Genomic DNA, 71,366 nt, shown 5'->3' on the forward strand with positions numbered 1-71,366 from the left:
ATATTTATACAGTCGCTGTCCGCCGCTATCCGCGACAACTGGTTTAAATAAGACAAATTATCTCTCCTCCACATGTTCAAACCTCACATCATCTCCCTCCTTTTCCTCAGATGCTTTTGTAAATGATTTATCGTGAAAATCGTCTGTTACCTCTATGGACATGTAATTTTATATCGAAATCGGCGTCCGCCATATTGGTCAGGGAAAGGGAAAAACCCTCAAAAATTTATAACTGGTACCCAGGCTTCTTCATCAAGGCTTTTCCGCTCGAACTCGCTCGTTTCGACGCCCTCTCTCCATACGCCCTCGTGTAACGGCAAAAGGTTTAGCGGGACAAAGCCCTTTGTGAAAAATATGACAACCTAATTGAACAGTTTCAGGAGTATAAGGCGCGGAACAATATTGATCACCAGTTCAATTTCGTGATTGCTGGCGCGAAATGTTGTCGGAAATTCCTTAAAACTGTGATTGACGGAAATATTTGAAAATATTGGAAACGTTTTTGGTACTTCAAGTATTATGCCAACGGCGGTAAGACCATTTCACCTCATGTATTTGCGATCAATTATACGACCAGTTGCAGGATTGTATATACACTCTTCTAGAAACTGCATTATTTTGCCTTCAGAAGTATATCAATACAATACGTCATGACTGGTTTGTAATTAAGCCTCCTAGATTTAACCTGCAACTCGCCTTCCATAGTACCACCAGGACCGGGTTGTTCAAAGCACGATTAAGCTAATCCACAATTAGTGCGAATTTTGATTTCAGTTTTTCAACTTTTCAGTGAGATTTTCTGTTTATATTTTCCGTCCTTAAGTTTTGCCGTCGAATTATCTCAAACTCCACAAAACGTAAGCATTAACAACACTTTAATGTAAGAGAAAAGGAACCCTCGATTAACTTTTAACCCTGGTTAAATTGGTTTTCGAACAACCCGGCCAAGGTAATTAAAGTAGTGGATCAAAGGAACTTTCTCCTTCTAATACGACCGAAAAGAAAAATGATGAACAATGTATAGCAATGTCTCTTTTTGCTTTTGTTTTTTGTTGTTGTTTTATTTTTATTTTTTCAAAGAAAAGCGCATTGCATGGAAATTAATTTGCTCGACGTTGTTTTGGAATAATTACTTACAGAGTTTCATAATCACTTTCCCCCAGTGGGTCCACATACCACAACATTAGCTGCGAGGGAAAGCTTAAAAAACTCAGTTTGTATTCCTTGATTACACTGCTTGATGGACTTCGCGTTTGGCAAACTATTTTCTTGCTTCGCTATCGAGTCATCATAACCTTGCTTGCCCTGTTCATCATGCTGGTCTCCACCATCTCCATCGAGATTCTCGTTGCTGTCTTCCACAGCAATTAGTATGGTGGGCATTTCCATTTCTCCGCTTTTAAGCTGGCTTTTAAAGACGTTCGTTTCAGCTAAACCACTCATTTCACCTCGCAAATCGTTGAGGGGGAGAAGCAAAGCCAGACAGCAAGAAAATGACCATTGTGGATTCTTTCGCCATTCTTTGAAGAAACGGTACACGCCAACAAGGTACTGAACTGAAAGCACACAAGAAAGTTTTCTTAGAACATGACGCGGCAAAGTCAACTACGATTGCTGTTGAAACAAAAATAGATGACCGAGTTCACGTGACTTTTATAATTTTGACGTCTGCTCGAGTCAACAGTCCTCAAGTTCTGCTGTGATTGACTGTGATTGATATCCTGAGAAAATTCGTCGCGCAGTTATTTTTATCCTCAGAAAAAACACCATTCGTACCCAATTGTTTAAAGTCTTGAGAAAGAAACGCTCAGTGGAGCTTAGCCTTCGCTTGCTCAGAGAGAATATCAAATAATTTTTGCCGAACGTAAAATAAAAAAGTGCACATGGGGGCTTTACTTTTATGTTTGGCGCTATTCGTAGTATCAAGATAAATTGTTTATTCGTAGGAAAGAAGCAAAACATCTACACTAAGAATAAAGGAATAGTAACAGTGTTTAATAATAATAGTGTTTATCTTGCTAATAATGGTCATTATCGTGAAATTCTCAGGAGTAACTTACCGGCAAGTAGGCCAATCACCAAAGAATTTGCCCCAAGCACAAGCATCTTGAATACAAATGCTTCAACGTATGGTTCACTCGATGATGATACGTTCTCTGCGGGAATTCTACTCACAGCGCCAATAGCCAGGTTAAAAACAGTAACGGCAAGGGATATCGTCATCATTTTGTTCTCGAACCCGTCTTGTATGGGTTTCATCCAGGAGAATACCATTCCATACATGCCTGCGATGACCAATGTTAAACCAATGTAGGACCTGCTTTCTTCTCCCACAAGAATCAGACCAGATGTAAGGATTACTTTACGAGACATCTCAACCAGTTCCCAATACCAAGAACGAGGTTTATAATTTTCAAAGAGAAAACGCAATCCTGCGATGATTTCCATGTTAGGATCTGGATCCTCGGATATCTCCGCATCTTCCTTTGCCGATATTACTCTTCGATGTCTCCAAAGGGCGATAAACGAGGCGACAGGAATAGCGACAACATATACTGCAGATAAATATGCCACAATCAGCAAATGGTTGTACTCTGGGCCTTGGCATTGAATGCTGTAATCTGCTTTCAGGTATTTGTTGCACAGCACTTCATCTTCATCTTCATCTTGGCAAAGTTCCCGACAGGCAAGGGGCAGAACATTAGCTGTCATTGAACACGTGCTAAGGTAAGTCGTGTACAGGAAGAAAAACACATTCCTGTACAAGAACGCTTTTGTTTGTGAAAGTTGAATTGTCTTTTCTTCGTCGTTTATTCTTCCATTTCTTAAGACAATCAGTCTACGTATTCCATACGCAATAACAGAAAGACCAATGACAGCAGCATTTATTGCCATCATGACAAACAAGTTTCCGAAGGCATCAACTTGAAATGCAGGATAAAGGCAATGAATGGGTGCAATCTGAAGAACATTCATCTGAAGCACTTCTGAATATTTGCCGATAACCTGCATAGAATCTGGCCATTTTATGTAAGAGAACGTTTCCAGCAATCCATAAGTGACTTGATAAAAACCAATTACGATCTTTATTTTGGACAGAAAGATGTCAATTACTGAGTGATCATCGTCAATTTTGGTATTCCGTTTCCTTGTCCAGGCCAAAATTGCAATGATTATCAAAAGGATGGCTACAACGATCAACATTTGTCCCACAATCCATTTCTTTGGCGGACACTGTTTGCAAGTTTGCAGTTGTTCGTAGTAACCTGAACTGCATACTGCACAGAGTGGGCCGTTGTATCCAGTCTTACATGGGGAATCTAAGCCACCAATACAAGACTTTTCTTTTGGACATTGGTAAGAAGTTGGTATCGCATAAGGGAATCGCACATCATCAGCACTTAGGGCTGGTAAAGATGATTTGAGATTTTGTATAAAAGCTCTGTAGTGATCTTTGTGAGTCCTGCTCCTCCACTTCCACCAATAACCGGGCTTCAAAGAAGCATAGTCATCCATGCATTGCAGTCCACCAATACATTTGTAGCATTGCTCGAACAAATGCGTTCGATAAAACCCTTCCAAACATTTACAAGCGCGGTATCCAGCAAAGAAATCAGTCTCTGTTCCTATTGAAGATTGAAAAAAGAAGAATTTTTTACGACAACCAACACCACAAACGTAAGCTCTGTTAAAGCTTACTAACAGACCTCAGATTTTTAATGATATCGAAGGCCCGTTTTTGTTAATCTAAGAGGAAGAACAGTGGTCTATTTGTCCAATTTAACCCTGGCAAAAATTTTTTATTGTGTGCCTGAGGGGAAGAGATTGGTAGGGGCCTCACCTCAGCTCAACTATGTTAACAAGTTGAAATAAACTGTTGTTTCAATCAAAATCTCTCTGAAATCTAAAGACGTTTCACTTTCAGGTGCTTCAAAGACCGCACAAAAAGGGGTCCTAGCCTGGAGCTTGTCTAACCATGACGTCCATACAGGAATGCTTTTTGGGAGGTTTTCCTCTGAACGAAGATTTATATGGAATTACCAACTTTCAGTTAGTATAGTAAGCCTGTTCTATTTGTTTGCTTCTGAAGAACGTTTCCTTTCTGACGTCACGCCTCTACTAGCCCCAGCTGCAGGTCCCCACTTCATGTTTTTTTGACCCAACCGGAAATGAAATGTGACTCTTTTGAACAGCTTTAACGTGGTGAAGAGAAAAAGTTTTGTGGTCTTATGTATATTCGATCGAGCAAGTAAAAAAAAGTATGTTTCATATGCACTTTAAGAAATACTCATTATGGGTGTTTGATGTTTCGTTTTTGTTTGATTTATTTCGTTTTTTATACCTTTTTATTGTTATATGTGCGCGTTTTGCTAAGGAAACCAGTGAGAAGCGCGGTGGTTAGTGGGTAGTGCGCTGGACTCCGCATCTAGCGGTCCGGGTTTGAGCCCTGGCTGCGGGGAATTGCGTTTTGTTCTTAGGCAAGACACTTTACTCTCATAGTACCGGCGAATTTACTGCTGGGGGGACCCCTGCAATGGACTAGCATCCCATCCAGGGGGAGTAGCAATACTCCTAGCTGCTTAATGCTACAGATACCAGGATAAGCGCGGCCTGATGAGCCACTTGGCTCGACAGCAGGCTTTACCCTTTTTCCGTTTACTTAGCGGAAAGCGGAGTGAGTGTTACCTTGTGGGCAAGACCTGCAATCTTGAGACTGCGTTCCTGGTGCTTTATCGATATGAACAAAAGAACCGTTTGGACATTTCTTGCAGCTTAAGGCCACGTGGCCAACCTCGTCTGAGTAGAAACCTCCTGCAATAAAATGGAGAAAAGACATCCTAGTGAAACAATGTGCGACAGAAATGCATCTTATCCAGGGCTGGGTGTTAGTCACTTCATTCTTATGAATCAGAGATAAGCTCCTGCGCTGTTGGGCACTTTGAACTACGTGGAGATTTCGTTAAATAAAACAGTGAGACATGGCAAAGAGACTTCTTCGTTTGAAGACATTTCTTCTATTTGCCGTCTGACTAACCCACTATTCTGTTTAACGATCTATTTAGTCTTAATATGATTCTAATTGGCACCATAATATTATGTTGTACTGCCAGGCACAGTTCCAAGTCAAAAACGTTGTTTAGACTTATCCCAAGCGAGTATCATTAAAGTGCTACGTTGATAAAATTAGTTTCTTTCCTTTTGTGGTCGTTTAAACGTATTAATGAGTACTCTTTATGAGAAGAAAAATGCCGTTTACTTTTTTAACATCTCTTTTCTCTCCGGACATATTCAAGTTTTTAGAATAATTAACAAAATGACGACGTCATAGACTCAACCAAATTTTCATCAAATATGAAGAAAATGATATCTCAGCCAATTTGTATCACAAGTCTCTAGTTATTTGCAGTAGCATTCTCCTAGTTGTGTTTTACAATTTAAAAATAACAATTTGATTACCATAACAACATACTAGCTTCCAGATCCCCTGGATACTAAAAGCTTTTCTGGCAGATACTAGCATTTTTTTTTTTATATTTACCAATAATGCTTTACATGTGTGATTTGACAAGTATATGAATGAAATTGGCAGTCTTATTGGCTGGGTTATACTTTTCCGAACGAAAAAAAAATAAAAAAAGTTGCAGGGGACTGGAAAAGAGTAGGAAGCCATGGTAACGAACTGTTATTTTAACTGAAAGTTGTCTTCTGTAGAACTATCAGTCTGCCAAGTTTCATTGGTCTCTGCAAAAAAATGGCTGAGATAATACTTGTACTTGACATAAAACTAGGTTGAGTAGATGTAGTCAACAGTCCAGTAATTTGCATATTTTGTGATTATTTTAAGCTTGAATATCTCCGGAACTAAAATAGATATTTGAAAACGGAAAACCTCATTTTGAATCTTTCGTTAAAAACTTAATAAAACGACAAAATAAATTTGTTCACAGTAGCACTTTAAGAGAAATCACATATCTGCACGATACCTGGGGGACACGGCATGCAGACTTGTTGTCCTTTAGAAGAAGAATTTGTAAAGGTTCCAACAGGACAAGGTAGAAAGTAAGCCAATGAGTCGTTACCAGTAATCTGTCTAAATCCCGAAGTCAGAAGAATGGAAACAAATGGTTCATTGACAACACTTTTAGGGTCTTCGACGTCGATAGCTTCCTCTTCAGAATTTTGAGGATTCCTTAGGGAAAGGAATTAAATTTCTTTAGTACAGGAGAAAAATTAACTACGCAGGAAATATAGGCGAAAATTTAAAAAAAAAAACACAAATTTCTCGTGAACCTGGTTAAAAGAAATATCCAAACAATATCTTTAGTGATTTTGTGAAGCATATACATGTGAAGATAATTGTAATAATTCCACGTTTCGGCATCATCTTGGCGCCATTCTTAAGACTAAAATAAAATAAAAAGTGGAAGTATTGTAAGAATTTTTGCTTGATGCAAATTTGGAAACTCTTAAAGGACATTGCATATTTTATTTTATTTTAGTCTTGAGAATGGCGTCAAAATGATGTCGAAACGTCGACTTATTACGATTTATATCTTAAATGTTTACTCTCTTTTTTTATCTATTTTCCAGTTTATACAATTACATGTTAGGTTGTAATGGTCCTCATTTGTTTAGCCTGCATAAATAATTGCGTTTACTTCCATTTTACTATCAATGTGCATAAAAAATGTGAATTGTGTTATTGTCTTGGTGTCGTTGTTGTTGTTGTTGTTGTTGTTGTTGTTAGAAAAGCTAGTCCAATTGCGTGTGTCTTAATGAATGTACTCACAGAAAAATTGTGCAGAGTTGTTGTCCGTTAGACGAATATTTCAGTGTTGTAATCGTTCTACTGGTTATTAAACTAAAAAAGTTAAATAAAATAATGATTAATTGAAGAAAGCATCACTGAGATAGAGAAAGACAGACATACGGCCAGACACATAAAAAAGTGAATGCGTCACATTTGTGAATCCAGACCACCGAGACCACTGAAGATCTCCAGGCTCAATGTTTTCAGTTTAGTCCGAAGTAAATAACTGAAAGAGAGAAATGAAGATAGGGGGACTGTTAAAAACTAAATTTTGGGCAATAATGAAGTAAAAAAAATCACACACACACACAATTCCTAAATTTTATCATTATTTATTCTTCTTTATTTATGTAGCAATAATTTGTCAAATGAAACAAAATTAAAGTTATTTAACGCTTGTTAGAGCAAAGTAATAATTTCAAAATCCAAGTTAGCAGAAATGTGTTTTAGCTAGACCAGTTATTTGTAGTTTCAATATTTCTTCATCTGAGGAGCTAGAGCTAAGGTCGCACAGGACCCTTGCTCATTAATAAATTCTTTAGCCAAATTCTTGATTGGGTGCTATCTTGTAATACTTTAATTCGCTAAATTTTTAACATCGATTTCTCTAAAAGTTATCAAGGATACTAGGGGAAAATGGAATTACATCATGACTGTCATTTTACTGAAAGATGACCGCACCACTTACTGTGATGTTAATAATGGTAGTAAAATTATGAAATCTAAACTTAAAAACGTGTTATTTTCATTTTGAGAATATTTCCATTGAATTTTATATCATAAAATTAAAAAAAAATGCTACGGCGCGAATCTTAAAAAGAAAGAAAAGACAAAATGGAACAAAATCAACCATTGGACGTGACCCATTGAATGTGATCCATCAGGATAAGATGATTGACAGCAGTAAAACACGCAACTGTTATTGAGCCGAGTTCGCATGTTATTGAAAAGCGCAGTAAACAAACATTAAGATGAAGATATGAAATCGTAATTTCATTTTATTGCGGGACATTTCCTGTTACTTGACAGTCCGCGGTTTATGGTTCTCTGACCTATCAGGAGACAGTACGTGTTTATGGCGTGTATAAAAGATTAGTGATCTTTTACATTCGCCCCTTCAAACTATCGCCATCATCCTGTGTTCAACTATCTTGTCGCTAGATCGTAAATATTCCCACCGCCTCCCCAGTCACCGACCCGCGGACTGTCATTTTTTTCGTCTTAAGTCTTTTATAACGTGTTGGTTTTTTTTCCCCCCCCTTTCCTAAGAGTATTGGCTTTAATCATTGTTTTAAAATAAAACGTCATTTTCGTGGCCATTTATCCCAAACAGTTGGTCTTTCAATCTGTGTTCTACTTTTCTCTTCAGCAAACGAGTGCGACCCTTGCAGAGCTCACGATTTCGTTACCTCCAAAATAAATGCATCGCAATAAAATCCGTTTTTGTCATTTCCTGATTTAACAGATTAGTTCAAACTAGAGGAAACATCACTTATTATAAAAAGATTTATAAACAAATGACAATCTGTTAAATTGCCTCCATCGACGATTACTAAGTTAAACGTAAAAATTGAATACTACAAACATAGATAACATCGTAAAAAATTAATACAAATATCCAGTCCATACAAACTGAAAGTATTCTTTTAAATATCACATAAGCACAAATGTAAATGCATCGCCCATTACACACTAACTAATAATTACGAGGATGTGTTACAGTATACCTTTTTCGTCTTCCTGGTTAAGCCCATGAGGAAAGCTTTTACTTCGCATTATACGTACAATAAAGCATTACAATCAAATCTTAAAGATGCATAATTAAGTCACAGGTAGGGATGAACAATTACATTTTTGGAGGGTGGGGGTGGTATGAAAACTTTCCTCTGCAAGGGTTTTAATTTTTTTTTTAATTTTTTTTTTTTTTTACATATCATGTTTGTAAGCAATTTAATTTGTACTTTTAGACCCTGCAAACATTTTTGATATATTTTTCATACGCTCTCCCCCTCCAGAAAAACTAATGGACCGTCTCTCACTACTCACACTCTTGCTTTTCTTGTAAAAATCAAATCCAGTCTGAACGCCTCTGGTTCGATTGCCTTTATGGGATTATCGTTTACCATTCTAAAAGGGATATTAAAAAAATATCCGAGTATCAATGGCTTAGAAAGCATTAGCTATAAGTTACACTTACGACCTCAATAGATTTCAAACGAGGTTAAAAAGTGAAGGAACACTTTTTTCTGCAATTTCTTTCCAGCTCAATACTCACATTGTCAAGTCACATGTAGTACAATTTGTATACATGTACTCAGCGTGGCGCAAATAATAAAATGCCTGACTTGGAATATTCTCCAAAAGGTTTGCACTTAGAAATCTGAAATGTAAAGAAAAAATTATTATGGCAATAGAACATGAAAAATTGCAATTGATGTAACAGATAAACCAAACCGGATGTTCTTTTGAGGGCAACTTTGGAAAGTTCCGTGGCAACATTGGTATCTTTATTGACATTTTTTTCGACCAAGTTGCAACCTCCGCGAGCACTCTTTATCCTCCGCGCTGGCTTTGTTCTGATTATATATACCACCGGTACAACGGAAAACCACAGAACATCGGAAATAAAAAGGGTATATCAATAGTTTTAAGTAAAAGGAACGTATTACACTCGGGTAAATGCGTGAAAAAAAAATCATCATGTTTGGCAGTTAATAAATATTTTTTCTTAATATAGGTGGATTTAAAAATGGGAGGTTCTGATTGGTCAAGAAGCTCGGCTTATGACGCTATATTTACCGCGCTAGGCGGTGAATATAGCATCCCGAGGCCTTGCTACTAAGCTATACAACATTTGCCATCCAGGCAAGTATGCGATAACTATGTTTCATTTATCGCATAAGAATAGCCACAGTTTTCTTTTTTAGTACTTACATATTTAGAACGTTGACGGTCTGGGCAAAGGTTTCACTTGCAAAGGATGTAATTAGGTTGTTGTGCAAATATCTGAAGTAATCAATAATAATACTATAAATAAGTCAATCAATCCATCTGTGAGAATTTTGCAATTTCAAAACATTTAAGTAGGAAGGTAGGTGAATAGGCAAGCAGGCAAGCAGGCAGGCAGGCAGGCAGGCAGGTAGGTAGGTAGGTAGGTAGGTAGGTAGGTAGGTAGGTAGGTAGGTAGGTAGGTACGTAGGTAGGTAGGTAGGTAGGTAGGTAGGTAGGTAGGTAGGTAGGTGGACAGGTAGGTAGGTAGGTAGGTAGGTAGGTAGGTAGGTAGGTAGGTAGGTAGGTAGGTAGATAGGTGGACAGGTAGGTAGGTAGGTAGGTAGGTAGGTAGGTAGGTAGGTAGGTAGGTAGGTAGGTATGTAGGTAGGTAGGTAGGTAGGTAGGTAGGTAGGTAGGTAGATAGGTGGACAGGTAGGTAGGTAGGTAGGTAGGTAGGTAGGTAGGTAGGTAGGTAGGTAGGTAGGTAGGTAGGTAGGTAGGTAGGTAGGTAGGTAGGTAGGTAGGTAGGTGGACAGGTAGGTAGGTAGGTAGGTAGGTAGGTAGGTAGGTAGGTAGGTAGGTAGGTAGGTAGGTAGGTAGGTAGGTAGGTGGACAGGTAGGTAGGTAGGTAGGTAGGTAGGTAGGTAGGTAGGTAGGTAGGTAGGTAGGTAGGTAGGTAGGTAGGTAGGTAGGTAGGTAGGTAGGTACGTCCATACGTATGTACGTACGTACGTACATACCAGAAACTGAACAGTCAGTTTACACATATATTTGCCAAATCCGTAGATATATCTGCGGGACGGGCTCTTCTATTTCTGAGGTCAGTTAATAAACTACAACTCAAGAATCAATTAATATTTTTTCTGCTTTCCAACAACATTATTTTCAACACTTAAACTGACTTACATCATGAGGTCAAAGAAAACTAAAACTTAGACTCTAGCAGTTTTTACTCAAACCAGATGAAAAGAACCCACAGTGCTTGAGGAACGAAACGACTCCATGATAGCAAGGGTGAACTGGATACGCTTGTCGAATATTGCTTATAAAATAATAAACAAAGGTAAAAAATGATTATTTTGATTAGAAAATGACTCGGCAGATAATATTCTTTGGGACTAATGAAAGTAACTTTTTGGCAAGTAGAAAAAAAGTTTATTTCGCCAAAATACGCAAAAATGGTTTATGAAAGCTCGTCCGTTAAATCTCCTTAGAAATAGAATTGCCCGACCCGCAGAAACCATTACAGACTTTACAACTAGGATATCTGTGTAAACTGCCTGCTTAGTTTCTAGCCTGAAACCGGCGCACTGCAGGAATTCAAGGAAACGGCTAGCATGTTTAACCCATCAACTAAAATGGCTGAAAATGTACCTAGTTAATTGAGTGTTTAATCATTGTAATAAAATAACAATGAAACATAAATGTAAACTAAAATGGTGATAATAATATTTCATCCATGTCTTGAGGAATAGTTCTTTTACTGGACTCGAGAAACAGAACTTTGCACTTTGCACATTTTGTAACATGTTATGAGTTAAACAATAGGTTTGAAAACACCAACAAAAAAAGGGTTTACAAAGACACCAATAAGGTTTGGTTTCAATCGTGTAAAAGGACATTTCTGTACACCCCCCCCCCCCCCCCACACACACACACACACACACACACACAGACACAGACACACACACACACACCCGCATAACTAACTGCATGCAAAATTTATGGTTGGGGGAGGCCAACATTTTTCATTTCCCACTTTGCATGATTCTTAATAATTGCGGTATCCTCTCATAGATTTACATTTTATTTATCGTACCCTGTGTGCTTACTTAAAAATCATTTTTTGCATTGAAAACTCACATATAGGCCGTCGTATACAAGTCCACAAAAATATCCTTAGGTATATATCTAATTTTGTTGTGAGAAAGATCTCTGCGGATGACGGAAATCGAGTTAGTACGTAGAGCTAGAATATATGAGAAAAAGATTAACTGGGATAGGTTGTCATTTTCGATAACAAGGTTTGGTGAGTCAGATCTTCCAATTGAAAGCCGCTTGTTAGCAGTACTTTTGATTTGAGTTGTTGATTTTGTCGTCGTCTTCGTCATTTTTTAAATTTTAACTTCGTTACTCTTAGGGGTGAAAGGCTTACAAAACCCAAGTTATGGGGAAAATGGCGTCTGGTACATTTACCCCAAATTCTTAGCGTACGAAACCCTAAAACGCAGAGAATATTTAAAAAAAATTCAAACCAAGGGTATGAAACACAATGTTTTTAGTACAGTAGCAAATTTCCACAAAAAATATATATGGCTTCTCGTATAACTATTAGCTCTGTTGTGTATAAAAGTGTTGTTGTAAAATGCGCAACTAGTTAGTCTCCTACTTACGATGAAATAATGTGACTGCACACTTGGTATTCTCTTTTAATCCTTTTCTACGGTTAATATCTTAGGTATATTGCAACTATAGTCATAGAACACAACGCTTTTAATAATAGTTTTAGTTGTTATTAAAAGGTCTATATTTGCTTTTAATTAAGAAAAATTATTTAAAACAACCATCTTAAACGTACAGTACATATAACTTTGAAGCACCGGCAAATAAACCCACGGGAAGGTTTTCGATATTATTTGAACTTAAAAACCTGCGAAATTAAAAAGCAAACATCAAGTGTGAAAGGATTTTAAAAAATGTGTTTAACACGTTTAGGGGGTCATGTCCCGTTAGGACAGCATACGTCTTAATATGTCTTTATAGAACTAAGATGATTTTTATAATAAAAGAAAATTAAATGCATTTTAAGAAGTTTTCGTGTGTACATGCAGTCCAGGCGTAAAACCTACAGAAAGGATAAGGAGAGAGTAGAAAATACACTGACACTGAGGTTGGCAATACGGTTTGAATCCAGACGCCTGCAATATATAAAAAGATAAAATAAAACAATTAGTTGCGGAAAACAAAAGAGTAAACTTTTAAGAATAAATATTGATAAGTAGTTTCTTGGATATAGATTTTGTTATGAAATTTAGCGATATAAAATCACGACGTTTCGACCTCTCCGAGGTCATTTTCAAGTGCGAATAAAAATATAAAATTAGCATAAATATATTAAAATAGTAAAATAGGCAAAATTGTCACGAACGCTGAAATGCGATAAAATATGTAAAAATAAGTGACAAAATATTAATGAAGTTAAAAAGGGGTTAAAAAACTTAAAAATACAGAAACAATAAGAGTAATTAAAAAGAAGAAACGACCTAAACAAATAGTTTTGCGCGGATGGAATCGCATTGTTTGTTCAGAGTTGGTTTCAGTTCTTTGATAAAAAAACATTTCATAAATAAGGCAGTCAAACTTGCTCTGACACTTCTTCAAAATTCTAAAAAACTGCGCAATGTCATCTGGGGCCATATCGTGTTGTTCCTTGAGGTGTTTGCCAATGGCCGATCCCTTGTGTTCTTCAATACGTTGGTGAAGTTTATCACTACAGTGACTTACAAACAAAACTTACAGCTCGCTTAAACGTGTTTGATAGAAAAAATCATCAGCAGAGAGGGTATGAATTTTGTTTGAATCCAGATACCTGCCGCCAAAGTAAAGAAAATTGGAACAAAAACTAAACAGTTGATTTTAACGAAGACAAAAAAATCAATGGTAATCGTAATCATAAGCAGACCAATCTTTTTTCCAGGACATTAATTCCTCCTCAAATTTAATTCTAGTTATGATGAACTGGTGACAAGACTTCGCGTCGACCAATTCTATCAATTATTATACAGTCGTACATAGAACAAGATACCCCTTGGCGGTCGTCCGATTTCGACCCTACCGAATTTTTACTAGATCAAACGGTCCAGTTTCGAGCTGTGGCCGAGTTTTCTGCGCTGTGCTCTTCGGCAAGACACTTTACTCTCATAGTGCCTCTCTCCACCCAGTCGCATAAATGGTTAACGGCGAATTTAATACAATGGGTAGCCATGCGATGGATGTAAATCATTAGAATCATAATTTGAATTATGATACTACTAATCGCTTCATACTACAATCAAAGATATCTTCGAGATATCGACATTTTTTACATGAAGTTAGTATGAGTAGAAGGTTTATCCTGGGCATTGTTGTTCGAAAACATCATGTAATAATTCAAACGTCTTTCAGTTCAAGCATTTTTTTTATTTTCGCGGAGGAAATGCTGTATTTGTCAGTCGCGACGGCTGCGCGCTTTGCGACTCATGTACTTTGGCTTGGTTAAAAATGGTAAACTTTGACGCCTGCCTTTAATCGAAATAGTTGTTTCCTTTCGAGTTAGAAAGATTTCTACTCGGCTTAATGTAGGGTTCCCGATAAAGGTTACGCACGACAGAGTTATCTTTTGTCTCGTCACGCAATCTTAACCCCACATTGAGAAGAAAATTTTCGTTTGGATATTACCAAAAGCCGCTTCTCCTCGCGTTATTCTTTACCTTACGGCTACACATGCCATTTCTAACGACTACATTTCCAGTAAAACAGTTTCCGTTTTTTTTCTAATGGCGATGCATTAACTTCTGAACAGAAGCAAAAACTTTTAGTGTTTACTGCTTCCACCGGAAGTAATTTCACAACAGGTACAAAAACACTTGTAAATATCACTTCACACCTGCATTGAATGTTGCAATTCTAAATTGTGCAACTCATCATAAATAATCGATTGTTACGAAATGAGTTCCCTTTGGTTAACTATTAGCAACGTTTTAGTGTGTGAAAGATTTGTACCAGTACAAATTTGCGTTGTTTATCGTTTTAGATTAAATTAATATTAGCGCATAAAGACTTGTACCAGTACAAATTGCGTTCTTAATCGTTTTAAACTTCGCTGGCTTCGAGCGCTGAACCCCTCACATTCTTTGGTTTTGTCACGTAAGATTTAGACTACTCACGTTTTTAAGTGTTATATAACGTTTGTAAATTTGACAAAGCACGTTTTTACAAAAACGGAAGTGCTGAAGCACAACTAGAGTGACACTTTACAAGTCACTCGCTTTGATCACCCACAGCGGAAAGTATTCCCTTGAGAAATTTAAACAGTCCCATGAGAGTATTAACAAGTATGTGGTCCCAGATTACCCAACCTAACCGCTATTCTCCTTCCTTTTGCTTGTAAACAAGCAAAAAAGTCGAAATGTGAATGTGAATTATAAGCTCGCGGCTGATGGGCCACTAGGCTAACTTTATCATCACATAGCTAACCAACCAGTCCCACTGACGTTCCTGATAGACCGACAAAGTTAAGCCTTGCACTTTCAGATAGGTTAAGTCGATGAGTTAATTAACTTACAAATCTTACAAAAAAACTTACAAATCTTTTAAACTAGTAAGATTCGAAAATAAACCAGCTGGAAGGATTTCGATCCCGTTGAAACTCAAATACCTACACAATGGAAAGAAAACATTTAAAATTGACTGGAAAAAATCATAAAAAAACATTTTATGCCATTATGTATGTTCTACGTTGATGGTTTGACTGACTGACTGACTGACTGACTGACTGACTGACTGACTAACAGTAACAGTAACAGTAAATCTTTATTGTGCCTTACACTCCAAAGGGAGGTATTGGTCTAGTTACAATAAAGGTGTTATAGCAGCTATGCTAACAAATTACTTAATAACAAACAATAAAATTACAATGCAAACCTTTACGGTAATTATTGGACTATTAATTATACAACTATTTATTGATATAACTTTCAATTTAAAATTTCTTTTCTTTTTTGAAACATTAGGAAGATATATTTAGCTATGATTCTAGAGGTAGCATAATTATCTAGTTTAAGAAGGTACTTTATTTTTTCATGATCAGTTAAATCTACAAAGCGAGGATCAGTTTGTGACACGATTGAATGAAGCTCTTTTCTAATATCATTATACCCTTTGCAATACATTAATACTGACTGACTGACTGACTGACTGACTGACTGAATGAACGAACGAACGAACGAACGAACGAACGAACGAACGAACGAACGAACGAATGAATGAATGAATGAATGAATGAATGAATGAATGAATGAATGAATGAATGAATGAATGAATGAATGAATAGTAATAGTAATAGTATATCTTTATTGCGCCTTACTCTCCAAAGGGAGGTATTGGTCTGTTTACAACAAAGGTTTTAACATTTACTAATACATTTAAGAAATAACAAACATTTGATTCTTATACAATTCATAATGTCAATATATGTAAAAATTAAATAAAGTATAATGTTCATTGTGCGTGTAAGTTAAGAAGCTCTTTCCTTTTTTGAAACATTGAATGTATATATATATATTTACCTACTACTTTTGATGTATGTTCATTGTCAGCTCTAAGTAGGTACTTAATCCTCTCGTTCTCAACTTAATATATGTACCTTACATCAACCTTTGAAATGTAAGAACATAATTCATGTCTTATGGTTGTTAATCCCTGGCAACACATCAAAAAATGCTTTTCGTCTTCTACGCAATTTTGTTTACATACCAAGCATGTTCTTTGCTCTACTGGGATTGATGCTCCTTTATTTTCATATTTTCCAGTCTGTATTCGTAATGTGTGACATCCTAATCTAAGCTTTGACAAGCTTATTCTGTGCGCTGGGTTTTTAACTGTTGTTAGGTAATTCTCAAATTCATAGCTCGTTTTAACTTCCTTGTGTGTAAATTTTTCTCTTGAAGTTCACTGAGTTGGCGATGAACTATTCTGGGTGCCCAGCCAGTTTTGTGAATACTTATTTCTGAGGGTTTTCCTCATGGTTAATCGACCGTTCTTGATGTGTTGCCGGGTTATCGGTTCTGTTTCTTGATGCATTTCTTCGTTAGTTGCAACATCGAAAAATGTTGTAGATGTTGTTGCATATTAAAATGCCTCACTTAACAAAACGTTATTGCAACAATACTTCAGTCTTTGCCAGTAGCTGAAGATTGAGGTTTTAATGTCAATGATTAAAGGATAACGCCCAAGTTCTGCCCTGCAAGCAATGTTTTCTGTATACCATGGGACGTTTAACGTTTGTTTACAGAACTTGATGTCCCCATATTTCGAACGCATAATAAAAGTAACACGGGCTTAACAAGGGCATTGAAAAGTTTGTTCTTAATCGCAATAGCTGCTGAATCAGTGTTAGAAAAGGATCGTTTAATTATCGAGAGGACCTTAGTGGCTTTTTTGCTGAGAATTTCCCTTGCATAAGTGTAACGACCGGATGAGGTCATTTCTATACCTAAATATGTTTGTTTGTCGACAATTTGCAAAGATTCATTGTCGTATTTAAAATTTATATTATTTTTGTTTTGTCCGTTACCGCTGAATATGATTATGTTCGACTTTTTTGTATTAACTTTGAGCTTCCATCGCTGAGGGTGTCTATGAATTACATTAAGCGATTGTTGCAACCCTTCGGGAGAAGGACTGATTATTAACAAATCATCTGCATACATTAAGCAGTTTATAGTTCGACTCCCTAACATCACGCCTGGAGATTTGCTCTGTTTAAAATATTGCGGTAGATCATTCATAAATAAAGAAAATAAAACTGGACTTAGACCATCACCTTGCCTTATCCCTTTGTTACATGAAAATAGTTTAGTAAGTGCGTTTTGGTTAATTTTAACACAACTCCTAATAGACGAATACATGGATTTAATAACATTCAAGAATTTCCCTTGTATTCCGTATTTTTGTAATTTATGTATCATTCCAGATTGCCATACACTATCGAAAGCTTTTTCGTAGTCAATAAAACCAACGTAAAGCTTCTTGTTTTGTTTGGTGTATTTATGGAGTAGTTGCTGGAAAATAAATTAACTATCAGTAGTTCTGGAGTTTGGTCTAAATCCAAACTGTTCAGGATTTAGAACATCATTTTGTTCGATGAATTTATTCAATCTGTTTTGCAAAATTGATGTGAACAGTGAATGAATGAATGAATGAATGAATGAATGAATGATTGATTGAATGAATGAATGAATGAATGAATGAATGAATGAATGAATGAATGAATGAATGAATGAATGAATGAATGAATGAATGAATGAATGAATGAATGAATGAATGAATGAATGAATGAATGAATGAATGAATGAATGAATGAATGAATAACAGTAACAGTAACAGTAAATCTTTATTGTGCCTTACACTCCAAAGGGAGGTATTGGTCTAGTTACAATAAAGGTGTTACAGCAACTATGCTAACAAATTACTTAATAACAAACAATGAAATTACAATGCAAACGTATACGGTAATGAATGAATGAATGAATGAATGAATGAATGAATGAATGAATGAATGAATGAATGAATGAATGAATGAATGAATGAATGAATGAATGAATGAATGAATGAATGAATGAATGGATGATGGATGAAAGGATTCATGACGTCCATCCGTCCGCCCCTTCATCAATCAATTATGCAATCAACCAATAAATCTATGCACGGCAAATTGAAGAGCTATAAGCCATACTGTGAACTATTCTTGTTAAACTTACAGACTTTGCAAACGTTTTAATGAGGAAAATACATCTGCGTGAAGGTTTTGAATATTGTTTGAAGACAGTTCTCTGCAAATAAGAATGGGAGTTTTCATTGATATGATACATATAGCAATATGGTAACGTTTCCCGCCAAAAAACGGCATTCTTAATAGAACTTGTAAGTTTATTTGGTTTAAAGATTGGTAATGACACAAAAATACGGGCCATTTTTTTCTATCATTTTGTAAAGATCACTAGTGATTCGTGCATATACTTACAAGGATATTAAAGTTGCATTCAGCGTGCAAAAAACATTTGAAGTTACATTTGAAACATTATTTGAATCCAGACGCCTAAAAAAAGAACGCAAATGTTCCTTTCAGTAAAAATAATGTAAAAAGGTCCTGCTTTTAAACTCCTTGTACGTACAAGGGGGATGGAAGCTGGGGAAGGAGGTTGTTGCAGCTCCTCCACCCCACCCCCCTTGAGGGTTTTTTGGAAAATTAAAACAATTAATTTTAAGAGTGTAACGCAATAAGTAAAAAAGTGCTAAATTAGCGGCCCTCGTATTACAAATCAAAACCAATTAATATGTACGATTTCAAAATTAAATTTAAAAATAGATAAGACCATCCCGATAAATTGTTTCGTTTCCCATCGCCCCGTCTCTTGTGATGCTGGGTCGGTCGGTCGGTCGGGAAGAAAAAATGAACAATTTAAGGGGTCTGGGTTCATCCAACAAGCCAGAAGATGCAGAACCGAAAGATTTTGTTTCAGTCGATCTTGCTGAGAATGTTGAAACAATCGTTAATGCCCTTGGCACGAAAAAGGCCTCTGAAAAACTTAGTATCGATGTTCATTAAAGACAAGGACATCACATCATACTAATTGTTGTTAATAAAACAAGACCGTGTGCTTGTAAATTAAACTACTTGCATCTTTGAGTAAAAAAAATGGGTCGGTCGGGCGATGGGAAAAGAAACATTTTATTTGTATGGCCTGATGTACAATTAGATGCGTAAAAACGATTGGGCTTGTTTTAAACAATGTAAACTCGCGCTTTTTTGGAGAAATTAGGGAGAGTGTTCCAAAGTCGAAGTTGCCATCAAGGTAAATGATCGCACTCCTTCGGATTTTCGTTGAAAACGAGGGCAGGCTATGAGGATTGACTTTATGATGCTAAAAACTCACATTAGCTGTTCGTTGATACTTTGCGGAACCTTGATATGTCAACAATGTGTCCATGATTTTTTTTCATTGACACATGAATATAGTAACGTTATAATTAAATCACATCTGTCCAAAATCGCTAATTTTAATATTTTTCTTATTATTTTTTTAACAAACTGTACGATTTGCTTAGTTTGATATTCCATAAGCAACTTGGCTTGATTGTCTGTCCATTTCAGTTATTTTCCGACTTTCTAAGATAATGGTCAAATACAAGATGGCGGCTCTAATTTTGTTACGTGCCATAATATCACGTCACAGCCAACCAAAGGAAACCTTAGGGGGGATTCAATCCAACCTCCCTACCATGTATCACGGAAGGGATATGAATTTGCTTGTACGTCCAAGGATAAAAGGAAATGCGTTTCACATTAAATGTCCCTTATTTGCTTTACCGGGTAAACTAATACGTTCAAAACGTTCTGCTTTGCAGATAATTTCGGAAAGTTTAAAATTGCACTGTTTGTGAAATAGTGCTAATTATTCCCTTAGGAGATAAAAAAACATACAGAAATTCTAAACTATTAAGAGGGGCAAATACATCCGCTGGTAGGTTTTGAATATTGTTTAAGCTCAAATCCCTGCAAAGAAGAGAGAAACAGTCGTCGAAAATGGGTCGATAGCATTATGTTATATTATCTGATTAATTTGTCAAGTGCACTATAATTTTGCATAACGTTTTTTTTTTTTCTATTGTAATGTAATTCACTGGTGTGCTTGAGTACAAAACAAAAATATTTGTTTTGTTTAAGTTAGGTGCGTCACATACAAAAAAAAAGAAAAATATATTTTAAACGTTTGACTGTAAATGTTAGCAACTTAGCAAGTCCATTTAACCTGAAACTCATTTAAGGTCAGTGTTAAACCTATTTTTGCCATAAAAATATACTTATTGTCCATTGCAATGGCATGTTAATTTAGGTCAACGTCACAGATCAAGCAATTGAAAACGTAATTGCCTTTTGTTGTCGCCGTTTGTGTTGGAAAGGATAATGAGGTCACAAATGTTGTTGAAATAAATCAACTTTAATCGGCGAAGTCGGGCCACACAAACAGGCTTACAAACTTACACACAAACTTATGACGGGTCAAAGAGATATAATTTTATAAATTTACTTGAAGAATTTAAAAAACGTACAGGGTGATTAAACTTGCAAGGTTAAAAAATACATCCTCCTTAAGGCTTCGAATTTTATTTGATCTCAGAACCCTAAAAACAAGAAGATTTTTGAGATGTTTGGTTCCGCTATAATAAAAAAATCTTAATTTCTTGAAATATTTGGTCAAACAGGAATGGAAACATGGTGGAATCCATTTTTGGACGTTAGTTCAGTACGTGGATTAGGGCCTGTTTATATAGAGTAGAGTTGTCCCTGGTAGGAGAGTCACACTTTCCCCCGCGCTATCTTTTACCGAGCGTTTATATGAGAACGTTGTCCCTGTTGACCAAGCCAAAACTTGGCGATGAGTTGTTTTGAAATATCTATTATGGCGGCCCTTTCTAAAATCAGGAAGGCTGAAACATCGACGAAGACTATTTTGGACACATTTACCGCCGACTTCGATGTTGTTTTGGCCGATTGCAGCATTTGCGCATGCTCCGCATGTGTCAACTTGTCCCTGGTAGGCGAGGCAAAAATAACCAAACTGTTTATATGGAAAAAAGTTGGCTCGCTCCCCAGGGTCACCCTACCTTCAAAGCGAGTGACCCTCCACCCAGGGTCACCCTGCCCCCGAGCCAACTTTGCAATGTCTCATATAAACAGTTCACAGCTATTTATAAAGAAACGTATGAAAAGCTCTCTCGCCCGGGGTGGCACGGTATGGAGGGTAACCCTCCTACCAGGGACAACTCTCCTCCATATAAACAGGCCCTTAGACAGGCTAAGACGCTTTGGCCGTGCTCGTGCCAGTGCCCGTGCCCACACCCAGCCCATGGCCATGCTTATGCCTATCACTATGCCTATACTTCGCCCGTAGAATAAAACAATTTCATTTAATGAATCAAAACGCTTCTATAAGAAATTCTGAACATTGTATATTTTGTCATACTTAATAATTTGTTAAAAAGGATAGCAAAAACATTAAATTATACGTACAGCCCTTTTAAAGTTTTGAGATGGAGGAATACGCGTGTAGTTAGGTTGTGCATATTATTTGAGCTCAAATACCTGCAAAAAGGGAACATATAAGCGTGAAAGCAAGTAAAGAACATATTCTATACATCCTTAGGAAGATTGTAATGATTTTTATACTCTTGATTTCTATGACGAAGGAGTAAAAATTACAATGTTTTAACATTGTATTTCTCATTTAAAAATTAAAATTTAAAAATGAGAACGTCAAGTTCTAGCAAACGTCATATGCACCATGCTTCAAAGAAAAGAATTTATTAGAAAAAGGAAATAGTCCAAAGCTTTACGTGCAATTTTCGTAAGAACTTCCGCTTTTTTTAACAAACCGCAATTTAATGCTCTCCAAGTTCTTGGACATGAAATTTTAGGTTAACGCGCCTGGCGAGTGTTTAATTATTTTTAATTTCACATGCTCTTCGGCCTCAAAAGCTGTTTAGAGGGGTGCGCCAAGAATAGGAACCTAAGTAAGTAAGTAAGTAAGTAAGTAAGTAAGTAAGTAAGTAAGTAAGTAAGTAAGTAAGTAAGTAAGTAAGTAAGTAATGTCTTTATTTATAGAGGGTAGCACTTAATAGCTATAAAGCTAACAAACTCGTGGCCCTCCTATTTACAAGTATTAAAAATCTAAGACACACATTAAAAAACCTACGATATACAATAATATATAAGAAACGAATTACCAATTAAAAACTACTTATTAAAAACTAATTTAAAAAAAAATATGTATTCGAAATAAGATCTTACATTAAAAAATGGTCAATAAAATGTTGTTTCCTAAAATTAGACTGCAAAAACTATTTCGAAAATAAACGTACAGATATTTTAAACTTTTCAGAGGCGAGAATACATCAGCAGTAATGTTTTGAATATTGTTTGAACTCAAATCCCTGCAAGAAGTCAGGAATACATTAGACCTTAAACAAGTATATAAAAACATTTAATATATGACATATCAACGTTAAAGGGATAGATCATAGGATAAATCATAAGCTTGCTCATAAAGGAAGGTCTTTTGGACAGATCGTTCCACAGTCGGGTGCCAATGACTGAAAAAGCTCTGAGTCTAAATGTCTTTAAGTTGTAAGTCTCAATAGCAAAATGCCACTTGTCAGGAGATTAGCGAAGGTGTCTGGCAGGTATGCCCTTGACAGTGTACCAAGAAGGTCCGGACCACGTTTGTACTTGATTTCCATATCACACTGCATAAGCATCGTCATAAAACGTCGTAGACGCTTAGGGGTTGCAAGTGGTGCAAGTGGTGTCTGGGCAATCCTCTCCAATGGCTTATGATCTGTCTCAAGGGTTACACTTATTAGTGATTGTGTTCCATTCCAAAGACTTGGACAAGTTACTTCTTCTGGATCTGCAAGTAGTTCTGCACTGTTTTGGTAAGTGCTCTTAGCTTTTTGCGTAAGTCGCAGTTTGACCTTGTTTTGTTAGTGGGAAGCCGATCCGTTTCTCTGAGGTATCTCCTTTTCCTTTGTAGGGGAAGCAGAATATGCAATCAGTGAGGTACAGTCGCCTTTAACAACCCCAAACTCGGCATTGTATTCCTTGTTGTTTCCAAGGCGACCATAGTTACAGTACATTGTCAGTGTTCCTAATGACCATTATCCTTTGCCAGTACAAAAACTCGAAACAGAGCAATCGTTTCCTACGATGACACTTATTAAATAGATTTAGCCAAGCCTAAAAGCGGAGCTCCCCGGTAATTTACTTTGCCCTTTATTAAAATATCGAAATTCACAGACCGTAGGCATAAAAAATGGTTAATGAGCCCGCAATCCAATAGAAAACCATTTTTCGGTCAGCGGTCAACTTTATAAAAACGCGTTACCTCGATGAGTTATACACCTGAGCCCGCGATATGATCACGTGATACTGGTCAGCGGATACCTTGTATTGACAGCTGTCAATTGACCATAACTTGGATGCCCAGTAACAAATAGATGAGTGTTTATCAGTTTCTGAAGTGCGCAACACCGTACGTACGCCGTACGCGCCCGCGAGCCATGCCGCTAGCCATGATGACCATGAAAACTCAAGTTCATGGTTTTCCTATTTCTGTGAATTTTCTATGGGTATGGGGCTCCGCTCTGCGGCCCTTCGGGCCGCTGTGGAGCTCCGCTATAAGCATAAACAGTGCATCACCAATATAAACCCGAGGGCACAACATTTAACTATGCCTATTTTACATTATATAACTTAAGGAATTGGATTTACTTTAAGAATTGCAAAACGTACAAGGTGATTAAACTTGCAAGATTGGAAAACACGTCGTCTTGAAGGCTTTGAACATTGTTTGATGTCAGATTCCTGAAAAGAAGAAAAGTTTTGAAATATCGACTTACGCTGTAATAAAAACTGCCTATTCCTATGACTATGCTTATGCCTCCCCTTAATCATATAACAATGCCTATGCCACTGCTAATACCTATGTCTACGCTAATGCCAACATCAATGCCAATGTCAATGCTAATGTTCATGCCAATGCCATTACCGATGCTGGTGTCTGGGGCTATGCTTATACTTACGCCTATACCAATGCTTAATCCAATGCTCATATCAATGCTTATGTCAATGCATATTCCTTTGCCTATGCTTACGAAAATGCTAATGCATATGCAAATGCAAATGCCTATGCCTATTATTATGCCTATGCCTATGTCATTCCATATGCCCATTCCTAGGCAAATGCATTTGTCCATGCCCATGCCGATGCCTATGCCTGTCGTCTCTGCACAAAAACGACCTCATTTAATGAACCTAAATACTACCGTAAGCCTACACTGAATATCGTACAGCAATGCTAAAGTTTTGAGAGGGGCAAATACTTATGCAGTGAGCTTTTGCATTTTGCTTGAACACAAATTCTTGCAAAAAAGAGAAAATTCTTAGGAGTGTAAGCAAGTATGATACTTGCCTTATACATCAACAGGGATATATTGATTACTGTTATCTTCTTGATGTCTTTAATGACGTAGGAAAATTTAAAATGTAAAATGAGACGTTCCTGAAGCTCCATCGCGAAGGAATCTTTGTTAGGACTAAAGAAGGATCACCAAAAGATGAACGTACAGATAATGCAAAGTTTTAAGAGGAGAGAATACACCTGCAGTAATGTTTTCGATATTGTTTGAACTCAAGTCCCTGCAATAGGAAATAAACACATAAGAACGAAAGTGTACGCATAACATACAACGTTAAAGGGGTTTCTTAAAGAATGCAATGGTTGTATTGTTTTTCACTGCAAAATATAACACATCGACACGTCACAACATAATACGCATAATACACATCACAGCAACACAACATAATGTGCTCGAAATTGAGTATTTGCTCGAAAAATAGCCTGGGAAAATTTGTGCCTGCTACAAGCATGCACAATGCTATAAATATTTTGTTTTATTATCCCATTTAAAATCATTAAAAAAAAATATCAAGAACACTGAACACAGGCTTCCAAAGTGTTATGAATTTGATTCTCTGACTAATTTTCATAGTGAAATGTTCGGCGTAGGAGCCCTTACCATTCGTATCCCAATTTAATTTTTTTTTAACTTGACAGGGAGGGAGGGAAAAAATCGGAGGAAGAGTGATGGGTAAATTATTCAAGGACATTTGGATGAGAGGGAAATTCCTCGATGGGGGCTTATTTTAATTATTATACATTGTAGTCACTAGCTGTCTTCTTATTGGCTAAAAGCCTACAGCTAATTCTTGGAATCCGCGCAACCCCGCGCAACCTACAGTTAAGTGAATAATCTGCTAGCAGATTATTCACTAATCTGTAGGTTGCGCGCGCAATACATGATTTCCAAGAGCAATGTGTCAGGAATGAAAAGGCGAAGGAAATTCATATTTCGTCGATTCACTTCTTCAAACGAGAAATAGTGTGATCAAAGGTAAAAAATTGCAGGACAATAAAGTCTCGGAAAACACAAAATGACTGACAAAAATTGGGAAGGAACTATTCCACGAATTAATTAGTAGGACGACCAGCCGGAGTTAGCACAAGTTTGAAACAGGTTTAAATCGTTTGTCATTACTTCCTTTTCCAGAAAAACAATGTATAATAAAACAATTATTAGATTCGGTTTTTGTGATATTCGAAATAATCAAGGTCTCTGATATCACAAAAAATAATAATTCAATAATTGTTAAACATTGGGTTGTTGTAATTCTGGGAATCAGCGCAACCTACAGATTATTCACAAATCATTAGTGAATACCTTGAGGAAAAAATCAGTCACGAGACGGACAATGATCATGAAAAAGGAATTAGCACAAGTGTATGTTGAAATCGTTTGTCATTATTTTTATTAAAACAGTGTATAACAAAACAATTATTAGATTCGGGTTTTGTTCTTATCAGAATAATCCAGGCCTCGGTAAGTATTATCAGCCTTGGCCGATACCACTTACCTCGACCTTGATTATTCCGGATATCATAAAGTTCTTATCCAATAATTGTTTATTACTTTCGATACTTTTTTTCTGCTTCTTTTTTGCACTTTTCATGAGTTATATTCTCAAATACACACGTTTGTAGTTCCGAATGTTTTAACTGCTTTTTTGTCAGTCGCGAACACTAGCTTCTTCCCTCCTTACTTGTGCTTTTCATTAAAGGACTAGATAATTTCTTTTATACTTACAAAGTTCGTAGGTTTGTCAGATTTGAGAACACTCCAACTGGTAAAGTTGATAGTTGGCTTGAAGACACTTCTCTGCAATCAAAAGGTATAACCATTTTCCTTTGGTAAAACAACTGAGCAGTACGAAAAGATACTCTGTGTTTCTCTTTTTTTGCACTTATGTCCAGGATTGAAGGCAAGTATTGTTTAATAACTACTCCATGTTTGACTGTGTTATTTGACATTTCCATGTTACTTCATCTTCGACAGATTTTGGTGTGTTTTGGTGAACTTGAATGAGTACACTTTGCGCGATGCCTCTCATGAGGAACATGCTTCCTATAAGCGTTCAATCCTGGACATAACTGATCAGTAGAAGCTTTTTAAGTTTACAGTTTTTTTTTTTTTTTTTTTTTTTTTTTTTTTTTTTATTTATTTAGATAATTGACGCCTTACTTACAATAATAAGTACACTTACAATAACAGCTAGCACAATACTTACAATACTTAAACATTAATAAAGACAACACTAATACACAATAGCCGGATTTTTTTTTTACAATACTTGTAATAATACGACGGAAGAAGAAGAAAAAAAAAGCACACTAGAAGCGCAAAAGAAAGGTATACAACTACACACACACAATATATAGCTAGCAGCTGGCTTTGGGTAACAACAAAAGAAATTATGTGTTTTCACTGCTACAAAGGGTGGTCCACTTGTTCCTATGTTTATTATAATTACCATTTCTGATAGCAATCTCTCTTTCTGATTGAATTTTACTTTTAAGCAAACAAAGAAAGACCTCAAACATTGGATTTTCAGACTTGATTTTTGAAAGGTAAATGTGATATTTGCCTATTAAAAAGAAGTGGTTTAGCGCATAAAAACTAGAAGATCCTGGTTTATAGCCATAAAGAATTTCAATAGGTTTTGGATTTATGTTTTCAAAGCGTTTTACGTTCCACCATTCGATTGCCATTATCCAAAATTGTTTCACGATAGGACACTCGCAAAACATGTGTTCTAGTGTTTCATTTACATAATTACACAACTCACATACTGGTGAGGCTTTTATCTTCATTTTATATAGTCTTTGGTTTGTAGGGAGAATGTTATGGATTAATTTGTACTGAAAGCTTCTTAGTTTATTTTCTATTGTGATTTTGAAAGGTAGTTCATAGATGGCTTCCAAGTCCGTAGCATTTTGATTCTGTAGGCGGTGTTCTACAGTGGGTGGGCGAAAGGACTTTCCGACGAGCAGAGAGCGAGCTTTTTTGGCAGAAACATTATCTGCTGTTAAGACGTTTTGCGTTCTTTGATTACCTGAAGGAGTATCGAGGATTGCGGTTTTCCAGGCTTTTGGGATTGCGGCGATCACGCCTGCGTAGTCCAAAAAAGTTGTACGGACACCGAACTTGGCCTTAAAATGTTCGAAAGATAGAAAGTTTCCCTGCTCGGTTAGAAGGTCACGAACCTTTACGATTCCATTTTTATGCCACGATTTGAAATAAAATGATTTACCGCAAATCCTTATGAAACGATTGTTCCATAAGATCTCTTCTTTGAAATCTGTGGAATTAACTGGGTCATTTGAGTGAATTTCTTGCCAATTTGACAGAATCTCTTTATAAAAAATTGGAATGTTTTTTAACTCTAGGTAATTTAGATTGAAATTGCACTGAAACAGGAAAGCACCTCCATATTTTAACAGAAACGAATTAAGAAAGGCGCACCAGTTGTTTTCAGGCTCATCACAGAAGCGTTTTACCCAAGCAATTTTTAGGGACTTGTTGACGTCGTTGAAATTGACCATATTGAGCCCGCCTTTGTTCACCGGGCCGATTAACGTACTTCTTTTAATTTTATCAGGCTTAAAATTCCAAATAAAAGCAAAAATTGTTTCATTTACTCTTTTGATGAAATCTGATTGAACGTGTAACACTGAAGAACTGTAAACAAGCTTAGAAAGGGCTAACGTTTTAATAATGGTTACTTTCCCTAAAATCGTTAAATGCCTACCAGACCAGAGATTTAAAACTTTTTGAAGCTTAGAGAGCTTTGTTTCAAAGTTCATGTGTTGGCGAACTAGAGTATCGTAAGCAAAGACGACTCCAAGAGTTGTAACGTATTGTTCTGGCCATGATATTCCGAACGGACTGTACTTACCAAGTCTGCCTTTCCAAGCACCAAGCCACATTCCCTCGGTCTTGTGTCTATTTATTTTGAGTCCGGAGCACGTACCGAATTGCTCAAGAAGGGTGAATAAATTGGAAGCAGAACTGTCATCCGGCAGAAAGGAAGTAGTGTCGTCGGCATATAGGCTAAGTTTAACTGTTTTATTTCCGTTATGAAGACCTCTGATTGATTCGTCAAAACGAATTTTATGTGCAAGTGGTTCTACGGCAAGTATAAAGAGTAGTCCAGACAGTGGACAGCCTTGTCTGACTCCTCTTTGAAGAGTAAAGAATTCTGATGCGTAGCCATTGTTAATGACGCAGCTGTTAATGTTGTTGTAAAAAGTGCGAATCCAATTTCGAAAACTTGGTCCAAAATTCATAGCCTCAAGTGTCGTGAAAAGGTATTCCCATTCTAGAGAGTCGAACGCTTTCTCGAAATCTAAGAAGAGAATCATTCCTTGTTTGTTTGGATTGCTATACTGTTCTATAATATCTGAAATTAATCGTATATTTTCACCAATATATCTACCTTTAATATAGCCCGTCTGATCTCTTTCTATTAAGTGAGGGAGCACTTTTTCTAAGCGTCTTGCTATACATTTGGTCGCTATTTTATAATCGGTGTTTAAAAGTGAGATAGGGCGCCAATTTTTGAGCTGAAGAAGCTCTTTGCTTTTTTTAGGAATTAGCGAAATAATTCCTCTTTTTTGTGAAATAGATAATTCGCCAAAAACTGCCGCTTCATTAAAGCAGAGAACCAGATGACTAGAGATTTCGTTCCAGAATCGGAGGTAAAACTCAGCCGTTAAACCATCTGTTCCGGGGGTTTTGTTCTTTTGAAAGGTTTTTAGAGCATCTAAGCATTCTTCTTCGGTTATTAGTCCTTCGCACACGGTCTTCATGTCTTCATTTAACTTTGGAAGTGAATTAGATTGGAGAAAAGTCGAAGATCGCGCAGGAGTATCCTTCGGGAATTGAGAGGTGTAGAGATCACTATAAAATGTTTTCATTTCATTGAGAATAACTTGCGGGTCTTGTGTGGTGAAGCCTTCGGACGTTTTCAATTTTGTGATATGTCGTTTATTGTAGCTTCTTTTTTCGAGATTGAGGAAATATTTATTACATTTCTCACCAGCTTCATACCACCTTGCCCTGCTTCTAACAATACAACCTTTTGTTTTCTTTTCTGCGATTTGATCGAGCTCAATCTTAAGGGTTTTTACTTCTTTTTGAAGATCTTGGTCCTCTGGATTTTGGTCAATAAGGCTGTTAATATTGTTCAAATTGTCGAGTAGTTTAAATTCTGTAGATTTTTTTTCTTTTGCCTTTCTTTTTGAGAAACGGATTGCAAATATGCGAATTTCCATTTTTATCATTTCCCAAAGGAGCCGTTTGTCAAGTGTGGTTTTATGCTTCTGAGCAGCATTTCTTATGATGAAAGACATTTTGTTGACGAATTCTTCGTCCTCGAGAAGAGAATTGTTGAACTTCCAGAAACCTGGACCTTTTTTTTCCTGAGAATCTTCAGGGTTGATCAAGAGGGTGATCGGAGAGTGGTCGGAATCATAATAAGATTTGATGTCACTGCTTTCGACTTGTTTAATTAATTGTTTTGAAATTAGCCAGTAGTCTAGCCTGCATTTTATCTTTCCGGAACAGTTGCTCCAGGTGAAACGGGCATCAGTTTGGTGAAGATTTCTCCAAACATCCACAAGATTGAAACTATTGCGGAGATTTTCTATAGATTTCAAAACGTTGTCTTTGTGGTGAATATCTTTTCCGCCGAACTTGTCAAGAGCGGTTAGCGGGCAATTGAAATCTCCGCCGACGATGATTTTTTCATTTGTGAATCGACGGATAACGTCCATGAGCTTAGTAAAGAAGTTGACTTGCTGCGTTTGGTCGTTTGGTGCATATATGTTGACGAGACAGAGCTCTTCTTGATTAATGTTTGCGCTGATAATCAGAGATCTACCGTTTTTTCCCAAATGAACGTCTGAAATATTAACGTTTAGAGAAGGTCGAAATAAAGTCATGACACCTCTACTATGTTTCGAACCGTGAGAAAAATATATATCTCCTCCCCACTCCGCTCGCCAAAAGTCCTCTATGGCCGAGTCACTGTAGGATTCTTGAAGGAGAACGATATCGTATTTTCCTTGATGAAGCCATCTGAACAATTTTCGCCTTTTGATTGATTTGTTGAGGCCTCGAACGTTTAAGGAGATAATGTTTAAAGACATTTCTTTGGAATACGAGATTTTTTTCTGAAGTGTGTGTTCGCACCTTGTGCAGTGGGATAGGTGAAAACTTGTAAAAGCTTGCGTCTATCAAGCCAGCCTATTTGAAACGAAATAACGATGTACATATGCCAAAAGTGTAAACACATACCAAACACGAACTAAATAACACTAATGAAGTATAGAAGGGAAAAAAATAAGCTAATTATGCTAACTTTGTGAATTAAGGTGTGACGCAAAAAAATTCCCTTCTTCAATTCCCCAGCGATTCGGAACTTTTAAGAAAACAAAGTCGGAATTCTTTGATACTTGACAAAAGTTTACGCTGTTATTTGCATATGTTTAAGCTACGGCTAAATGTTTGTTTTGTTTTGTTCTTTCGTTTATATATATCTGCTGCAACTAAATAATTATTTAACTAATGTTGAGGTCTTCAGCTTTAAGGATACGAATGGGCCGCTCATCCACGGATCTTTTAATAAATATTTTTCCATCGATGGTCCACGCACTATGCCATTCTTTGTCGTCTTTTGCTTTCCTTGCTTTTCCAAAAAGTTGGCGTCGCGACTTGGTCAGGTTTTCGTTTATAAAGACTTGTGTGGTACCTGGAAATACTTGATTTACGTCGATGCGTCTGAGCTGCTTACGCGCAGAGTAGAGCTCCTTCTTTGCACGATATGATCTAAATCGTACTATGATAGGTCGAGGCTTGTGTGCAAATCGCGGGTTTTGAGCCATCCTGTGGCAAATATCAATATCACCTTTTGCAATTTTGACGTTTAACAGATTTCCGAGTTTAATGATGAGCTCAGAGATATTTTCGTCGTCTTCTTCGGGAAAATCGTGAAATTCTAAATTGTACTTTCGAGTATATTGTTCGAGGTCGTCTAGATTAGAGTTTGTTGATGTTAGATCATTGCGAAGTTTACTCACTTGGTCAGCCTCTTTGTTCAGAGCATTTTGTAATCTCGTCACCTCTGTCTTGAGGTTTACATTTTCTTTTTCCACTTTCTCCAGCTTTTCGACGTGGAACTCCAAAGATGTTCTCAGCTCTGCGTACTGCTCTTTGAGGTCTTTGTTTTCCTTCAAGAGTTGGTCCGTATTCTCTTGTATTGTCTTTAGTATTTTCCAGATTTCCTTGTTGGAGACCGCCTCGCCGCTTTCGTCAGCCGAAGCGCTGCCAGGCGATGCGCTCATTTTTGAAGTTTTGGAGGGAGGCGAGCCAGTATTTCGTTGTTTTCGTTTCTTTCTATTTGCACCCATTAAAAAGGGCGCATTTTGAAGTCCCAAATACCAAAGATAACGCTTTGCTGGGGAAAAAGAAGGCCACACTGAAAATCAGCCTCCGGTCGCCATGAGACTCGTCCCAGCCTCTCTTTAAGTTTACAGTTAATGATGAACACATTCATGATTAAATGACGCTGTATTATCGCTACTTTATATGCGTTATTCATTGTAACTCGCCAATCGGCGTTGACCTATCATTGGCCGTGCCAGGGGAATGAGCCTAAACTCAAAGAAGGAAGGCAATCTTTCAGCAGCCGAAACCAAGAAAACGAATATATATGTACATTGTTTACAATGAAAACATCGTAAAAAACATCGTAAAACAGTCTTCTTCACTCAATAGATTAAGGAACAAGCGTTTGTTCCGGCTTTGGTCGGTCCGCATAAGCGATTGCTTTAACCTCGTTATCCAGTAAATCAAACTTATCCCTCGGACGTACAATGGGGTGGGAGACAAGAAGGCGGATCTATATATATTATGGCGGGTCTAATGATGTCTACGCCAACAAAAGTTATGCCATCTTGTATAGAACGCGAAGGGCTTTCTTCTCAGTGCAAAATATTTTCGATGCGTATTAATAGAATGAAAACATTAGGTGGAGGTTCACCCTCCCCATTGTACCATGGTGGGCGGGGTTCACTAAGGCTAGGGTTAAGGGTTAAAGTTCACTGAAAACCCTTGGAAAAGGCTTTATCTTTGTCTTTGTAACAATTATGACTCATAACATTCATACAGAGCTGGTACAAAACTTGGAAAACAATTCGTAACGTCCACGAATGAGGTGACATTCCAACAGGAAAGTTTGTAGTCATAATCATCTCGATCCCGTTCAAAGGAACATTGAGATCCACAATCTACCAAGGAAAGCAACATCAATATAATTATGAGGGATAATATAAGATATCCTTGTTAGGCAATTAATTTCTCTTTTCAGACGGAAACGCATTTTAACTTAACCTGATGGTCTGCTTAGATATTATTTTTTATTAAAACAAAGTATATTGTTGTCTAAGTCCAGCATTCAGTGCCTGCCTTCCCTACCTCCCTGCCTCCCTGCCTCCCTGCCTCCCTGCAAGTATCAAAGACCTTCTTTTCTGTTATTGTCTTTCTTCACTGGACCCGCATTATCGTTTTACTTACCAAGAAAAGTGAAAATTATAACGAATCCTTGCGAAGAAAATTTAACGTCTGAGGAAAATGTCAGCAGAGCGTAGTCTCCGATCACGGTAACTTCCTTGCCAGATTTCTTGCCACACAGGGCGGCAAATTTATCTTTTCTTTCATTTTTAATCGTCAAATAGTCATATCTGTAAATAAAAACGTGCGATTCTGTAAATTATTCTTGACAAATTAAAAACTTCCATTCACTCCTTTGCCACCCTTTTTTTTCTTCGAGCTACTGCGCTTCATCTATTCGCTTACTCTTTCTCCATAAGATTTGTGGTCATAAAACTCAAAAACAGTTTACAGTTACTGATGGAAGCGCTTCGACTCAAACGGATTTTAAAGCCAGTAAATTGCTGCGTCTCAGCAGGAAAACGTCGCGTACAGTTTAAATGGCTGTCAGTTTTGATTGGCTGGCTTCGTTATTTTCTTGTTTCTAATTGGTGCATGACAGCGGACTGATATCAGCTATGTTTAATACCTCACTCAATCATATTGCTACATTTGCATGAGTATACTAGTAAAATTCTACTTATTTCAATAGTTGTACTTCCTACTTACGGGCATAATAATGGCCTCGATGGATCATACTCCACGTCAAATTCCTGAAAAGTTATCTTCATCGCCATGCCGGGTGGAATGGGCACGGAGTAAATACAGTCCATATTGTTTGGGTACTTGTTTGGATACCCAGGACTGGTCAACGTATTGTTTATCACCCTACCGCAATCTATTAGACAAAAAAAATGAAATTGTATTTTTTAATTATATCTGAAAGCAAGGAATATCGTAACTTCCAGATTTAACGCTGGGTCTCGATAACGAGGATGGACTAGCATCCCATCCAGGGGAGAGTAGCAATACTCTCAGTCGCTTAATGCCACGGAAACCGGGATAAGCTCCAGCTGTATGGGCCACTTGGCTCGGACACAGACTTTACCCGATAACGAGGGGCATGCCCTAGAGTGTTTAGAAACATAGATGATCTCTACAGCTATTCAAGGTACCGGGGTCTACCTAAGATCCGGCATTCGTTTCACTGCAGAATTTGTGCAATTTGAAGTGGTCTTTGTTGGTCCGCTTGATTGCATAATTGACTTTATTCTTGAGATCTAAAAAAAAAACGACAAGTCGCTTTCCAGCTAACTGCAAGGCCCAGTGTTTGATTTATTTTACCATGCTAAGAACCAAACCTTTATAAGAACAATCAGAGAGCCCAGTAATCAAAAAGCGAAAAACAAATCTCAATTAATTTTTACAGTCAATTCCAAACCATTTAAATAAAGCAAACGAAAACCTTCCAGGGATTTAACTTAGATTTGTCGGTCTCGTGTTCGCGAAACAAACTAACAGAGTAAAATGGAAGAAAATGAGATAGACTGTTTCAAATATTTCATTCTTACCAGGCGCTGGGACAACAGTTAAATGTAACAGAAATCCTCTTTTCTCTAAGTCAGCATCTGAATGGAATATAAGCCTTGCGTAGTTTCCAGTAACATTTACTTCCATATTGACGTCCATATATGGCCCACCACAGTGCTTACCAAATAACTTGCCCTTCTCATTAGTAATCTTCAGGTAGTCATACCTTAAAAGAACAATAAGTGTTAAAATGAAACGCCCTCGGTGCCATTGATTTAGGGGGTGTAGAAAGTGGCACTATTGGAAATTAAAACAAGAGGGTTTGTTCTTGTGAATTCTCCGCCATGTTGGTTTGCTGTTTGGTGTAACTGTGGTAAAACTCTCTCGCCTTTCTTCGGCCCGGCATCATAAGAAGAGGAACAGTAAATAATTAAACATCTGTTAAGACGAGACGGATACTGCTGTGTATATGACAGAAGCAGCAAAACGCTGAAGGAGAGTACAAAAAGGAGGCAGTGTTTGAATGTAGAAGGTGAGATTAGGATAAGTTTTTTGAATATTTGGTGGCAATAATCTGGGGTGTTGTGATCACCAAAGACGTAAACAGTCATGATCACGGCCCTCGGCCTTTGGCTTCGGGCCGTCCGTACTCATGACCTCGGGTACAGTTATTTACAATACGGACCTCCTGACCGGCAAATAACATATATATCTTCGAGTGTTCAAACCGATATTGAATGAGTGAGCGCAGCGAACGAGTGAGATATCGATTTGAACACGAGAAGATAAATCTCATTCATGATTAAAAATAAAGTACGTTATTCTGGTTTTAAAAATGTTAGGAGGTGTTCGTAAAATTTCCCAAAAAAGTCCCAACGTTTCGGCTAAAACTTCAGCCTTCATCATAGGAAAGTGATAACCAGAGTAACGTTTTTTTATTTTTAATCATGAATCAACCACCTGGTTACAGGACCATTTTTTCTTCCGAAGATTTCCGACGATTTTCCAATGATTTTCGAAGATTTTCAAAATGTCGTCGGAAGGTCGTACGAACGTTTTCAAACTTTTTCCGAACTTTTCCGAAAATTGCCGAGGAAGATCCGAAAATGTTTCGACTTAATATCGAAAAACTTAAACCCATTGGTCATTGAAACATGGCAAACTCTGCGAGCTGATTGGTCTAAAATGATCATTTTTATCCACACATGTGTGATACCATTTTTATCGATTTGCTTCCACTATACCACTGCAGTTTATATAATAAAATATCTTACTTGCATGATGGACCATCTTCCACCTCAAATTCCTGAAAGGTGATTTTCAACGCCATGCCATGTGGAATGGGAACTGTATAATTACAATCCATATTGCTAGGATAGTTGCCAGGATATGCAGGACTTGTCAGTGTATTGTTTACCAAGGAATGGCATGGAGTTGTCTCTGAAATAGTAAGCTCAGTTATGTGCCTTTTGCAGCTAACGATCACATGGTACAAAACCTGCCATGCTGGAGGGCATTTAAAATAAAAGGAAAGCCAAACCTGACTGATTGAAGTCACTTCATACAGTGCCCTCTTTATGTTTTTAACCTTAAGTCCCTGGAGCATCGCAGTTATTCACGAGCATTCATCCTTCTTTTTTTATAAATGTATGTACAATATGGGGCCGAACTAAATTAAGGAAATGTTTTCTTTCCGTTATAATGATTATGACCTTAGAGGATTTTGTAAGCTTATCCAGCCTGTAATTTTAAGCATATTTATATGTCCTTTCAATACATTACTTCGCGCTTGTGGAACAATCTACCTGATTATGTCAGGTAAGCTTCCTCGCTAAGCATTTAAAGAGTATGCTATGCAAAATTCCCCTATTGAGGTTAAGTGTTGCTGTACTGTCTGCAAATTTTAATTCAATTTTATCACCCTTGTTTTAGTTCATGGTTAGATTTATTATATATTATTTCCTATAGTCGTATTTATTAATAGAATTTATTAGTGGTATTAATAGAAATTTACTAGTTGTATTTATTAGTGAATTTATTGTTTTCACTTCATTTCTTACCGTTTAGTTTTGCACGTTCACGTTTTAGCGAGTTTTGTACTCATCCGTGAAATGTGGGTAAATAAAGTATCTTATCTTATCTTATCTTTCGGCTTTTACGTGATCGTTAGCTGCAACGTGCCCATTACAATTAAAAGAACAAAACAATAGATTAAAATGGTTCGTACTTACCAGGCAGAGGGACAGCAGTAAAAGATAACAGGAATCCTGTGTTCTGCATTTCAGCGTCTGAGTGAAATATTAACAGTACATATTCTCCAGTTACATTGACGTCCGTTCCACTTCGCTGACCACAGATCCATCCAAATGCCTTGTTGTTGTTATTAGTAATAATCAGGTAGTCAAACCTTTAAAGAACAACACGTGTTAGAATACAAATGGACAGAAAGTCGTAAACGCTCACTTAACTTACCAGCATTTCGATTCATATTCCACATCAAATTCATGAAAGGTGATTTTTAAGGCCATGCTGTGTGGAATGGGAACATAATAATTACAATCCATATTGCTTGGATAGTTGTTTGGATATCCAGGACTTGTCAGTGTATTGTTTACAACGGAACCACATAACTCTGCAAAAGAGAATTAGCACTTTTAGTGCCAAAGACGACTTTAGTCGACACTTGACGGAGCAGTCAATAAACCACTTGAAACGTAATTAAGTTAAACGCCAGCAGATTTTGATGATAAGCATCTGATAGAGCTAGGTTTAAAATTTCCACCGAACTATTCATTTTGCGTATCGGTTGCCAAAAGAGCTACAATGTTGGACAAAACTGTTGAAACACTTAGCAAATTTCTACTTATTTAGCCAACGGAGTTCAGTTTTGCAACCCCCCTTCCCCCTATTTCAATGTTGGTAATGCTTTAGTGTATTTAAAACAAAGCCTGTCGAGCCGCAAACCACAAGAAACAACATTGAGTAGAGAGGAGGCCTATGGGTTGGTTACGACTCCCATAATTTGAGTTGTTAGTATTACGTCAATATTTCTCAAACGCAAAGCGTATGTGGCCGCTCTCTTTCGACCTAAGTGCTTCCTCTATTTGCAAGCTTTATAGACGCACTGTGCGCTTAAACGTACCCTATTTTTAACTTCCCTTTGATATTTGACCAACCCATACTCACTTGCTTTTATGTCAACTGTGTAATATCATTCTGATTATACTTACCAGACTTTGGTACAACAGTAAACGATATCACAAATCCTCTCTTCTGTACGACAGAGTCGCAATGAAATGTTAGCTGTGCGTAGTTGCCAGTTACAGTAATAACAGTCCCGTTTAGTTCACCACAAAGTACACCAAATGTCTCGCTGTTCTCATTAGTAATCTTCAAGTAGTCATACCTTTAAAGACAAATGCATGTTAGAATAGTCAAAAGTTCTTGTATGTTGCGAAACAAAATTTCTGCCTTAAAATAAGACTAAATAACAAAGGAGGCGAGGCCGGCCAAGAGAAACGTGGAGAAGAACCGTGGAGACAGAAAGAAACCGGCTGGGTTGGTGTTCGTGGGGGGCAGCTATCGCATTGGCAGCGAACCGGGATGGATGGCACAGTTTTCTTGCCGGCCTCAAGAGTCCTCATGGGCCCGATTAGGATAAGTAAGTAAGTAAAGAACAATTTATGACCATTCATCTGCATAGTTCAAAGGTAAAAATTGAAGAAAGGGAGAAGCAAAGGATGTTTGTAAATTATTTTAAAGGAGATAGTAAAATTGGGTTAATATTTTCATTATTTAGTGACAATTATGCGGTGTTGTGACTGCCAATGGCATAAAGAAAAACTTATATTGTTAGACTTACTCGCATGATGAAGCATACTCCAGGTCAAATGCGTCAAAGTTGATTTTTACCGCCATGCCGTGTGGAATGGGAACCGAATAATTACAATCCATATTTTGTGGGTAATTGTCTGGATATCCAGGACTTGTCAGTGTATTGTTTACCACGGAACCACATTTTATTATCTCTGCGAAGAAAAATTCGATATGTAGTATGTCCAAATATCTATCGTTTTATATACGCCACGTGGGATGATGACGTCACCTCAAATTTTATCAAGATGTCAAAACGACTGCTATCTTTGATCCGCCATTTTGGATGTCAATTTTTTTCCAAAACGTAAGAAAACCGCTCAAAATTACTGACAAGTACTCAAAATCAATATCACGGTGCAACAAAAACATAAAAAGGTGAAAATAATTGCATTAAAGTGAATTTTCATAATAGAAACACAAAAACTGCAAATTGCACTTTCCACCCCCCCCCCCCCCCACCCCGGTCTGGATAGGGTTAACCGAATGCCTTTTCCTTTTATTTTTATGACTTTTATAGCTTAGAACATTAAAATTGTTAGCCGAATTGATCCGTGCATTTTGTGTGTTGAGCTGAGCCTGTGATTCATTCTTTCAGCCGTTGTGATTGTTTTGTCGCGTCACCCGATGATTATGTTGGGAATAAGTAACTCGTTCACGAAGTGTCAAATCGATTAATTTTTTTTGACACAAGTTTTATAAGCTTTTTAAGTGTTCCCCAACTTCCCAAGTAAGTTTATCGGGCCATTTAATCCATAGAAATTGTGCTCTATTGCTCAAATATATTTAAAGAAAGGGTATATGGTCACTCTACCTCAACCTCAATGCGTCTAAGGCTTAAAGTCAGGCATTGATAAAAAAAGAGGGGTCCCGGTATTCGTTTTGTAGCAGAGAGACCTTGAATATACCCTATAATTCCTTACAAAGTTAACATTAACATTCACATTTCCGTTTATTATTTATTTTTCTACAATAGAAGATTTTTCATATGCATTTTATAGAGAGAAGGTGTTTGCTAGACTCGAAAATAGAGAAAAAAAATATCAGTACCGGTTCACGTCTATGAGAAAACGGCAATTCCTCTTTTTCGAGACCAAAGCCGCGTAGAAAAAGCCGCCATTTTGTTCATGTGCGCGCGCTAATGACGCGTAATGCAAAACAGGGGAATGACCTTACTCGAAAAGCCTATACCAACGTGACTTTTAAACAACGGTGTGATATCATTTCGATTACACTAACCAGAATTTGATAGAGCAGTAAACGATATCACGAATCCTCCTTTCTGTACATCAGAATCGGAATGGAATGTTAGCTGTGCATAGCTGCCAGTTACAGTTACATCCTCAAACCGCTCACCACAGAATACACCAAATTTCTGGCTGTTCTCATTGGTTATCTCCAAGTAGTCATAGCTTAAAAGCAAACATGCATGTTAGAATAGATAAACGGTCATAAGTGTTGCAAATTTAAATCTGTGGATTGAACACGGACCTGGACTGAATATAACACTAAAAAATGGCAATCTGCATACCTAAAGGTAAAAAGGAGAGAAGAGAACGCAGGTTTTTTAACCCTCGAACGTACAAGGAGGGGAGGGGGGGGGTTCCAAAATTTTGCAAAGAGGATTTACTTTACAATGCTGAAACTTTCCGTAGCTGTTTATTCATCCTTTGCAGAAATTTTGATATGTCAACAATATGTCCATGTTATATATATATATATATATGTTATATATATATATATATATATATATATATATAAACTTCTTGAACTTGAATAGAATAAATTTGTAGAGCGCTCAACTCTGAGAGGAGCAGTGATAATAATGATCAAAAGTAGAAGATTTCAATTCATCGTTTTATTGCGACAACGCTGTTTCGTGTGATCAAAGTATGACCACACTCATCAGGCAACATCAACGAATGACCGTTAAAATACATAAACTGGCAATAAAAGGCTAACTTAAGGTTGCTATGCGATATAAAAACAGTTGCTATGATATATAAAAACTATAGGGTTTGAAAACAGAAATTGCGTATACTAAAGATTGCGTTACTTAATCACAAAGTTCTTGAGAAGGAATCTGTTTCTGTGTGGGCACGAGCTTGCTAGTTCATTTCGCTTGTTAAGACTGCATAAATTCTTCTTACAAATGATTACAAATTTTTCAAAAAGACATAGATTACATTTGTTGTTAATGTTATTGTAGGGTCTACACTGCTTAATAATTTTCCACTTGATACTGAAAGTATCATCTCATCACACAACAAAGCAGTACTATCAGATTACCACCAGTCGCAAACAACGCAAACATGCAACAAAGAATGCAACTGTAGAAAGAAAGATCAATGCCCACTCGACGGAAAATGCCTGTCACCAAATGTAGTTTATCAAGCCACAGTCACAACACAAACATCATCAGAATCATACGTAGGCCTCGCTAGTAATTTCAAAGACCGCTACAGAAACCACACAGCATCTTTTCGACACGAAAGCAAGAGAAACGAGACTGAACTGTCTAAACACGTTTGGACACTCCAAGACACCAACAAACCTTTCAGTATCAAGTGGAAAATTATTAAGCAGTGTAGACCCTACAATAACATTAACAACAAATGTAATCTATGTCTTTTTGAAAAATTTGTAATCATTTGTAAGAAGAATTTATGCAGTCTTAACAAGCGAAATGAACTAGCAAGCTCGTGCCCACACAGAAACAGATTCCTTCTCAAGAACTTTGTGATTAAGTAACGCAATCTTTAGTATACGCAATTTCTGTTTTCAAACCCTATAGTTTTTATATATCATAGCAACTGTTTTTATATCGCATAGCAACCTTAAGTTAGCCTTTTATTGCCAGTTTATGTATTTTAACGGTCATTCGTTGATGTTGCCTGATGAGTGTGGTCATACTTTGATCACACGAAACAGCGTTGTCGCAATAAAACGATGAATTGAAATCTTCTACTTTTGATCATTATTATATATATATATATATATATATATATATATATATATATATATATATTAAAAGACGGTCTGATCAACTGAAGATACGACTTGGCATTTTATTACTAACTAGTTTCGTACCGCACAACATGTACGGCACTCATCAGATAAAATTGCCTAATGTAAAGATTACAACGCTACGCTGGTATATATAAGGACGCCGGATGAATGAAAAAGCATTAAATTACAACGGTAGAATACTAAAAAAAGTCGAAAATAACAAGGTATAAAATTACAACGGTTTCTGTTATGAAACAATAAAAGCTTAAAATATGCGTGACACTGCGAGTTTACCAATCTTAAACAAACAGTTACGTGACAGCTTTTGAATTTTTAAGGAGGAACTTGTTTGCGTGTCTACAAGAGGTTATCAGTTCATTTCGTTTATTGAGAGAAGCGAGGTCGGATCTGCAGATTATGAAATACTTCTCCCACAGGCACAAGTTGCAGCGATTAGAAGCTGGGTTGTATGGAGCAGCTTGCTTCAGAATCTTCCAAGTGATTTTGAAATCTGTCTTGGCGTCCTTTAATTGCCAAATGTGTTTATTCAATTCAGTATTGAGTCTCTTACACGGGTGAAGATTCTGAAGCAAGCTGCTCCATACAACCCAGCTTCTAATCGCTGCAACTTGTGCCTGTGGGAGAAGTATTTCATAATCTGCAGATCCGACCTCGCTTCTCTCAATAAACGAAATGAACTGATAACCTCTTGTAGACACGCAAACAAGTTCCTCCTTAAAAATTCAAAAGCTGTCACGTAACTGTTTGTTTAAGATTGGTAAACTCGCAGTGTCACGCATATTTTAAGCTTTTATTGTTTCATAACAGAAACCGTTGTAATTTTATACCTTGTTATTTTCGACTTTTTTTAGTATTCTACCGTTGTAATTTAATGCTTTTTCATTCATCCGGCGTCCTTATATATACCAGCGTAGCGTACATTAGGCAATTTTATCTGATGAGTGCCGTACATGTTGTGCGGTACGAAACTAGTTAGTAATAAAATGCCAAGTCGTATCTTCAGTTGATCAGACCGTCTTTTAATATTTATGCTCTAGTTTTCTATTGAGCACTCTGACATCAGTTCTGCAAATCAACTAATATATATATATATATATATATATATCTGTCCTGATTTAAGAAAACAAGGCCCCAGGAACTGCCTGGGGCCAGCAACTCTCTAAGCCCTCCCCTCCCTTCCCCCTGTGGATTTCAGGGAGCCCAGGGGCCCTGCTAGGAAGCCTTCCCATGCCCGGTCACAGCTGAGCTCTCAGAGGTCTCAAGGCTTGTGAGCCAGCCCCCCAAAAACCAAAAGCCAGGAGCAGTCCTGACCACATTTCCAAGCAAAGTCTTTGCAGAAAACAAGCCAAAAACCTGACTTTAGCCACCCCCCCAGCCGGATTGCAATTCAACAGCTGACCCAGGGCTCCCTAGGGCTGTTAGGTCAGGGCCCCAGCTAGCTGCCCACGGGGTCGGTGACGTTGCCCCCCCTCAAATTTCTCGGGCCGCAATGGCTTGAAGGCCGACCGAGTCGGCCTTCAAGCACGGATCCCGGAGTCCACGTTTTGTCAAATCCAGACAGATTGTGCCAGGAAATGGCCCTAGCTACAGCAAAAGTCAGCCCGGCATGTGCCAGACTGCACGTCACCGGGTGCTCTGGCCAACCGAGACTGCCTTTTGCCTCGTTAGGGAATTTCCTTGCCAGCAATCTGTCCTGATTTAAGAAAACAAGGCCCCAGGAACTGCCTGGGGCCAGCAACTCTCTAAGCCCTCCCCTCCCTTCCCCCTGTGGATTTCAGGGAGCCCAGGGGCCCTGCTAGGAAGCCTTCCCATGCCCGGTCACAGCTGAGCTCTCAGAGGTCTCAAGGCTTGTGAGCCAGCCCCCCAAAAACCAAAAGCCAGGAGCAGTCCTGACCACATTTCCAAGCGAAGTCTTTGCAGAAAACAAGCCAAAAACCTGACTTTAGCCACCCCCCCAGCCGGATTGCAATTCAACAGCTGACCCAGGGCTCCCTAGGGCTGTTAGGTCAGGGCCCCAGCTAGCTGCCCACGGGGTCGGTGACGTTGCCCCCCCTCAAATTTCTCGGGCCGCAATGGCTTGAAGGCCGACCGAGTCGGCCTTCAAGCACGGATCACGGAGTCCACGTTTTGTCAAATCCAGACAGATATATATATATATATATATATTCCAGTTTTTTGAGCCAGGATTGTAAGATATGTTTATTTTTACATTCCATAACCTTTCTGGCCTGATTTTACATCAAATTTTGTTATTTTCTGAGTTTCTATGAAAATGGTGAAATCCAAGATGGCGGATCCAAGATGGTGGCACAATGACGTCACAAGACGTCATATGACGTCATATTGAACAAATATTATGTCATCTTGTAGAGAAAGCAAAGGGCTTTCTACTCAAAATGATTTCGGCGTGCCTTAATAGAACGAAAACTCTGGGGAGGGGTTCCTTCCACCCCCCCCCCCCCCTGTACGATGGTGGGGGTCTGAGTTTGTTTGTACGTCCGAGGGTTAATTATTTGAATGATGCACAGTGATTCATACTCAAATTCAAATTTCTGAAAGGTGACTTTGAAGACAGTTAAGAGTTAAAAAACAGTTTTTGTCATTTCTTTACTCACTAGCACGATGAATCAAACTCCACGTCAAATTCATCAAAGATGATTTTCAAGCCCATACCGCGTGGAATGGGAACTGTGTAGTTACAATCCATATCGCTTGGGTAGTAGCCCGGATATCCAGGACTTTTCAGTGTATTGTTCACTACGGAACCACATTCTTTCAGCTCTGCAACGGTAAATCTCAATATGAGGCTAAAATACAACAATAACTTAAACATAAAAGTGATGATGATGATGATGATGATGATGATGATGATGATAATGATGATGATGATGATGATGATGATGATGATGATGATAATGATGATGGAGACTTTATTAGTAGTTTTTCCTTACTCTCTAGAGAAAAACCTCTCTGAGGACACAAGAACTTTTAAGGCCAGTTTCTTTACAGAAACCGTAAAAAGGAGGTTTTCTAAGAATTGATGCCCAGATTCGTCTTAGTAGTTTCCTTTAAATTCATCGAATAACTAAATAACAACAATAATAAATGGACGGGAAAAAAATCTCGGAAATCTTCGAAAAATCGTCAAAAACCTCGCTATTGCGCTCACTTGGGAGATATAGATTTGAACACTCGAAGATAATTTTTTATATCTCCCCATTTATTGTCCTCTATGTACTCACCAGAGACTGCGACAGCAGAGAATGATATCAAGAATCCCCTTTCCTGGATGTCAGAGTCTGAATAGAATGTTAGCTCTGCGGAGCCCCCAACTACAATGATATCCTCTCCATGTTGCTTACCACATATCACACCAAATATCTCCTTGACATCATTAGAAATCTTCAAGTAGTCATACCTTAAATATACACGTTAGGGACGGACCATTATTTTCTTGGAGGGGGGGGGGGATGTTTTTAGTTTATGCACCTCTGCAAACATTTTTTTTTTTCGAAATTCTTACTATTTTCTGTTATACATATATCGTGTTTGCAAACAATTTATTTTGTCTTTCCAGGCCCTGCAAACATTTTTTTCAATATTTTTCATCCCCCCCCCCCCCCACCTCCAAAAAAATAATGGTCCGTCCCTTAGTTAACAAAGCCAAATTCATGTTATAATAAAACAAACAGGACGTCATAAATGTTGTAAACTCAAAGTAACTTAAATTAGGTTCTTTTCAGTTCTCTTTCTAAGGTCTTGTATTCCGAAGTGTAACACCAAATAACGATATCACACGATATAACATTATGCGTTATGTTTTTACTTACTCGCAGTCTCGTTCATACTCCACGTCAAATTCGTGTAGGTTGATTTTTACCGCCATGCCGTGTGGAATGGGAACAGAATAATTACAATTCATATTGCTTGGGTAGTTGTATGGATATCCGGGACTTGTCAGTGTATTGTTTACCACAGAAACACATTCCCCTATCTCTGCAACACGGAACCGAAAGGTAAAGTGAAATTCAACAATAGGTCGTACAGTGCTTCAGGAATCTCCGTGAAAAAAACTTAAGGTGGCTCCATAGGGTTTTGAGATATTACGGCGCGCGCACAAGTGATACCCATCAAGAGATCACTTTCGCGTAATTTTTTAAACTAATTAAATAAAAGCTGCCGAAATATTAAAAACAAGGACTAAAAAATGGGGTGCATTATTCTTTTTTAAAATAACGGCCTTTGATTTTGAGCTTCATCTACTCAAAAAGTGATATTCGCTCGTCATCCCAGAAGTCAATTTTTAGTAGTAATACTTACATGAGCTGAGACAAGTTCACCATTTTTTGTCCTTTTTAGAATAACATATCATTTTTTTTTAGATTTACGTATGAACAAAACCTTTTGCAGTTCTTTCTGTTATGGAAATCAACAACTTAACTTTCCTTTTTCATTTAGCGACAAATTTATGCCTAAATCTATGTCCGCGGTGAAGTTTATTTCTGATTGTACTCACCAGGCAATGGGACAATAGTGAAAGATATATTGAAGCCTCTCCATTGTTTTCCAGCTGAGTCAGAATGGAATGTTAGCTGTGCGTAGATGCCAGATACAATGACGCTTTTCCCATACCGCCAGCCACAGAACAAACCAAATGTCTCGCTGTTCTCATTAGTAATCTTTAAGTAGTCAAACCTTATAAAAAATATAAATAATGGTAATAGAACTTAGTGGAGTTTAATTCGGCCTGTAATCGTACGAATAATAATTAACAAAATCGGACGACCGAAAAGTGGGAGTCCGATTGGTTTAATCACGAGTATGATTACAGACAGAGTTGGACTGCACGATTACCAATTAATCAAAAATATGAAAAACATTAAACAACAAAATAACCTTCAGTTAATCGTTTTTATGAATTAAGCTATGAAAGTCGACTCTTTTAAGCGTCAATGCACGAGAGAATGAACTTGACAGTCTACATAACAGAGCGCGCAAATGACATGTGATAACACAGGCATACAAGAGTTACGCATAAACTGTCCTATCAGTGCTCAAATTCAGCTCCTGATAACCAATCACGTTAGAAAACTTTTGATCAAGGATGGCATGCAATGAAAACTTTAGCCGTTGAAACGTTCGTCCATAGTAATCGTGATCATCTACTACTCACTATGTTCACAGTGATTGAAAATGTATCACTTGGCATGTTTGGCTTTACCATACAATCAACTTGACCAGCATTTGCCAGCAACTGAACCCGAATGGAATCTTTGGTCAAAAAATGTAATTGAAGGCACGGCGGCAGGTACGTTTGCCCATTTTTGAAATTGCTCAAAAATAGCGGAATTTAGGCATGCGAACTTACTTTTACAAGAGAAACACTGTTTTGGAGTTTTTTCGCTGGTTTGTGCTTCGTTTTTGAGAAATCAAGTATGCAAAAACTCAGAATTTAGAAGGGGCTTTATTTTAATGAAGACAAAACACTAAAGAAAAAGCCGCTTTTGCAGCAAAACATCATCTTAACGCAAGAATTAAGCTTGGCAACATTGATTTTCGAAATCAGCGTACTCGATTTAGTTAAATAGCTATGTTGCCAAAAATCAGACACAAATGCCCGTGGGTGTCACGTTTTGGACTCCTGGGTACCTGACTAAACCTTTGGGAAGGGTGCCCTTTCATTTACGGAGTTTTTGTCTAAGAAAGAGTGAAAATATTATAGAAACAATCTTTTGTTTTGGGGCTCCTGCTACTTAATTAATAGCTATGTCTTTACCGATCTTTACTTACTCGCATGTTGGAGAATACTCCACGATGAAATCATGAAAGTACATTCTCATGGCCATGCCGTGTGGAATAGGAACCGAGTAATTACAATCCAAATTGTTTGGGTAGTCATTTGGATATCCGGGGCTCATCAGCGTGTTGTTTACAACTGAACCACAATCTGTTGAACAACAACAAACATAACAAAGAAATAAACAGCAAAAGTTTTAACATAACTTGATTCAATCTTTGTTACTGACCACCTCTTGTAAGCTACGACATGTCATCCCAAATTTCTTTTAGTGTTTTTCTTAAGTAAATCCTTTGTAAAGCGCTTGATTCCTTGCATTTAAGATTATTTGATTATTTTTCTTCCCTCTCCTGCCTATTTCTTCCCCTAATCAAGAGACATGTTAGATTTTTTCAGTACAATAACATACTGATGGGCGTAACAGCTGTTCTGTCGCACTTTGTAATAGTCATCGCACTTTGTAATACCTGTCGCACTTTGTAATAAAACTGTCGCACTTTGTAATACCTGTCGCACTTTGTAATAACACTTGTCACACTAATAAAATAGCTGTCACACTTTGTAATAACAAGTTGTCACACTTTGTAATAAATTAAGCTGTCACACTTTGTAATAACAAGTTGTCACACTTTGTAATAAGCTTTCAAATTTCCTTTGAATAGGATATTTGGTAGAAATTATATGACTTAACTAATCCCCCAGGGCACAAATACGTCCTTCTTTGATATTTTACTTTGTATACTAAACTGAGGAGATGAACGCGTTCTCCCCCACGCTTCTCGCAATTGTTATTTGTCTTGACTACGATGTATCGCGACAGAAACACTTTGTCATCACGAATAATGACTTAAATATCGGTTTTGTTAAGCCGCCCCATTGGCTAGGTACTAGTCTAGTTTATCGTGCAAATGAGACCCTATTGCATGTTAAATTTGTAAATGATAGCTTAATTCAGGTATTAAAAAGGTATTTATCACATCTTAAATAAAGATTCGAATTTTAAATATACTGGCATCTTCTGCGGATGAAAATAAAAAGGTTTGTTTCCGTGGGAGTTTTAGAGAGGACGAAACTGGAAAGCAACTTGCTGGGACATAATGTATCAGTAAAAGAGTAGAGGACACATCTTGCTGGTATTTATAACAACTGTACAAAATGGTACGATCCGGAAATAAAGGCTTTGACTGGGAGTCTTCTAAGAAGGGACCGTTAACTATAGTTGAATAGAATAATTGTGAAATAGTATCGTATTTTAATTCAAAAATCGCATTGGCTTGACATAATATGGAACAGCAACCATCATAGCCGTAATCAGTATATGTGGTATTAAAGCATTGAATCAGAACCATTGAATAAAAGTCTATTTCAACCTGGAATAAACAACAACGAACTATAACATGAAACGGAATTAACTAGTTGTTTATAAATACTTAATAAACAACTGAACGAACAGAATGTTTCTCTCTCCTCAGTTCAAGGAACTGTTTTTTTGTTTAAAAGCAAAAAGTCATTAAAAGACCATGGGTGATTCTATTCTAGCCGAGTGGATGATAATGACAAAGCAGATTTCAACAAATTGCTACTTTTGACTTTTTCGCCAGAATATGTTGAGGTTGATAAACCATCCCAAACCACGAAATCGCAGATCCAGCCAAGCATTTGCCCAATTTAGACTGGCAACTAGTCGCCGTACCTCCAGCACACGTACAACACCACTCGAAGATCCAAACTTTTTAATTAAGCTCCTGGCGCTAACGATGCCAAGTTCACCACCCTCACAGAGAAGTAAATACTCGGGAGCATCGAGACCAGTTTACGGGTGATTTTATGTTCCAGGTATCCCGACTTTTAGCAATGATTGTAGCAACTATTTTAAATCCTGTGACTACACCCCCCAAAATTACTTCATATAGAACATGTGGCAAGTCACTTGAAGTCTCCATCTCCCTTACTAACCCTTGGACTCAACCCTCTCGCGTATCTTTTTACTTTTACCAGGAGTTATTTGCCCTCTGTTCACTAATTGCATTCCATCGTTGCTAAGCAAGCTGCAAGCTGTGTTATCTCCAAAATAACAATTGCGAGAAGCGTGGGAGAGAACGAGTTTCATTTTCGTCCGGTCAGTTTAGTATGCAGAGCAAAATATCAAGAAAGAACGTAATTGTGCCTTGGGGGATTAGTTAAGTCATATAATTTCTACCAAATATCCTATTCAAAGGAAATTTGAAAGCTTATTACAAAGTGTGACAACTTGTTATTACAAAGTGCGACAGCTTAATTTATTCACAGGCTGCCCAGGCTCTCTCGTTAATTATTTGCAACGGTCGTTGTCGGTTCGACTCAAGCGATCGAAAAATATGCTTCATAAATTGACGAATTTGAGATCTTTCGTTCCTAAATTACAATAAACTGTAAGCCATATAAATAAAGATCACTTACCTATTGTTGATTGTCTGCTTTTGTGTGATTTTGAGGGGTTTTGGGACGTTAGTAGGGGGCGTCAGCGGCAAGTGAGGAATAAACGTCCCAAAACTCCTCAAAATCACACAATAACAGACAATCAACAATAGGTAAGTGATCTTTATTTATATGGCTTACAGTTTATTGTAATTTAGGAACGAAAGATCTCAAATTCGTCAATTTATGAAGCATATTTTTCGATCGCTTGAGTCGAACCGACAACGACCGTTGCAAATAATTAACGAGAGAGCCTGGGCCGCCTGTGATTTATTACAAAGTGCGACAACTTGTTATTACAAAGTGTGACAGCTATTTTATTACAAAGTGTGACAAGTGTTATTACAAAGTGCGACAGGCATTACAAAGTGCGACAGTTTTATTACAAAGTGCGACAGGTATTACAAAGTGCGATGATTATTACAAAGTGCGACAGAACGTAGCTCTAAATAACTCCTTGTTGTGTCCCTGATTGGTCATTTCTTGGCCTGGAATTTTCGCACACAAGTACCAACCAACTGAATACAGAGCAATTCAGACATTTCATATCAGTATGACATTTGTCGTGTCAAATCCATTAACCACGTTCCTCACGTGGGGGAAAAAGCTTGAGAATGTAGTAAATAATAAAGATGGTAAATTTTAAGCTCAGTAATGAATAATGAAGATGAAGTGTTCAACATGACTCGAGCATGGGACAAAGAAAAATTCTGAGTCCCCGACGGGAATCGAATCTAACCAACTGAGCTACGAGAGACTCGTTGTGAGCTGGGCCATTTTACTAGGTTGATAAGTGACACGCGTCCTGCATACATACTGCTAGGATCAGCAATGTCGAATAATTCATCATGAATTCTTTGTCTCATGCTCGAGTCATGTTGAACACTTCATCTTCAATCTTGAGAATGTTAAGGGAGAGATGCCTATTTAATCTCAGGTTAACTTCACCTATACTACAGTTTTTAACTTATTTCGTCTTGATATTTACGTGACCAATTGATGCATGCAATGACCTATACTAAAACTATGACCTGACCTTGTTCAGTGAGTGCGCAGTCCATTACACTGTACATAGACATGACAAGTAGGAACACCATTGTCACGATTTTGAAGAATGTTTTGTCCATAATGGGACGAATGGTTGACCTTTGGTTTCGAACCTGAACTCCTGCAGGTTGAGAAAGTTACCTTATTCTTACTAATTTTCGCGAGTACTAATTTTCGCGATTTTCGCGATTTCAAAATAATCGCGAAATTTAGTACGTGTGAAAAAAACCTTGCGCGAAATTTAAACACGCGAAAATTAATACCATATTTTATTATCAAAACAACAAAATTTTAAATGTTTGGAACTGCATCTATCTACCTTTAAAGATAACTTTCCGTCTTGTTTGTCACTAGCACCCTTCCTTTGATTACTGTTTCGAGCTCGTAAATTAGTTCCAAACCTCTTTAGTTCATATTTTCAGTGGTTCCTTTGACAACGGATCCATAAACACCGACAAAATCGCGAAATTTAGTAAACTTTTCCTCTAATTTTTCTTGCAATTGCGAAAATTAATACTCGCGAAATTCGGCTCTCGAATTTTTGCGAAATTAAGTGCACGCGAAAAATAGTAAGAATAAGGTATAGAGAAATATATGTTATACGATGCTCGAAGGGCACAGATAATCCAAAATGAGGAAGTTTTCCTTCCTATTTTGACAAGATGATTGTGCAAAATTAAGATTAAAGATAGTTTCAAAGATAGTGGGGAAACCGGGTTAGGAATGGTGTTAGGGTTAGGGTTGGGGTAAGGGCTAGGGTTAGAAATAAGCACCACACTTTTGGAGTTTCCCTATTCGCTATCAGAAACACTTTCAATGGCATCACACAAGTGTTATTCTAGGTTATTGTTGTTTTCATTACATACAATTCTGTTTCTTTCCAAGTCTTTCATTTTGTTATAAATAATAAGAAAATTCAGAAAAAAAGAATCAGAAAATCCTGATTTCGCGTGCCTGCTTATTGCCTTTGATAAGAAGTCGCTATAAACATCATGACCTTTTCTTGTTAAAGGGACCGTGTCGCGGCTCAGTTAAGTCTTTTTTATAAAGTTCTGCCAAATACGGCTATGAGCTGAATGTTTGCAAAGAAATTACTTCTATGGGTGTAAATGAAAAAATCATAGCTTCATTGCAACCAAATGTGTCTCCCGAGCGTTATAATTAAAAGTTACAAGCAAACAAGATTAATTTTAAAACTGTTCATCCCAACAGTATTTCAAAAACCCGTATTGCAATCCGTTTCAATGTTCGTCGCTTTTGGCCATCCGTACCTTCTTTTATGTGGTGTGTTATTGAAATGTTCCTTCACTGTTTTTAAGAGGTTATTTTCACATTTCAACGAATTTACATTTACCATACCTAAATTTAGCTAAAATCCGTGACAAAGTCCCTTTAAGTACAGCAAATTTCTAGGGATTAGGGCAGAAGGGAGTATTTTTTTACATTGTTTAAATAATTTTGTCGACAGTTTGTGAATTGTCGATGGTAAAAGTTACCTTGCATTCAAAAACTTGAACAAAGAAAAACAAGCTGCACTGTAAGTTGTTTCTGACCTCCCAGTGAGTTCAAATTGATTCGTTTGAGAAACGAGCCACAAGTTAAACGTGGCCTGAAAGTTTTGTTCTAAACCTTATCCAAATTTTATTGTTTGACCAGTGAATGTTCAAAGGTTGCAATCCGAGTTTTAAGTTATTTCAAGGTACTTACTACGTTGCTCCACGTCTTTTTTAAAGCTTTTCTTCCAAGTTGTTTTGAGTGCTGTGGTCAAAATTTAGAGAAGAATATTCGCGATTTGTTTTCTTGATATGGAAGCCACCAAAATTAGTAAACCGCTGCAAGTAAAATCATTATTCTGCGAATGACAGGAAAAAAAAAACAGCAACACAGTTTGTCATTACCGTGAGGTGAAAAGTTTGTGATATTAGCTTGATTCATATGTTTTTTCCTGACAGCCATGACAGTTAACGTGTGATGATCAATGCTATTGAATGTTTTACGAAGCGAAAAAAGGAAACTACTTTTAAATGTACGACAAATCCATTACCTGAGCAGTGAAAACTACCTAACTTCAAAGTTCAATACGAATTAATCGCATTCATCTGGTTACGAGACTCGTTTTAGCGGATTTTCACGAAAAAAAAAATTATCTTGGAATTGATTCCATTACGGATATGCGTCGCACGGGAAAATGCAAATAAGCTTAAAATTAAACACAGAGCGTGCGTAACGTACTGTCAATCAAGTAATCCCCTGTGTAGGTCGATTTCTCAACCATTGTTTTTGCTAAGACGGCGGAAATAATAGACGGTAATTTGTGGTTAATCCCGGGAGGCAAAGGTAATTGTCAGTCGCCACTAGTGGACAATTTAGCGATTAGAAATGTGTTGTTTATACCTTTTCTCGGTAAAAATATTCACTCTTTCGATTGCCCTTTCTCAAAACAGTTGTTATCTTTCTTGTGAAAATGATTTCCAATCGGTTTAAATAAGGTTTCCAGATAAAATGAAAGTAAATAACACGCGGCAAATTATAACGGCAACTTGTTGTATCAGGTACTGATTTTTATAAATCATTTAGCTGTAATAAAACTTACAATTTACATCGCTGAAATAAGGACTGCTTCAGTAAACACATCGCCGTAAAAGCTATTTCTTAGAAGACAGCCCGGCTTAAAGATTACGCACTCTTGAGTTCAAGCAAACAACATATGTTGAACAAACAACTTGTGGTAGTTATGAGCAATTTTCCTTTTTGAATAGAAATTAAAAAAACCACATACTGATAGAGTGTAGGTGTTTCGGATCAATTTAGGTTTCTGGGAAACTGCTCACCTACCCCTCCCCAAACCTAACATTTTGCCCAAAGCGATAAGTAAGGGTTAATGTTAGGTTTGGGGAGGGGTAGGTGAGCAGTTTCCCAGAAACCTAAATTGATCCTGTGTTTCTATGGTTGTTTAGTAATTTTATATGCAAAATCTCGGCGAAATTAAATTTAGCCTAGAAAGTGTTTTTGGTAAAAACAGCCACAAAGTGACAATTTGCAGAAAACTAAAGGCTCGGTTAATTCTTTTTTTCCTGGATAACTATCATGGTAATATAAATTACGGAACACAGTAACAACTGTATTTTAGTATATCACGTTTTATGAGGAAGGAAACTTCACGGTTTCGCAACAAATTCAAAACGACTCTTGAAACTGCGCCGAGTTGCAAGCTTCGCGCGAGATGCGAATTGCGGGTTAAAGTTTCCAGTTGTGTAGCTTGTTCCAGGCTGACTCTACGATAGCGAAAAGACAAAAAAGGTGAACGGAAAGATATAATGAGAGGGAAAGGGACAGGGGAAGCTAGGCGTTTTAATACAGTGTAGAATGTTCTGCCTCATTTAGTCTCAAGGGATATCATACAGTGAGCGACAAAAGCCCTTGAGGCAGTTGGTTGAAATTAAACTTTTAACATTCACATTTTTCACCTTAAATCGTGTGCAATTTGTGTTGTACACAAACGAGGCAAGTCTTGCAGATAGCAAATCCAACATTGTTTTAGGCGGAGGGGGTTATATTGAAGGGGCGAGGGGTAAAATTTCTCTAAGGTACTCAAGAAGTGCTAAGTGTCTCAACACTTTTAGCGCTCATTGTAGCTAAGAATATTCCTTGAATGGTGAAAATTTTAGTACGTTGTACATGAAGCCGGGGAGGGGGACCCAAAAAAGTTTTGTACGGGGAGCAGCAAACTGCCTTAATTCCTTAAAACAACTGCTTATTCCACTGCGAAGGATTAGACTTAATAAAAAATCTTCCACTTAGTATACCATGCCAGTTAACACTTAGTGACTGGTTCATAGGCAAACAGTAATTAAAGTTTATTTCTCTAGAACCTCGATGTTTCCCCGAGGTGGAGTCGAGGGAAACAACTGTTTTCCCGAGGGACCACTCATTAAGCGATTTGTTATATAGCACAACGAAGACTAAACAAAAACGACGGTTTTCGGTCAACATTCGCGGGTATTAAACAGTGCCCGTTTACCCTCTTACGCCATAGAATTTGTAATGTTGCCCGCGTAGCAACTTTTGGGGGGAAACAGTTTAGTTTCGGTTGAATGTCATGTGACATCAAAGTAGGAAATGAGAGCGTGCGTTGTTGAGGGAAAAATTTCAGCTAATATATAACAATACCTTCTGTCGCCAAAGTTTTCAAATCTATTTTACGATCTAACAAACTCGCAACCCGCCAAATACCCTGTCCCTGTCATAATACCGAGTCTGTATCTTCTTTTATCTCTTTAGGAACCACGATCTAGTGAAGACCAAATCGAACGTGTCCTAAGCTGAGTTTCGATTCCGGGTATGAACCCGGCGCTTATGATCCAGTGAAAAGTAAATTAGTTAGAGTCGCAAGCCGAAAGGAAGTTCTCGGAGTACGACTCCACTTACGACTTAGACTGTCCACAGCCTCTCAATTTTTCAACGCAAAAAAGCAAACGAAGCGAGCGCGCGGCGGGAGGGTGGGGGGGGGGGGTGCGGGAGGCGAGCGAAGGGAGTTTTCTTGCCGTTCTTACCGCGCGCTCATCGATCAAAAAACACGAAAAAATAGAGGGCTGTGGACAGTCTACTTACGACTCCGATTTTCGATTTCCACTAGGAAGGCCTGTTTATACAGAGCGGCCACGAACGCGCACGAACGCGCACGAACGCGCCTATTAGCAAATTTTAGGCAATGGTCGCAAGAACTATTTCTTGTGTTCCTTTGTTTTCGTGTTACTCGGCCCAGATTTCACGCGGTATGCTTAAGAATATTAACTGCAAGCTAAAATGTCTAAAATTGCCAACAGCCAAAACTGAATGCCAATTGTTGCAGATGAAAAACACCAGTTTTATATGATAAAGGCTCTTCAGATTTTCAAGACGCTGCCATTTTAATGAGATGGTGCAGCGAAGCACACAGTGCAGCTGTCAAAACGCCAATTTTATCGCTTTCTGTGCGTGCGAACTTTCCAGCGGATAGTCGCGGGGAAAGACGTAATGGACGCGTTCGTGGTCGCGGTCGTGCTCTGTATAAACAGGCCTTTACGAATCCAATTACGACTCCGGCTACGCATCCGTCGCTAATGAAATCCAGTGTTTAGAAAAGCGACAGACACATTGCAAACATACTGCCATTTTTCTTTTCTCCTGTCAAGGTTTTATACTATTAAACAAATTTGTTTAATTAATTTTAATTAAAGTCTCAATCATAGTGGAGCTCTATTTTCCGGACTTCCGGTTTTTTGATAGTTTCTAATTAGGCCGACTGATATCTTCTTTTATAGAAAACTGTTATTTTACAATTAGGCACAAACAAACTGACACCAGTTTCGTCAGGAAATTTATGACCCATTAAGTCGCTGAATTTCGCTCACTTTAAGGATCTACGTCACAAGGATTTCGCGATTTTTGGTCCAAACTGTTCTGAAATTAGTCATTGGCAACGTAGCCCATAAAAAACATTATCTTTGAACAACTTAAGGAATAGTGAGCCTTTATTTTTCAAGTTACAATCCATTTTCATCTGAGCCATCCGCAGCCAAAGACGCTTGTTAACAATTCTAGTGCTCTAATATAGCAATTTGTAATAAAAATGGGTTGTTATTTTTAGGTTTCCTGCGACACAAATGTAAATTTTGGCTGTTGAAAACTCTGGTTAAATCGATGATAAAGCCCTTTTAACAAGAAATAATCCACATTAAGAATTACTTTTTTTCCCGTATGAAATCCTACTGATATCTCTTAGTTCCTTGCCCCCGGGTGGGGGATAGCGCCGGATTCTACTGATCTAACTAAACAATATAGCTATAGCCTTTCTGTATTGCTGTCTCACGCGAACTTGCGTGTTCTTCTCAACTAGCCTGTGCCCTATGCTAAAAAATGATCATACATTCCAGCACCCCGATAAAGTCTCCTCGGCGACGATTAATCTTGTTTGCCAAAGCTTTGTTCTATCACTAATATGCGCGTGGGTTTCGTGCCTTATTACGATTCCCGGAGACATCTGTCTGTTCGCTGTCAGTTCCATCGAGTCTGTATGCGTGGTAACTTCCGAATGGGGCAGCTACCTCTTTTTATAGAACCTTTATCTCGCTAGCTAGTAAATATCGAATCAGCAGTGCCGCTAATCTGAGCGCGTTTTGCGAATATTTTGCCGTTTGTATTAGGTTAACTTCTCAACATGGTTTCAAAAACTGTTTCACTACTTTTGATATGCCTCATGGTATTCACTGGAATGACTGAAGCCCAGAATAATCCTGTGCAGTCCTCAACGAAGGTAAATACGCATTAAATACAGTCACTGACCACGACTTAGCGATGTTAAGTATAACGAGAGCGATATATTAGCAATAGGAGTCGAAGTCGGTCTGTTTTATAATCGGAATCATCCATATGATTACAGACCGAGTTGGACGACACGAAATTCTGTTATCTTTAACCACGTCAATAAAAAAATTAAATTCGAGGAATAAATCGAAAGAAAATCAGACAAAGTGAAGCCTGTTCACAGTTGATCACAACTATCTGTATCGGACAGAAATAATAGTAATATTCAGTCAAAAAAAGGAACGCCGTCCAGTAGCAGAAAGCACAACAATTTTCTTTAAAAAAAATTCGCCCAACAGCCGATCAAGTTTTGTTCTTGCTGTGAGTTTTGTATTTAATTATTACTATGATTAATAACGAAACATCTTGGACTAGGAGAGCCATCTCTAAAGACATTTATTTGTTTTGTTTATTAATAACGAAGCATCTTCGTCAGTGTACTAGGCCAGCGATCTCTTAAGACATTATATGCACTTTGCCATGCAGGCATGACAAGCTCTGAGAAAAGATTTCTTAGTATTTAATTCAATGGGGTGGTTTGATTTTTAGGTTTTGTAAGCCGGTCTCGGTCTTTTTCTTGTAGGTCTGTCATCACAAAGGAGTCTCTTACCCGGTGGATGAACTGGTCCCTAGTGAGGATTGTACCATGCTGTGTATCTGTAATGAAGACTACCCTCCAAGCCCCTGCTTTCCAATGTGTCCTCCAGTCCGCGTACCGGACTGTAAAGAGGGTGAAGAGTGGTACAGTTTTTACGAAAAGAACTCGTATGGATGCCTGTGTGAAAAGACTGCTTGTGGCAAATATAAACCTACGGAGTAATTACGACTGTTGCAAGGTAACATTTATTTTAATTACAAACAAAAAAACACACAAAATGATCCATGAAGTTAAGGTTTCTTCTTCTTTTTCACCTGACACTTTGAGCGTCCCAGTTGGAATACAAAAACGTGAATACCAGTCTTATACTTTGACAGAAAAAGTAGTGGAAATAAAAAAGTACTGTCCATTCACTTAAATCTCCTTTACTTTGAGCTGTCCGTTCCGTGGTTTCTTGTAGAAATTTACATATCCAATACATACTTGTTAATTACGATTTTGAACGTAAAATTTTGTAAGAAAATACAGGCCATTTCTGATTGAGTTGAGCCTGAATGCATGTTTCAAAATGTGGTTTAGTGCAAAACGTTTCACCTGAGAATGTATCTGATTTCCATGAAAAATTACACATGTAACATACAGGTAAAATATTTTTTTAAAAGGTTTGCAATGCACTACGCTTTAGCTTTTACAGGTGCAATTCCTAAATAATTTAAATCTTTTTTGGTGAGCAGAATGCGATCAGAATAATTTAAAAAACGGCGATCGGAAAAATTCGAAAAAAGGCCTGCTATTGTCTGTCTTGTCTATGATGCCGTTCTGTATCCTTGCGCATTTGCGTGGTTCCTGAGATGTTTTTATCATGCGTCTCGCATAACCCTAAGCAATGGGAAACCTGGTGGCCTAACGGTTCGATCCCTGGCTCGCGGTCACTGTGTTTTTTTTTTTTTTTTTTTTTTTTTTACACTGGTTTTATACCCTTTTTTCACAAACAATTTTCCAGGGCTTTTTCAGGACTCAGATTGTTTTTCCCAGGACTCCAAAATTCACATTAACCCGTTCACTCCCAAGATTTCAATATTATTTCTCTTTCCCAGCAGATGAGACAAACCAAGACTTGTAGAGTAGCAGTCATCAAAGCCGATTGTTGGTCGCTCAAGCTCTTAGCCAAGTGAAAACTATGCGTTTGAGTGTCAGCCACAAGAATATGGAGAGAGCTTGTTGCTATTTTGCATGCAGTAATATGTGATGATAAAAAATGACAATGATGCATGTCAAACACACTGTAGTGATTTCAATAAAGATTTTAAAGTGTCCGACTGATTTTTGAGTTTCAGTTATAGAACGGTTTTCACTTGAGTGACGAAAGAAATACGCGTTTGCTTTGGTGTTGCAATACAACGCTTAGTGATTAGTTTTTAATAAAACTTGCGCCACTTTCTCGACAATCAGAGGTAAAACCAAAACCAATCGTGAATCGCTCACACAAGTTTTCAAGGGCCTTGTGCTAGCTACATGTAAAGGATGGTTTTCACTAGCGACAGAGTCGTAGTTGGAATCGTAAGAGCGCCTACAAACTAGTGGATTTCAAAAATCGGATTCATAAGCAAAGTCATAAGCTGGAACGAATCCGAGTCGGATGAATCAAAACGTTTCCATTTTCTTCCAATCCGCTTATTACTCTGTCTCTTATGATCCAGTGAAAACTAGATTGTCGGAATCGCAAGCAGAGGTGGAAGAACAAACCAATCAGAATGCTTGTTCTCAGGCCCTGCGAGTACTTCTTAGGGACCTTACGCAATGACGACGTCGCCAATGTCGACGTCGTGCGTGACTTAATTTAGGCGTAACGCGCATGCGTGCATATTTTACCTAATTATTCTAAGACGTCGCCAACACACGCCGTCGCGAAACTGGCGGGTTTGAAGTCGTCGCAGAGGAAAACATGGCAGCGGAAGGCAAGCAAGGAAAAGACGCTCAAACTGCTAAGAAAAGGTGAGCTTTCTGATGGCATAATGCTTTTTGAGTAATTAAGGATTTCTCAAGTGGAACTTCGCAAAAATTCCCGTCATTTGACCATAAACATGTATGTATTCACAGTGAATGTTGAGTTGGAAGACCGCCTTGTAAAGGAAGCTGACTATATTATTTTGTCTTTTGTATCGGTTCTCTTGGGCACCAGTAAAACAAGAGTACATGCTATCAACATCTTTTTGTGTTCTTTTTGTAGTGGTGCGATGAAGTGGTCCGAGATGCACGACGTGTATCTTTGTCGCGAAATTTTATTCATCAAACCTTACCAGTTTAAATCGGGGAGTACTCACAGTGGAAATGCTTGGACTAGTATTGCCAATGATTTATGTGCTGTTGAAGAAATATCTTTCACAGTGAATCAGAAATCGGTGAGAGATAGATACAGAGTGCTGTTAGATAAGCACAAGAAAAAGATGAGAGCACAAGAGAGTGAGAGCGGCTCGACTACAGATGAGACCGAACTAGATAAACTCCATGAAAACATACTCGAGGAAACAGAGGAGGCTTTAAGCAGCCATGATAAAGAAACAAAAGAAAAGCAGGGCAAGGAATTACTTGATCGAAAAAAGGCAGAGGAAGTTCGCCAGAAAGCATTGGAATCCCTGGGACAAACGCAAAAACGGCATGGGGAAGAAAAAGATGATTGCTTGACCTCAAAGAAAAAGCCACGAAAAAGTGGAACTGAAACCATGATGTACCTGCAAACCAAAGCAGAAAAAGAATTCGAATTGAGGAAGGAAGAGATGCAGCTTAAACGGCAAGACATGGAATATCAAAAAGAAATGCAGCTTGAAGCCATTCGGAAGCAAAATTCAACCTCTCAGAATATGAAGAAAATGTTTGAGCATTTTCAAGCACAGCAGCTTAGCTTACAGCAGCAGCTGATGCAACAACAACAGCAATACCAGCAGATGCAGATGAAACAAGCACAACAGCAACAACAAATGCAGCAGCAACAGTCACAACTTTTATTTACTCTGCTGGAGAAGATGTCTAAGAACTAAGTTCCTGGCTTAGGTATTTTGAAATGTTTCATGTAACCTGTTCATTTTGAAGCCTACCTTTTAGGGCAAGGCTTGAGTTATGGAACTTTGATGTACTTTATAACTTAAACTAATGTAGTTGTTGTTAACCAGAGTCAATGCTTATCACTCTTTTGTAAGCAGTGTTGTTGTTATAAGCATTTATCAGAATTTGATTCTTTGATGTGTGTTGCTACTTTAAGTAATTGTTTACAAGAACTTTGTAAGGAAGGATTCATCAATAAAATTATATTTTTAGCAGTGACAATAAGCCATGTCAATTCAAGTTTGTGTTTGAGGGGGGTTGAAGATTTCAGAAATTTTTAATTTATTTTACAATTTTCAAGGCTATGGTTTTTGTGATCTGTAGAAATCACTCACCCCCCAACAGGCAATTTTGTAATCCCATGACTGCAATTTAGTCAAGATAGTGCAACCCTTGACAAAACATGTGCACAGCTACCATACATGAGAGGACTTCTGCAACTTTTATTTCTGTAATACATGAAGTTTGCAAAGGTTATACAATAGTTTGTTTTTGTCTCAGAACAAAATGTCAAAATTTGTACCATTATTTTAACTTTTTCTGTATAATGACATACTTTCACCAAAAACCACACAGCCACTGTGACTTGTAGTTTGTCTGTTTTGGAACTGCAATCTAGTAAAATACTGCAAAATATTTTTTTATCTGCTAAATAAAATGATATCAAGAGTGAAGGATGTTTAAAATGTAACATTAACTTATGATTTCTTGAATAATTTAAAATATAACCAAAATCCAGAGCTAGTTCGAAATATACAAGCTGAAACTCTATACAGGGTTTGACTCGTTGCCTTTCATTTAGCACTGACTGGCTTAAGTACTAAGCTCACAAAACTAATGTCAGGCCATCTGACTTACAGTTGTTACTTACGGTTGTTTACAAGATTTTTTGTGTGTTATATATAGGTAACAGTCAATTATAGGTAATTGCTACAGGTTTAACTGGACAAGTAAATATAAGTACAAACTTAAATGATTTGTAATTGTCTCAATTTGCCCTAAAGTATTGAAACCTGTATTGCAGCTTGAAAGGATCAATTAGGCTAGCCTGGCTATGTGACTTACATTTCATTATGAAAAATAATCTTGTAATGAGGGAGGGTCTAAGTTGAAATAACTGCCAGTGGTCGAAGAATATAAACATGTGCGAGCATTAGTTAAAAGGGCACAAACAATGTACATTTTACCCACTGCACTTAATCCAATTTTTAAGTTTTTCTTAAAATCAAGAAAACTAAAGTAATTGATAATGTCCCCGAAGACCCATTCCACGCTGGTTCTAACTTGACTCATTGATGTATTAAAATTCTGCTGAAGTGGAGTTAGGTGCAATCCCCTAAAGGGTGCTTGTAGTTGTGGCCGCAAGGGATATCCCAGATCTCCATAAATACACAATGGGTCTCCATGAGGTGAATGAGAATAAAGCTGTAACTGTGTTAGGAGATTTGAATCACGAAGCATACCACTATCATGGCGACGCCCTTCAACAGGACCAAACAAGTTTGCTATCAGGCCATTTGGAGCAACCACTGACTGAAACTTTATTGCATGCACTCTTTTGTGCCCATTATATAAAATCCTTTGTAAAGTCCCAGGTCTACAAACTGGCCTGACTGTTCCATCAACAAAACCCCAGCAGTTGGTGTAGGGAGCCCCAGCATTATGAATCGCATCAGCATAGTTCTGAAGACTCGCAGGAGAAAGCCAGTCCTGCTGCATGCTTGTCAGGCGGTAGCTGTGATGGTTGTACACCAAATTCATCACTTCTGATGTAATCATACTAAGCTGTGGAACAGGTCTAGCAAATCTTGGGCACATATCACTGTATCTAATAGGGTAGGCAAATCGTTTTAACAAAATACAAAGTGCCTCGACCCCACTAACAACCAATCTGTTATAGCAGATTATCTCATCAGGTAATTGCATGACTTCTTTCAGCAGATAAATATCGTTTTTCCAAAAACGAAATTCAGCTTTGCATTCTTCGTCGGATAAACAATCCAAGTCAAACGGCTCATACTTCCAGTACGGGAAATCCGGGTTTTTCGAAGAATTCATTTCATAAAGGAGAATGAATTCTTCATCGTCTATGATGTTTTGATCAAAACTTAACAAAAGACAGTCTCTGGTATCTCGTAGCTTTGCCATCTTCGATGCGAATCAGTTACAAGAGCTGCGAATATGGTGACTACAAACTCCCGCCAACTTGAAACTCCCGCCTCTGCGGCGTACGCATGACTGCTTGCGTAAGTATCGCGAAATGCGACGCCGGCGATCAGAACGTCGACGGCTCCATTAGACTCCCGACGACGTCGACCTTGGCGACGTCATCATTGCGTAAGGTCTCTCTTTTCTGCTTTGCGACTCCGACAATCTGGTTTGCATTGGATCAAAAGCGACGGAGTCATAAGCAAAATCCGAACTCTGCTTAGGATTCTGTCGGTTGATTTTCACTAACACTCTGATTATGATTACGACTCCGACTCCGTCGTTAGTAAAAACCCGCCGTAAGTGATTACTTTGGTTATGGTTCTACGATACTCATCGAAAATCACTCTAAACCCATAAGAGCAGGTTTTATGTGTAGTTTGGGGACTTGCGAAATGTCAAAGTTTAAAAAAAAATGAAAAGTGTCCCTACTCCCTATAATGGACTATACTGACAGGCTTCGCTCCAAAAGTGGTACCTTTTTCAAGCTGTTGGTGTAGGTACGTTTGAGTATTTTTAAATGTCATTCAAGTGAAAAATTTAGAAAAGAGATGCAGTAACCCTTTTGAAGGTATATGAAAGGGGTGCCATTTTCTCTCCATTTTCTCTCTGTCACTGGGCGGAGCCTCCCGGTATCACGGTATGAATTTTTAAGTACCCCATCCCCAGCCATAAATAAAATAACACCCGGTGATGTAACATTTTACAATAACTGATTGATTTCTCGCGCGCTGATTGGCGAATTTTTATCATCAATAAGAGAACAGACACATACAATTTTAATTGATACGAGAGATTGGCGTGATTAGCGGGTGCTGTCAAACTGTCAGTTTTTTTAGCCCATGAAATTCTATTTAATGTTATCAGAAGCAAAAAAAAAGGGAAGAAAAGTTACAGACATAAGTTGCGCCCTGATTGCGATAGATTGTATAAACTTCAGAAATGTGATGTGTTTCAAGTTTACTTGTGTTTGTGCATTTGACCTTTGTTGACCTTTGTGTTGTAGATCCACAACACTTTGACAATGTTATGACGCAATTTATCATCAATAAGAGGACAGACGCATAAAAACTGACGTCAATTTGTTAATTTGCCATCTTGTTTATATAACAAACATATTTAATGCTAAAATCGAATTTACAATCACTGAGACAAAGGTGCCCCAGCAGACTTCCTGTAAGTGTTGAACACCTCAATGTATTGTAGTATCGTGTCTGATGGACAAAACAGTTCAGTGGTTTTGTTGCTGCATTTGGGAGGAACAGGAATTGTAAATGAAGGATCCATGAAGCTCGACAGGAACTCACTGATCAAACCCCAGCACTGTTGAACGTCCATACAGGGCTGGTACTCCAACTGAAAATTATACAAAATATAAAGGAAAATTTAAAGTTATTCCCTTAAAAATTGACATGAAAATTCTCTGAAACTTTCTCCCATTGATCATTTTAATACAGTGGAACCCCGCTTTATGGACACCCGCTCAATACAGACACCCCGGTATTACGGGCAGTTTCGTTGGTCCCGACAAAAACCTCATACATTTTCTCTAAAATTAGCTCTCTTGATACGGACACCCGTTAATACGGGCAACGGACACTTTTCTGTGTCCCGAGTGACAAACTGTCATACATTGCATTTTGCCAACCCCGCTTTACGGACATTGTTTTTCTGTGCACTGTCAATTTTCGCTGTCGCGATTATTTGCTTACTTCACCCTGATCAAATAATGACAGAATTAGACTAGTTAAAACGATTTTATTACAAAGAATAGCTTAATCTAATGGCGTGACTTGCAAAGGTTTTGTCGAATCTTCAGTCTGCCTGGTTGTGTCGCAAGGTAAAAGCTTCCGTGCAAAGTAAAGTTACCGACTTTCTGAAATGAGTTTGGAGAGTTAAAGAACGGTTACAGTGAGAGTTTTAGTTACACAGGAAACTGAGTTATTTTCGAGTATCTGACTAAAAAAAAACTATTAATTTTAGTCAGAGAGTTCACAGTTTGCATCTGCTACAGTAACAGTACAATTAAGCAACGTTTTGTTTCCGTAAAATCGTTTGCCTTCGTCTGTTGTGTCGATAAAACATGTAACCGTGACTTTTTTTCTGAGACCCCACTTAATACGGACACCCTGTTAATACTAACAATTTGACTTGTCCCCTTGGTGTCCGTATTAACGAGGTTCCACTGTATTGTGTTTCAAAATATAGAATAAAAAGAAGGGGTCGCCATACCCACAAAAGAGTGCAAAGCTTACGATACCTCATAATTCAACTAAGAAACACATGGTTATCCTTTATTTTTGTCTACACTCATTCAATAGATAGAGGATAACTGCTAGAGTTAAAATAAAAGGAAAAAATGATGGGTTGCTGTACTCGTTTATGAGAAAACGACCATCCATCTTTCTGGCAAGTTTAGCCATAAAGGAAAAGCTGTCGTGTTGTTACTGGGCTTGCGCTTTTGCACCATGCAAAAATGAACAAGGAATTACCTTAAAATATCACAGCAAGAAAAAAATAAAGAATTGTCTGTTTACCTCAATAACAAGACCTTTGAAGCTTGAGCCAGCAGAAACTTGACCAAACTTCAGCACAAAATCACCATATTCATAGCGTTGCCCTTTTGCCTGGAAGATGGAAAAAAATGTAACAAATTTATGGTCTTGACATGCAGTACCACTTAAAAAGTAAAATACCACCCTCCCTCGTCTCACGAGACACGATTCTTGTATCGAGAGATGAGACAATAGTCTCGCAAGAAGCTTTAAAAACTGTAAGTACCACGGCTTGAGCTCCTTGCAAGATTTTAATGGCCTACTGTAAAACATAGCAAGGGCATGCCAGCAAACAATGTACGATAATAGCGGCGAAGGGCCGCAGAGCAGAGCCCCATACCCATAGAAGATTAAAGTGCCTATGAAGTAAAAAACTTTTTTGCTTTTTTTGGTAGCTTATTGTGTGTACTTTCCGAAAAGCTAAAAAAAGAATAATGTCAAAGAGAGAGAAATCGGACTTTTTGCCGTCTAAAGTGCCCTCGGTAAGACAAAACAGTGGGTCCGGAGACTGGACACGAATTTGGCTCGAATGACGTAGTTAGTGGTTCCACGGATCAGTTTACACTTAGATTTTGTTGATACACAGTGAAGTTCATTACTTCAGCTGAGATTGTTGCTGCTTTTTCGTTGATAAATCGAAATCTTGTCCGAAAAGAACGATATGTTGCCATCTGCGGACTTGGCTGAGCGGGTTTCTAGCAGAAAAGAATCGCACAACGAAATATCGTGACACTAAATGGACTGAAGTACAGTTGAACCTCGCTAATTCGAACTCGGTTATTTCGAATTCCCCGTTAATTCGAACTAAAACCCGTTTCCCTTGGATTTGCCCTTCAGTCCTTTACTATCGGCTATTTCGAACTCCCGCTATTTCGAACTATTTTTTGTTTCCCCTGACGGTTCGAAATAACGGGGTTCAACTGTAGTTAGTTGGACCTGTCCAACCGCCGATCAAGCGCTCTTTCACACAAGCGCTGGTTGACGAGGATGATCGAAGTTTAATTGGCAAAGCAGATTCAAATAAAAAATTCCCTATAAAAAATGAATAGCTAGAATTATTATTGTTTCCAAAAGCACACACATCGACGGGCTTTGATTTTGTGACTGGTTTCGCAGTGTCGCAATGGGCTTCAGAATTGACACGAGCGCTGCTTGCCGCGCCGAGGTTGCTTGCTTGTCGAATGTGTAAATTCGGGTTACGGTACGCCTATCCCGGTGGTTATTCGGTATTATATCACGATTTAGTGATTTTAATACAAGTAGCGATCAGTTGCTCGCTTTCATTTTGATTGTGTTCTTGTGTGGGAAAGTACAGTAGACTGACATATTTCTCCGAAGCGTGAGAGTGACATAATTAAACTTGACAACACGACAAGATAACACTTCTTCAAACTCAAGGTTAGCACTTTTTGACTTGAACGAAACCAAAAATTTCCTCTGTTGCTCTTTATGGTTCGTTAGCTCTACGGTATATTTTCAACCGTCTTTATCCGGATACGATAAATCCTGATTACAGTGCGTGTTTATCGGCAAATAATTCCGGTGAACAGGCAGCCGTAAAATTTGTCCAAGATTTTGCAAGATCTCAGTGTATTGTTTAAAAGTGCATTCACCATAGAATACTACCAGAAATGCAGACGTGAATGATAACATTAGAAGCGCGCTACTTGAAAACAAACGAGCATTTCTAACTCACTCAAGTCGAATTTACATTCCATACTTTTGCTTCTTTCACAGATGCATCACTTTTTCAAGTGTTTGGGAAAGGAAACGACTGCTACCTTACGAATGATAAAACGATCTACAAACCATACAAATTACATTTTGAGGAACGAAGTCTCATAATAAAAGAATAACACGTATACTGTACCCAGCTGTGTAACATATAGACTTTCAATAAAGTCCTTCGTCTTGTTTATTATGGCGCGCCGGGAAACTCTGGGCGCGACTGCTAAATCTTTCTTTCGGCTAGTCAGGGCAGAATGATATAAAGACCACCATATCCTTTACAGAGGTAACTCTTTTAATAAATTTCATCTTTGCTTCATGACTTTATCGTTTCATTTGTGACAAGGAAGAGCTTGTGCTGAGAACATCGATCCTTGAACTGCCGACGGAACAGAATTCGTTTCTTCTTGCGTTTTCATCAGAAGTGAACGAATAGCTTTACGATACACATGGAAATTTCGCTTCCATTTACTCTGCGAAGCTTCACCAAAGGAAATAAGTGTATTTGTTGCAGTTTCGTTTGCGCAATTGCCTTAGTTTGACTCAAAAGCCGAAATATAGCTTTCGCCAGCCCTCTTTGCTCTCTTTACGCCACAATCCTGGTGTCTTTAGAACCACTAAGTACGTCATTTCCGGTGAAACCGGAGCGTTTGGCCGCGCGCGAGAAGGACCCACTTCAAATTGCGAAATCCAAACTTCGAGGCTAAAAAAATACTAGAAAAAAGCGCTTTTGATCTCTTAAACACGCATATTCGTGCTAACTAAGACATAAATAAGCAAATTGAGCAAAATTATTTTTTACTTCATAGGCACTTTAACAGACCCATGCTTTTGTTTTTTTATGGTCATCATGGCTAGCGGCATGGTTCGCGGGCGCGTGCACACTAGCGATGACAACGACGTCGCCCCAACATGGCGGCCATACTCCAGAAATCGGTTTAAGGTTATGGTTAAAGGGACACTGGCAACCAGAATACAATGCGGGCACGCTGTCGTCGCGGCAACAATTTCTGTATTAAGGTGGATTTCCACTGACGCGTAAATATTTACGTACGTAAAACGTGCGTAAAAAAAGATACGTAGGAAAATTTCCACTGTCGCGTAAAAAGTAATAAAAATAGGTCACCAAGGGTGACATGAGTCTAATGCCGTATGGCATAGTGATACAGATTGCGCGGTTTTCGTAAGCCGGTTAAAATTGGTTAGAGGTTTGTGTTCGGGAGTTTAATTTAAAATGCTTATAGCAAGCTAGGGGCATCGTGGATGATTATGGATGAAAACGAAACAGTCATAAATGTTATATGCTTCACAAAATTTAAAGTATGAACAGGAGTTGATGTTACTTCTTCCGTATTGTCCGTAAAAGCAGAAACGATTAAACATTTGGACAAGATTGCGTGACGATTTACAAAGAGCATGTTCATTACAACAAGGGTTGAAGAACTTCACATCGTTTTCTTTCAGATTTTTCACCATTTTGATGATGACTCTTGAAACAGATTTTGCAATAAAAGCACTTGAAATAGTGACTGTTACTCCATTGTACTGTAAGCACTTAGTGACAGATTTTCCTAAAAACGGGTGTAAATGCTCACGTCAATATAATGATGACCTTTTGAACGCTGGAAACTAGGCAATTATTATCGAGCTACCATACACAGGAGCGAAGACTGTTTATCATGATGTACAAATTTCGCGAATCATCACTTCCATATCAATGTAACCATTTTATGATTTTTCTAGCTGTAAGAAGAACTTAAGATCTCTGAGAGTCGTAAAAGCATGAAATTCGATTTCAGTGTATGGCAAAGGCCGGGACAGTGTAATACTGCAAAGCGGCCAAACAAACGCATTTTGATTTAGTCGCGTAACTTGATTTACATTTATCCATGTACATCTTTTATTTTTGAAGGTTTTTGTTTGCACTGTAAAGAAAAAATTGGTCAAAATTCGAATGACTTAAATACAAAATACGAGGTAAAGTTTTCTATTTTTTAAAACAAAATAAATATTTGGTCGCATTGTGTAAATAAACGCGAGTCGCCGTCGAAATATTTTTTCTCAAAGACGTCTTGCTTTTTAAGCAAGACGAAAACACAAGTGCTTAACTGAACTGAAAACGAAGATTTATTTTCACAAAAAGCTTACAAATGTCTTAACTGGAAAATTATTACGTCCTGTTCAAGTGTTGAATAATCGTGACTTGAGAAAGAACTTTTAATTATGCGTGGGAACACGTGTCGCTGATTGAAACTAATCGTGCGTGTCCGTACGGAGTCCGTTCTTGCAGCTGATCATTGTTTTCTACATTACAGCGAACGATTATCGATCCCGAACCATTCCCTTGGGATTGCTAACAGCTTTTTTCATATAACAAAGAGTCTAATGCGCATGCGCAAAGCGCACGCAAGCATTAGACTCAAAAAGCGTTTCCTTTTTACGCGCGTTGAACGTGCGTAAAGGGGGATTTCCACTGTCGCGTAAATAATTACGTACGTAAAACGTGCGTAAAAAAGATACGTAGGCAAATTTCCACTGTCGCGTAAAAAGTAACAGAAAGCGTTTCTTTTTTACGTGCGTTGAACGAACGTAAATGCCCGCATTCCTGAATTATCAAGTTGGTGAATAGAGTGTGTTAATGGCGGCCATATTGGAGGAGTGAAACAATAAATTGTTTTTCCTTTGGGAAAAAATCATTAACATTTTTATGCAAATATCTTGTTGTTTGACTCTTCCCACATGGCTGTTGTACTTTGTACCACACGCTAGTTAAAGAAATGCGTGAATATGACCAAGAGGCATTTTCTAAATACTTCCGAAAGAAATCATCAAGTAAAAAAAGATTTGAGGCGACCTTCCCGGATTACCGGTTCAAAGCCTACGTAACCTGACGCCAGGCATTTTCTTTCACTACTGCGTTCGTGTAATTTGGTTCTGTAGTCAGTTCTATAGATTATTGCTGGAAATGTTCGGAGTTTCTCGATGAGAAGTGCTTCTACATCTGAATGTTTTCCCATGTAAATCGACGGCGATTTAAAAAAAATGGTTTTCCACATGGCAAGTGGTGTCATGTGACAAAATCCAAAAGTTTGATTGGGTAAATCGCTGCGTAACCGCAGTCAACCGCGGAAAAAGTTGAACTCAGTTCAACTTTTTTGAAAACACTCGCGATTGCTACGTGCGTAAACGTGTGTGTAACGTACGTAAATACCAAGAAAAAAACGTGGCATTGGAAATTGGACAACGTAAATTCGACGCACGTAATCGCGCGCGTTTTACAGACGTTTACAATTTTTACGTACGTTAACGTGCGTCAGCAAAAACGCGACAGTGGAAATCCACCTTAAATGCCCGCCATACTGAATTATCAAGTTGGTGAATAGAGTGCGTGATTGTCGGCCATATTGGAGAAGTGAAACAATAAGTTGTTTTTCCTTTGGGAAAAAATCATTAACATTTTTATGCAAATATCTTGTTGTTTGACTCTTCCAACATGGCTGCCATGAAAACACTTTGTACCACACGCTAGAAAAAGAAATGCGTGAATATCACCAAGAGGCATTTTATAAATACTTCCGAAAGACACCATCAAGTAAAAGAAGATTTGAGGCGACCTTCCCGGATTCCCGGTTCAAAGCCTACGTGACCTGACGCGAGGCGTTTTCTTTCACTACTGCGTTCGTGTAATTTGGTTCTGTAGCCAGTTCTATAGATTATTTCTTGAAATGTTAAGACTTTCTCGATGAGAAGTGTTTCTACATCTGAATGTTTTCCCAAGTAAATCGATGGGCGATTTAAAACAAAATGGTTTTCCACATGGTAAGTGGTGTCATGTGACGAAATCCAAAAGTATGATTGGGTAAATCGTTGCGTAACCGCAGACAGCCGCGAAAAAAGTTGAACTCGGTTCAACTTTTTTCAAAACCCCCAAAATCGCTACGTGCGTTAACGTGCGCGTCACGTGCGTAAATACCTGGAAAAAAACGTGGCATTGGAAATTGGACAACGTAAATTGGACGCACGTAGTCGCGCGTGTAAAATTTCATTTTATGTACGTTTATAATTTTTACGCGCGTTAACGTGCGTAAA

At 37.9% G+C, this 71,366-nt stretch overlaps 6 protein-coding genes across 7 annotated transcripts in view; 1 reads left to right on the forward strand and 5 right to left on the reverse strand.

Moving 5' to 3' along the window:
- Positions 1–1,094: 1,094 nt before the first annotated feature.
- Positions 1,095–12,403, reverse strand: LOC144628998 (cysteine repeat modular protein A-like). The gene is made up of 11 exons (XM_078487138.1): positions 12,381–12,403; positions 11,666–11,737; positions 9,746–9,817; positions 9,087–9,191; positions 8,858–8,938; positions 6,963–7,037; positions 6,791–6,862; positions 5,985–6,190; positions 4,687–4,812; positions 2,061–3,626; positions 1,095–1,556 (listed from the first exon to the last, which is right to left on the reverse strand). Exons 4-11 carry the CDS (start codon positions 9,119–9,121, stop codon positions 1,150–1,152), a joined length of 2,568 nt encoding a protein of 855 aa, XP_078343264.1. The 5' UTR covers positions 9,122–9,191; positions 9,746–9,817; positions 11,666–11,737; positions 12,381–12,403; the 3' UTR covers positions 1,095–1,149.
- A 5,231-nt stretch (positions 12,404–17,634) lies between these two features.
- LOC144667257 (uncharacterized) lies at positions 17,635–26,693 on the reverse strand. The gene is made up of 6 exons (XM_078528655.1): positions 26,324–26,693; positions 23,913–23,984; positions 20,046–20,117; positions 18,585–18,659; positions 18,322–18,393; positions 17,635–17,719 (listed from the first exon to the last, which is right to left on the reverse strand). Exons 1-6 carry the CDS (start codon positions 26,551–26,553, stop codon positions 17,635–17,637), a joined length of 606 nt encoding a protein of 201 aa, XP_078384781.1. The 5' UTR covers positions 26,554–26,693.
- A 6,447-nt stretch (positions 26,694–33,140) lies between these two features.
- On the reverse strand, positions 33,141–50,852 carry LOC144667258 (cubilin-like). The gene is made up of 15 exons (XM_078528656.1): positions 50,731–50,852; positions 47,231–47,387; positions 45,957–46,135; positions 45,271–45,436; positions 44,610–44,858; positions 44,056–44,247; positions 39,650–39,822; positions 38,400–38,565; positions 37,768–37,943; positions 37,010–37,169; positions 36,769–36,944; positions 35,812–35,977; positions 34,579–34,763; positions 33,737–33,905; positions 33,141–33,318 (listed from the first exon to the last, which is right to left on the reverse strand). Exons 1-15 carry the CDS (start codon positions 50,819–50,821, stop codon positions 33,144–33,146), a joined length of 2,580 nt encoding a protein of 859 aa, XP_078384782.1. The 5' UTR covers positions 50,822–50,852; the 3' UTR covers positions 33,141–33,143.
- A 5,985-nt stretch (positions 50,853–56,837) lies between these two features.
- On the forward strand, positions 56,838–59,000 carry LOC144629236 (uncharacterized). 2 transcript variants are annotated; one of them, XM_078487472.1, is made up of 3 exons: positions 56,838–57,036; positions 57,670–57,922; positions 58,782–59,000. In XM_078487472.1, exons 1-2 carry the CDS (start codon positions 56,941–56,943, stop codon positions 57,904–57,906), a joined length of 333 nt encoding a protein of 110 aa, XP_078343598.1. In that variant the 5' UTR covers positions 56,838–56,940; the 3' UTR covers positions 57,907–57,922; positions 58,782–59,000. The 2 variants fall into 2 exon arrangements, with proteins under 2 accessions (XP_078343598.1, XP_078343597.1); XM_078487471.1 differs by having other exon boundaries at positions 56,841–57,036; positions 58,785–59,000.
- Positions 59,001–61,153: 2,153 nt separating this feature from the next.
- The window catches only part of LOC144629091 (uncharacterized), a 209,956-nt gene continuing 199,743 nt past the window's right edge, over positions 61,154–71,366 (reverse strand). Inside the window, exon 2 of the mRNA XM_078487278.1 lies at positions 61,154–63,132. Within this exon, the coding sequence (XP_078343404.1) occupies positions 61,858–62,934 (1,077 nt within the window). The 5' untranslated portion in view covers positions 62,935–63,132 and the 3' untranslated portion in view covers positions 61,154–61,857. The remainder of the gene's footprint in view (positions 63,133–71,366) is intronic.
- LOC144629195 (mediator of RNA polymerase II transcription subunit 20-like) overlaps positions 63,942–71,366 on the reverse strand; it is a 316,942-nt gene continuing 309,517 nt past the window's right edge. The window contains exons 5-6 of the mRNA XM_078487414.1: positions 65,532–65,621; positions 63,942–64,350 (exon numbers count right to left, since the gene is read on the reverse strand). Of these exons, the coding sequence (XP_078343540.1) occupies positions 64,138–64,350; positions 65,532–65,621 (303 nt within the window). The 3' untranslated portion in view covers positions 63,942–64,137. The remainder of the gene's footprint in view (positions 64,351–65,531; positions 65,622–71,366) is intronic.

Source organism: Oculina patagonica, chromosome 10, assembly GCF_052425735.1.
Source record: "Oculina patagonica isolate OP01 chromosome 10, crgOcupat, whole genome shotgun sequence".
Classification (NCBI taxonomy): domain Eukaryota; kingdom Metazoa; phylum Cnidaria; class Anthozoa; order Scleractinia; family Oculinidae; genus Oculina; species Oculina patagonica.

Excerpts from the sequence above, each read along its gene's own strand:
- LOC144628998 (XM_078487138.1), bottom strand. The coding sequence starts at position 9,121 with ATGTATACAAATTGTACTACATGTGACTTGACAAT. Across the intron at positions 7,038-8,857 it reads TTTACAAGAAAAGCAAGAGT|TTATTTACTTCGGACTAAAC; the intron begins GTGAGTAGTGAG and ends TCTCTCTTTCAG. Across the intron at positions 6,863-6,962 it reads GGTGGTCTGGATTCACAAAT|TTTAATAACCAGTAGAACGA; the intron begins GTGACGCATTCA and ends TAACTTTTTTAG.
- LOC144667257 (XM_078528655.1), bottom strand. The coding sequence starts at position 26,553 with ATGGAAATGTCAAATAACACAGTCAAACATGGAGTAGTTATTAAACAA. Across the intron at positions 18,394-18,584 it reads AATGCAACTTTAATATCCTT|AGAACTGTCTTCAAACAATA; the intron begins GTAAGTATATGC and ends TCTTATTTGCAG. Across the intron at positions 17,720-18,321 it reads TTAAAACGTTTGCAAAGTCT|ATTGAATAAATTCATCGAAC; the intron begins GTAAGTTTAACA and ends TTTGCAAAACAG.
- LOC144667258 (XM_078528656.1), bottom strand. The coding sequence starts at position 50,821 with ATGGACAAAACATTCTTCAAAATCGTGACAATGGTGTTCCTACTTGTC. Across the intron at positions 34,764-35,811 it reads GAAGATGGTCCATCATGCAA|GTATGACTACCTGAAGATTA; the intron begins GTAAGATATTTT and ends TGTTCTTTTAAG. Across the intron at positions 33,906-34,578 it reads AACTGTTGTCCCAGCGCCTG|ATTGCGGTAGGGTGATAAAC; the intron begins GTAAGAATGAAA and ends TTTGTCTAATAG.
- LOC144629236 (XM_078487472.1), top strand. The coding sequence starts at position 56,941 with ATGGTTTCAAAAACTGTTTCACTACTTTTGATATGCCTCATGGTATTC. Across the intron at positions 57,037-57,669 it reads CTGTGCAGTCCTCAACGAAG|GTCTGTCATCACAAAGGAGT; the intron begins GTAAATACGCAT and ends TTTTTCTTGTAG.